Here is a 72,089-nt window from a genome sequence, read left to right as displayed (position 1 = left end):
CAAAAGATTATCATGCAAAATTAAGGCTCATGGGATTGGGGGCAAAGTATTAACGTGGATAGAGAACTGGCTGGCGGATAGAAAACAGAGAGTTGGAATAAACGGCTCGTTTTCGGAGTGGCAGGCAGTGACCAGCGGGGTGCCGCAAGGATCTGTCCTGGGACCCCAGCTGTTCACAATATATATAAATGATCTGGATCAGGGAATTGGATGCAATATTTCCAAATTCGCTGACGACACTAAACTAGGAGGAGGGGTGGGCTCTGATGAGGATGTCAGGAGGCTACAGTGCGATTTGGACAGGTTGGGGGAATGGGCGGATACGTGGCAGATGCACTATAATGTGGATAAATGCGAGGTTATCCACTTTGGGGGTAAAAACAGGAGGGTGGATTATTATCTAAATGGCAATAGATTGGGAGATGGGGAAGTGCAGAGGGACCTGGGTGTTCTTGTGCACCAGTCACTGAAGGAGAGCATGCAGGTGCAACAGGCGATTAAGAAGGCAAATGGTATGTTGGCCTTCATATCAAGGGGGTTCGAGTATAGGAATAGGGATACCTTACTACAGCTGTACAAGGTGCTGGTGAGACCGCATCTGGAGTATTGTGTACAGTTTTGGTCGCCCCATCTGCGGAAGGATGTTCTTGCCATGGAAAGAGTGCAACGGCGATTCACCAGGCTGATACCTGGAATGGCGGGAATGACCTACGAAGAGAGATTAAATAGTTTGGGCTTGTACTCACTGGAGTTTAGAAGATTGAGAGGGGATCTCATCGAAACATATAAAATTATGGCAGGCCTGGACAGGCTGAATTCAGAGAGAATGTTTCCAATGGCCGGGGAGCACAGAACCAGGGGCCACAGTCTAAAAATAGCGGGCAAATCATTTAAAACAGAGATGAGGAAGAATTTCTTCACTCAAAGAGTGGTGAGCCTGTGGAATTCCCTGCCACAGAGGGCTGTGAAGGCTAATTCAATAAATATTTTCAAGAGAGAATTGGATATATTTCTGAAGGCTAAGGGGATTAAGGGTTACGGAGAAAAGGCGGGGACGGGGTACTGAACTGGTAAGATCAGCCATGATCTCATTGAATGGCGGAGCAGGCTCGAAGGGCCGAATGGCCTACTCCTGTTCCTATCTCTATGTATCTATGTATTATTGACGAGTACTCCCGTTTCCCCTTTGCCATCCCCTGCCCAGACATGACCAGTACCACGGTCATCAAATGCCTGAACGACCTGTTCGCCTTGTTCGGGTTCCCGAACTATATACATAGCGACCGGGGCGCATCCTTCATGAGCGAGGAACTTCACCAGTTCCTGCTCGCGAGAGGTATTGCTGCGAGCAGGACCACCAGCTACAACCCCCGGGGGAACGGCCAGGTGGAAAGAGAAAACGCGACAGTTTGGAAGGCCGTCCTCTTAGCCTTAAAGTCTAAAGGCCTCCCAATCTCTCGCTGGCAGGAAGTCCTCCCGGCAGCACTCCATTCCATCTGGTCACTGCTTTGCACTGCCATTAACGCCACCCCCCATGAACGAATGTTTGTTTTCCCCAGGAAGTCGACTACGGGAACCTCGCTGCCAACATGGCTGACTTCTCCGGGGCCCGTCTTGCTGCGGAAGCACGTGAGGGCCCATAAAACGGACCCCCTGGTCGAGAGGGTGGACCTCCTGCACGCCAACCCCCAGTACGCCTATGTGGCATACCCAGACGGGCGGCAGGACACTGTCTCCTTGCGAGACCTCGCACCCTTGGGCACCCCCGAGATACCACCGTTACCCCCCACCACTCCCCCAAATCCAGCTCCTGTAGACGGCATGCCGGAACCCCAGGAGCCTTCATCAACCACGCAGACACCAGCATTACCATCGGATACTGCACCACCGCCGCCGCTGTTGCGCCGATCAGAAAGGCTTACGAGGCCTCCTGAGAGACTGACATACATGAACTGGTAGTACACTTCACCCCGCCGGACTCAATTTTAAACAAGGGGTGAATGTGGTAAACCACTGTTACCGTTCACAACCGTTCACTATTGTTACACTGTTGTTATCACTGTTTACACTGTTGTTATCGCTACACAAGGTTACCTCTTGCCACGCACACTGCTATACCTGGGCTTACCTCAGCTGACTCCGCCCATGGCTCCGCCTGCTTGCCCAGGTATAAAGGTGACCGCTTGGCTAGTATTCTCCCTTGTTGGAACCGATCGCCCACGAGGGTGGGCTCTGTTATTTAGCCAATAAAAACCTATAGTTACTATCTTAACTTGTCGCTTTTCATGGAATGAATTGATAGGTATATCAAGTAGTTCCCTTGAGGGGAGGGGGGGGCTCTGATGAGGAGCCAGTTGCAGGGACCAGCGGCCTGCAGCAACGCGCAGGGGGTAGTGATGCTCGGGGGCCGTCTCCCCGGAGGGCGAGGCAGGCCACCATGACTGCTGCACAGAGTGCAGAGGAGGTGCGGTGCCTTGCCGAAATGAGCGCCCAGGCCCGGCTCAGGCACACTGAGGTTATGGTTGCAGTGGGGAGGATGCCTGAGTCCATCGACACACTGGCAAAGAGTGTGGTGGACTTTGGGGCAGCAATGGAAAGGACTGTCCAGGGCTTCGGGGCAGCAATGGAAAGGTCTGTCCAGGGCTTGTCTGAAGCAGTGGCAAGGACTGTTCCGGCCTTGTCCGAAGCAGTGGAAAGGACTGTTCCGGCCTTGTCCGAAGCAGTGGAAAGGACTGTCCATGGCTTCTCCGAAGCACTGGCACCTGCCACGCAGGTCCTCACGGCTGCCACGCAGTCACTTGCTGGCCTCGTCCACATGCAGATTGAGGCCACGCGAACACTCACTGCTCCTACCATAGCTGCATCAGGCAGGATCACCCCAGGCCCTTGCAGCACCACAGCAGGCCATGAATCTGTGGAGCAGTCGATAGCGGAGGATGATCCGGTGCGGCACCGTCAGAGTGCCAGTGTGTCGGCTGACAACGGTGCAGGTGTCCTCTCTCTGCATGTGACCAGTCCTGATGCCACCGCTGGCACGTCAGCAGAGCAGCTGCCACCACCTGTGCGGCACACTGCTAGCAGACATGCCCAGTTGGAGCAGCCTGCTTGCGGAACCCCCAAGCCCAGAGGTCATCCAGGCCATCCCTCAGGGGCTTCAGCGCTTCCAGACACTCAGCAGGCGTCCCCCAGCCTTGACGCAGCCACTGCGGTACAATTACGGAGGAGCTGCAGGGAGGGAAGGGGCCGACCTCGTAAGAGGAGTCGGTCTCTGTAGTGTATGTACCCATCTACCTTTAAGGGAACTATTGAATGTAACCGTTCACCTTTAAGAGGACTACTTTCGGGTGGCACTATTTGTTTGGCTTCTGTATACTGTAATACCGATAGTGACCACACCAGTATATAAGTGTTGTGGCATGATTGCTGGGGCAGAATCGCCTGAACCTCTGAATAGTAAAGACCTGTTTTGTTTGTTAATCTTGGAGTCTGTGTATTATTTACAATACAAACCACAGACTTTACAATGGCGACGAGGCCGATTGTACCCTGCGGCAACTGTAGTTCCTAAGCAACTAAGCAACTCCAAAGAGGAAGATTTTGGCATTGAAAACTTCCATCTGCAACAGGCACTGACGGTCCCTTCTGCCACAGTGAGGAGCGAGCCGATCAACAAGAGAGGCAAGGCTGCCACGGACTGTGAGTAAGGGAACAGTAAAAGAAAATAAGGAAGGAGTAAAACCAGAGGATAAGGGCGGTACACTCGACCACGGTCGAGGGGGAAAGGAGCCAGACAAAGTCGGGTCCAGAGGCGCTGAGACCGGGAGCAGGCCGGGTGAGACAGAGCCGAGAAATCGGGAATTGGCCGAGAGCCAGTTCAGAGGCTGTAACTGTCCGCCGTCATCGGGGGTACCCGGAGCCGGTTGCCTGCCGCGGGAAGGAGAGCGCTGAAGCCAACGCGCGGGCTGGGGATCTGAAAGCCAGCGGAGAGCGCTGAAGCCAACGCGCGGGCTGGGGATCTGAAAACCAGCGGAGAGCGCTGAAGCCGACGCGCGGGCTGGGGGTCTGAAAGCCAGCGGAGAGCGCTGAAGCCGACGCACAGGCTGGGGACCGGTAGCCAGCAGCCATCGCCCGCGGGGGAAAGTGTACCCCTCCCGCCAGGGGAAGAAGCGGGAAACCGCCATTGCCGTGGGCGGGGAGAACAGAAGAGCGCGGGGAAAACCACCATTAAAGTGGGCGGGGAGAGCCGAGAAGCGCGGGAAAGCCGCCATTTTTCGCGGGAAAACCGCCGGGGAAGAAGACAGAAGCGGGAAACCGCCATCTTAGAAAAACAATAATAAGTAAAGAAATACTTGTGTTGTTCTCGAGAAGAGAAGAAGATGCCTAAGCGAGGAAATATTAATGAAAGCAATGCGGAATACTTAGTCGAACTGCGTAAGCTAGCGAAATACTGCCAGTTTGGAGGGAATTTGACAGAGGCGCTGCGGGACAAGTTCGTATGCGGCTTGGCCAAAGAAGGAACGCAGAAGCGACTTCTGGAAGAAAACGACCTCACACTGGACAGGGCTGTCCTCATAGCTTCATCGCACGAAGCTGCAGCGAAAGGAACGGCGGAAATGCAGCTAAAGGCGGCGGCACTCGGGGTGGACCAAATTACTGCATGCACTTCCAAATGCTACCGTTGTGGAAAGACAACGCACGACCAGAATCAGTGCTGGTTTAAGAACCAAGAATGCAGGAAATGTGGCAAGATCGGGCACATAGCTAAGGTATGCCGGTCAGGAGCAACGTGCAACAATAAGAAGTCACCACAAAAATGGTACGGAAAGGTACAAGAGGTGACTAAGAAGAGTCTGAGGGAACAGAAGTTGGTCTCACACTCCAAATGCAAAGGACTGGACAGTCTGAGAATTCACAACGTGAGCAATGAAGCTGACCGACAAACTATCTGGATAACGCTACAGATTGCAAAGGTCCAAGTAAAAATGGAAGTAGACACCGGATCGGCGGTGACGGTCATGAATAAGCATGACTATAAGAAATTTTTCAAGCATATTCCACTACGGGATACGGAACTAGTACTACAGACATACACGGGGCACAAAGTATTCCCCATCGGAATGATAGAAGTCAAGGTGAGATACAAGGATAAAGATCATCACCGGTTGGACCTGTATGTATTGCCTGAGGGAGGACCACCACTTCTGGGACAGGAGTGGATCCGAAAAATAAAATTGGACTGGCAGTTCCTAAACACCATGACGGTGGATTCTGAAAAAGAGGATGTCAAACCTGAACGGTTGTCCAGAATATTGGACGAAGCTAAGGAGGTATTCCAGCAAGGACTGGGAACGCTGCGAGGTATTAAAGCAAAGGTTAAGATTGCAGAAAATGCAAGCCCAAAGTTTTTTAAGGCCAGATCAGTTCCTTACGCAATATGACCAGCTGTGGAGGCAGAACTGGAAGAACTTGAACGATCAGGGGTTCTGTCAAAAGTGGACTGGAGTGAGTGGGCCACGCCCATTGTTCCCGTCATGAAGTCCTCACCGAGTAATAAGCCTGGGGGACCGGGGAAGGTCCGTATCTGCGGAGATTTCAAGATTACTGTGAATCCGGTGCTTCACACGGTACAATACCCACTTCCGCGGATTGAAGATATCTTTGCTTCGTTGGCTGGAGGGAAACATTTCACGAAAGTAGATCTGGCTCAAGCATATCTACAGATGGAGGTCGAGGAAGAGTCACGCCAGTACCTCACCATCAACACACACAGAGGCTTGTATCGCTACAATAGACTGGTCTTTGGGGTAGCTTCGGCGCCAGCAATTTGGCAGAGGGCCATGGAACAGGTGTTACAAGGAATTCCAAGCACGCAGTGCTACTTAGATGACATTTTAATCACGGGAAAAGATGAGGAAGAACACCTCACGAATTTGAAACTGGTACTCACCAGGTTGAAGGAGTATGGCCTTCGGGTTAATCGCAAGAAGTGTGAGTTCTTCCAAAAACGGATCTCATACTGCAGTCATGTCATTGACCGAGAGGGACTGCATAAGTCACCCGAAAAGATAGAAGCGGTTGTGAAGGCCCCCGCCCCAGGAAACGTATCACAGTTAAGATCATTCTTGGGGTTGATTAATTACTATCACAAGTTTCTGCCAAATTTATCCACGGTACTGCATCCGCTGAATGACCTGTTGCGGAAAGAAACACCATGGAAGTGGAGTGAGGAATGCAAAAAGGCTTTTCGCAGAAGCAAGGAGTTGATTACCTCTGAAGAAGTGTTGGCTCATTTCAACCCAGCATTACCCCTTCGTCTAGCTTGCGATGCTTCCCCGTACGGAATTGGGGCAGTACTCTCGCATAGGCTACCAAATGGCTCGGAAAGGCCAGTGGCTTTCGCGTCCCGATCATTGACACCCGCGGAGCGAAATTACGCCCAAATAGATAGGGAGGCCCTCAGTCTTGTGTGGGGCGTGAAGAAATTCAACCATTACCTACAATGTAAAAAGTTCACATTGCTGACAGACCACCAGCCGTTGGTGTCCATATTCAACCCAAATAAGGCCGTTTCCACCATGACAGCACAAAGGTTACAAAGGTGGTCCGTGTTACTTGGGGCACACCAATACGAAATTGAGTACAAAAGGTCTAAACAGCATGGAAATGCTGATGGGTTGTCACGCTTGCCATTGCCGATGGTAGAAGAAGCGAGTATAGTGGACCCAGTAGAGTTGTTCCACTCCTCCATAGTGGAGTGTCTACCGATAACAAACTCAATGATTGAGAATGAGGCAAGGAATGACCCGACTCTTTCACGAGTCTATGATGTAACGGTGGAGGGATGGCCAGCACAGAGCGAACCAACACTGCAAGCATTTGCACAGAGGAAAGAACAACTGTCAGTGTGTCGAGGAACCCTGATGTGTGGATCTAGAGTGGTGATCCCACCCAAACTCCAAAAGAAGGTGCTAAAGGAGCTGCACGAAGGACATCTGGGGGGAGTAAAGATGAAAAATCTAGCAAGAGCGTTTGTGTGGTGGCCAGGCATTGATAGAGACATAGAGGAGATCACGAAGAACTGCCTAGGATGTCAGGGGGTTCAGAACGCGCCACCCCAGGCTCCTCTGCATCCATGGGAGTGGCCCTCATCGCCTTGGCAAAGAGTACACATCGACTTTGCTGGTCCATTTATGGACTCGATGTTTCTAATAGCGGTGGATGCCCACTCCAAGTGGCCGGAAGTAATTAAGATGACCACCACCATGACGGAAAAAACCATCGCAGTGTTAAGGACTATGTTTGCTCGGAATGGCCTGCCGGAACAGATCTGTTCTGATAATGGACCACAATTTGTGTCCGAAGAATTCAAGAAATTCTTAAAGAGCAATGGGGTTAAACATTACACGTCAGCCCCATACCATCCCGCCTCAAATGGGTTGGCTGAAAGGTTTGTCCAGACCTTCAAGAAGGCCGTAAAGGCCATGAGTAATGAAAATATAAGTCTGCAACATAAGGTGGATAGCTTTTTGTTGGCATACCGAAATGCGACACATGCGGTCACAAATCAAACTCCCACAATGATGTTCTGTAATAGACGCCTAAGATGCCGGCTGGATTTACTAAAACCAAACGTCAGAAGAGACGTAGAGAACCGGCAATTCCAGGGCATGAACGACAGGGTCACTAGATCTTTCCAGATCGGTCAACGAGTTTTGGCCCGGGACTACCGTACTGAGAAATGGCAGCCTGGAACTATTGGGAAAAGGCTGGGGCCATTGATGTACACCGTGGACATTGGAGACAATATAATAAGGCACTATGTTGACCAAATCATAGGGTCCGCCACAAATAGGCCACCGACTTCACCACCTTATCCGGGTGATGTTGAAACTGAGATACCCAGAACACCTACTTCCGATCTAGTGATATTGGAGTCTGCTGAACCTGACACGGCTTTTCAAGCCGAATCGACCTTGCCAGAAGCACCTCCTAGCCCGCCTGAAATGACGACACCACTGCGGCGTTATCCTGACAGAATCCGGAAACCCCCGGAAAGACTGAATCTATGAACTGTCTTACATAAACCTGTATATATGTTAGAATGTATGTTCACTATGGACTTAGTAAGTAATAAGCTAAAAAGGGAGGATTGTAGTGTATGTACCCGTCTACCTTTAAGGGAACTATTGAATGTAACCGTTCACCTTTAAGAGGACTACTTTCGGGTGGCACTATTTGTTTGGCTTCTGTATACTGTAATACCGATAGTGACCACACCAGTATATAAGTGTTGTGGCATGATTGCTGGGGCAGAATCGTCTGAACCTCTGAATAGTAAAGACCTGTTTTGTTTGTTAATCTTGGAGTCTGTGTATTATTTACAATACAAACCACAGACTTTACAGTCTCCATCAAGGGGTCACCAGTAGAGGGAGGTGCTAAGACGTCTCTTTTTCCCGTTTTAAGGCAGTCCACACCTGTTGTGTTTGTTTGTTATGGTTTGGTTAGTTTCGCCGGGTTGCCACACAGTTATCTGTTAGTTTGTTAGTTATGATTTCTGTTGCCATTACGTTGTCATGCTGGAAGGAAGCATTTGTTTGAAAATAAAGAAAAGGTTTTATTTACAATCAACCTGTACACTATTTACATTCATCGATGCCTTCATAGGCTTACAGCGAACTGGAGGGTGCTGTTCGAATCACAGCCACCATTCCGTCCGAGGGGCCTAGAACCGAGTCCTTATGAGCCTCTGACGAACGGCCCTTCCAGTTTCTGGAGCCCTCCCATCTTCCTGCTCCTCCTCCTCCTCCTGATCCTCCTCACCCGCATGCTCCTCCTCCTCCTCCTCCTCCTCCACCTCCTCGTCCGCCTGCTCTGCTGGACCTAGAGGGTCGGCTGGCATTGGCTGGGTGTGTCGAATGGCCAGGTTGTGGAGCACGCAGCAGACAACAACGATGCACGCCACATGCTCCGGCGAGTACTGTAGGGCGCCCCCCGAATGGTCTAGACAGCGGAAGCGCTGCTTCAGCACACCAATTGTGTGCTCCACAATGTTCCTGGTGGCCTGATGACTGCTGTTGTAAAGCTCTTCTGCCGGGGTCCTGGGCAAACGGAGCGGGGTCATGAGCCATGGGCAGAGAGGCTAGCCCTAGTCGCCCAGAAGCCAGCCTCGTGGGTGAGCCGGGGCCTCAAAAAGGTCAGCCACTGAGGTCTGCCGCAGGATGAAGGCGTCATGGCTGCTGCCAGGGAATTGTGCGTTCACCGCCATGATCATCTGCCGGTGATCACAGACCAGCTGCACATTAAGGGAGTGGAAGCCCTTTCGGTTGTGGAACTCCTCCGGATTCTGCAATGGCGCCCACAAAGCCACGTGTGTACAATCAATGGCCCCCTGCACCATGGGGAAGTCCGCAATAGCCGCGAAGCCCTGTGCGCGCTCCCCCTGCTTCTCCAGGGTCACAGGGAAGGTGATGAATTTGCGCCTTCTTTTGTAGAGGGCAGCTGTAACTTGCCGGATGCAGCAATGCACCGCAAATTGAGAAATATTAGATATGTCCCCAGCTGCTGCCTGAAACGATCCGCTGGCGTAAAAGTTGAGCGCAACAGTGACTTTCACGGCCACCGACAGAGAGGTCCTGCACCGTATCTGCGGCTGCAGATCCCCAGCAAGCAGGTGGCACAGCTCAGTGACAACATCCTTACCAAATCGGAGCCTTTGCAGACACTGCTCCTCCGACATGGTAAGGTAGGAGACCTGCTGCCTGAAAACCCTGGCAGCGTATGGGCGGATTTGGCGATGTCCATTGGCCCTCCTCCTTCTGGCCAATCCCGGCCCTCTCTCCCTCCGTCCCTGTGACCTTGCCAGTTGTTCAGCAAGGATGACGTTCCCCTCCAAAGCAGCTCCCATTATTCTGGCCGATGAGTAAGACGCAGTCAGCTTTCTGGATCCAACTGTTCTGAACAGGGCTGAAGGTCCCAAGGCTCCTCTGGCTCAATAAGAACAAGTCTGTGCCACTGAAGGACTGCAACTCTCTCCAGCAGCGAGCAGTATGGCCGGGCCAAATGGCTGCCAGTTTTATACTAGTGCTGTCCCCTTTAAAGAGCGCCCCCTGAGTCCGAGAAGGACCTGGTAACATTCCATCCAACTGTCACGAATAGTGCCAGGCGGAATGGAGGGGGGTGCCACTGAATTTCCGGTACGGGGTGCCAAAAAGGCGTTGCACAATGAAATGACGTCATTATCTGGCTGTGCCTGCGAGCGGGTGCAAAGACTTAGCGCCGGCGCGAACAGGCTACTCAATATGGCTGGATGCGCTAGCATCACTGCGCACATCTGAAAATTGGGTAACGCCCCAAATCTCGGGCTCTTTAGGCACTAATCGCTGGCGCAACCAACCGAATTTCTAGGCCTATGTGTTTGCCTGGTGTGTAGATCAGTTCAAAGTCATATCTTTGCAGCTCCATCATGAGTCGTTGAATCCTTGGAGACATCTCATTCAGATTTTTTTATGATGGCAACCAATGGGCAGTGGTCTGTCTCAACTGTGAAGGTGGGAAGTCCATATATGTAGCCATGGAACTTTTCTAGTCCAACTACCAAGCCTAGACATTCCTTTTCAATCGGGGCGTATCGACACTCAGAGTCAGTCATAGACCTGGAGGCATAGGCAACAGGCTTCCAATCTTCACCCTCTGCTTGTAGCAAGACCGCGCCTAGGTCATCTTTTGATGCAGCCGTTGACACTTTGATTCTCTTTGTTGGGTCAAAGAAGGTGAGTACAGGTGTGGTTGTCAGCACTGTTTTGAGGTTCATCCACTCTTGTTCATGTCTTTCTGTCCATGCAAACTCATTTGTTTTATGTAGCAGGCCTCGCAGACAGGCTGTCTTGGCTGATAAGTTAGGAATGAACTTTCCAATGAAGTTTATCATCCCCATGATGCGTAGCACTCCTTTTTTGTCAGTGGGTCGAGGCATGTTGAGTATGGCGTTTACTTTTTCCATATCTGGCTCTATTCCTTTACCAGATAGATTATCTCCCAGGAAAGTGACTTCCTGGACGCCAAACTGACACTTGGCTTTGTTGAGCTTCAGTCCATTCTGGCGTATGCTCTGAAGCACTTTAGCCAGTCTCTCATTGTGTTATTTCAGTGTGGAGCCCCAGATGATGATGTCATCAACATAGACCCGAACTCCTTCCAGACCTTCAATTATGTGTTCCATCGCTCTATGAAAGATTTCAGATGCAGATATTATCCCGAAAGGCATTCTGAGGAAACAATACCTGCCAAATGGTGTGTTGAAGGTACAGTATTTGGTGCTCTCTTCATCCAGTTTTAGTTGCCAAAATCCTTGTGAGGCATCAAGCTTTGTGAAGTATCTGGCACCTGACATTTCACTGGTGATTTCTTCTCGCTTGGGAATCTGGTAGTGTTCACGTTTTATGTTTGCATTTAAGTCCTTTGGATCCATGCATACTCTTAGATCATTGTTCTTTTTCTTTACACATACCATGGAGTTAACCCAGTCTGTTGGCTCTTCGACTTTCCTGATAACTCCTAGTGTGGTCATTCTGTCCAGTTCTTTCTTGAGCCGGTCACGCAGGGGTGCTGGAACTCTCCGTGGAGCATGTACCACTGGCTGAGCATCCTCCTTTAGCTGGATCTTGTAAGTGAATGGTAGGACTCCAAATCCTTTGAACACATCCTGGAAATTACTCACTACAGAATCCACTGAGTCATCTGGTCTGCTTATGGCACAGTTTATACGGTAGACTCTCTTGACCAGTTCTAAGTCCTCACAAGCTTTGTCACCTAGTAGTGAAACAAGTCCTTCAGCCACAACAGAAAACATGAGATGATGCACTTTGTCTTTGACTGTCACTTTAAGTCTGCATACACCTAACCTATCTATTTTCTGTCCATTATAGTTCTTCAGTAGTACTGACTTTTTCTGTATTTTGGGCTTTTCTTTCATATTTTTAATGTCACTCATACTGATTAAGTTTGCTTTTGCCGCAGTGTCTAGTTTCAATGTAACTAATGCTCCATTTACCTGCAGTGGCATCATCCATTTGTCCTCTTTTACTGCATTAACTTTATGTTCAGCATTGTCCATTCCTGAGGGCTGCACATTTTCTGTATCCTTTTCGAAATTGTCACATGACACCATTCCTACAAAAAATGTCTCACTTAAATCAGTGTCCTCAATCACATTGACTTGTTGCCCTTTCTTTGTTTTTACTTTTGAAAAGCATTGTTTGGCAAAGTGATTGTTTCCATTACATTTTGTGCACATTTTTCCAAATGCCTGGCATTGTTTTGACTGGTGCTGGTAACCAGAGGCTTTACAATTAAAAATTCCATCCTCTGAATGCTTTGCATTTCTGTTCTGCCCACGTTTCTTCCCCTCGTAGGACACAGCACCGACAGCAGCACAGTCACTCATTACAGTCGCATCATTATTAATTTCACTGAAAGTCTTTGCGTGCTGCCGAGCTAGCTCACTGGCATGGCATATTTTCACAGCATCCTCCAATGTTAGTTCGGTTTCTCTCAACAAACGTTCCCTGACCTTTTTATCATGAATACCAAACACAATCTGGTCATGAATCATGGATGATTTCAGTTCAGAGAAATTACATGTCTGTGCTTTCAGTTTCAGATCGGTCACAAAGCTATCAAAAGTCTCATTTTGCTGCTGTGTCCGTGAATGGAACACGTACCTCTCATAGGTCTCGTTCTTTTTGGGAGAACAATGTGTATCAAACTTCTTCAGCACATCGTCCATTTTTTCCCTGTCCTCCTCTTGATCAAATACAAACATATGAAATACCTCTATTGCCTGCGGGCCTGCAACCATGAGCAGTAACGCTATTTTCCTTGCGTCTGGCATCGTACCGAACCCGATGGCGGCAATGTAGAGTTCGAATTGTTGTTTGAAAGTCTGCCAATTGCAGTCGACATTCCCCATGAGTTTCAAACCCTCCGGTGGCTTCAAATTCTCCATGTCATGTTTCACAATATTCAGCAGATATTACCAATCCTGGTACAATGTTATGTTCATAAATAAATAGACATTTTCATTATGAACAGCTAGCTTGAGCTAGTTATTTATTCAGCCATGTGGACTAGTGTACAGGCATCCATCTTGACTACTGCCTTGTGGGTAGCCCACTACTAAACATACAGCTCCACCTAGTGTACCATTCTAGAATGACATGTTACTGATCATTACATTAGCAGCCGGTCTGATTGCGAGTGAGTGGATTAAGCGTGAGCAGTTTGCAGCCGGTCTGATTTTGAGTGAGTGGGTTGAGAGTGAGCAGTTTGCAGCTGGTCTGATTGTGAGTGTGTGGATTGAGAGTGAGCAGTTTGCAGCCGGTCTGATTGTGAGTGAGTGGATTGAGAGTGAGCAGTTTGCAGCCGGTCTGATTGTGAGTGAGTGGACTCAGAGTGAGCAGTTTGCAGCCGGTCTGATTGTGAGTGAGTGGGTTGAGAGTGAGCAGTTTGCAGCCGGTCTGATTTTGAGTGAGTGGGTTGAGAGTGAGCAGTTTGCAGCCGGTCTGATTGTGAGTTTGTGGGTTGAGAGTGAACAGTTTGCACCGGGTCTGATTTTGAGTGGGTTGTGAGTGAGCAGTTTGTAGCCGGTCTGATTGTGCGTGAGTGGATTGAGAGTGAGCAGTTTGCAGCCGGTCTGATTGTGAGTGAGTGGGTTGAGAGTGAGCAGTTTGCAGCCGGTCTGATTGTGAGTGAGTGGATTGAGAGTGAGCAGTTTGCAGCCGGTCTGATTGTGAGTGAGTGTGTTGAGAGTGAGCAGTTTGCAGCCGGTCTGATTGTCAGTGAGTGAGTTGAGAGTGAGCAGTTTGCAGCCGGTCTGATTGTGAGTGAGTGGATTGAGAGTGAGCAGTTTGCAGCCCGTCTGATTGTGAGTGAGTGGGTTGAGAATGAGCAGTTGTAGCCGGTCTGATTGTGAGTGAGTGGGTTGACAGTGAGCAGTTTGCAGCTGGTCTGATTGTGAGTGAGTGGATTGAGAGTGAACAGTTTGCAGCCGGTCTGATTGTGAGTGAGTGGGTTGAGAGTGACCAGTTTGCAGCCGATCTGATTGTGAGTGAGTGGGTTGAGAGTGAGCAGTTGTAGCCGGTCTGATTGTGAGTGGGTTGAGAGTGAGCAGTTGTAGCCGGTCTGATTGTGAGTGAGTGGATTGAGAGTGAGCAGTTTGCAGCCGGTCTGATTGTGAGTGAGTGGGTTGAGAGTGAGCAGTTTGCAGCCGCTCTGATTGTGAGTGAGTGGATTGAGAGTGAGCAGTTTGCAGCTGGTCTTATTGTCAGTGAGTGGGTTGAGAGTGAGCAGTTTGCACCCGGTCTGATTGTGAATGAGTGGGTTGAGAGTGAGCAGTTTGCAGCCGATCTGATTGTGAGTTTGTGGGTTGAGAGTGAACAGTTTGTACCGGGTCTGATTTTGAGTGGGTTGTAAGTGAGCAGTTTGTAGCCGGTCTGATTGTGCGTGAGTGGATTGAGAGACAGCAGTTTGCAGCCGGTCTGATTGTGAGTGAGTGGGTTGAGAGTGAGCTGTTTGCAGCCGGTCTGATTGTCAGTGAGTGGGTTGAGAGTGAGCAGTTTGCAGCCGGTCTGATTGTCAGTGAGTGGGTTGAGAGTGAGCAGTTTGCAGCCGGTCTGATTGTGAGTGAGTGTGTTGAGAGTGACCAGTTTGCAGCCGGTCTGATTGTGAGTGAGTGGGTTGAGAGTGAGCAGTTTGCAGCCGGTCTGATTGTGAGTGAGTGGATTGAGAGTGAGCAGTTTGCAGCCGGTCTGATTGTGAGTGAGTGGGTTGAGAGTGAGCAGTTTGCAGCCGGTCTGATTGTGAGTGAGTGGGTTGAGAGTGAGCAGTTTGCAGCCGGTCTGATTGTGAGTGAGTGTGCTGAGAGTGAGCAGTTAGCAGCCGGTCTGATTGTGAGTGAGTGTGTTGAGAGTGAGCAGTTTGCAGCCAGTCTGATTGTGAGTGAGTGGGTTGAGAGTGAGCAGTTTGCAGCCAGTCTGATTGTGAGTGAGTGGATTGAGAGTGAGCAGTTTGCAGCCCGTCTGATTGTGAGTGAGTGGGTTGAGAATGAGTAGTTGTAGCCGGGCTGATTGTGAGTGAGTGGGTTGAGAGTGAGCAGTTTACAGCCGGTCTGATTGTGAGTGAGTGGGTTGAGAGTGAGCAGTTTGCAGCCGGTCTGATTGTGAGTGTGTGGATTGAGAGTGAACAATTTGCAGCCGGTCTGATTGTGAGTGAGTGGGTTGAGAGTGAGCAGTTTGCAGCCGGTCTGATTGTGAGTGAGTGGGTTGAGAGTGAGCAGTTTGCAACCGGTCTGATTTTGAGTGAGTGGGTTGAGAGTGAGCAGTTTGCAGCCAGTCTGATTGTGAGTGAGTGTGTTAAGAGTGAACAGTTTGCAGCCGGTCTGATTGTGAGTGAGTGGGTTGAGAGTGAGCAGTTTGCAGCCAGTCTGCTTGTGAGTGAGTGGATTGAGAGTTAGCAGTTTGCAACCCGTCTGATTGTGAGTGAGTGGGTTGAGAGTGAGCAGTTTGCAGCTGGTCTGATTGTGAGTGGGTTGAGAGTGAGCAGTTTGCAGCCAGTCTGATTGTGAGTGAGTGGATTGAGAGTGACCAGTTTGCAGCCGGTCTGATTGTGAGTGAATGGATTGAGAGTGAGCAGTTGCAGCCGGTCTGATTGTGAGTGAGTGGGTTGAGAGTGAGCAGTTTACAGCGGGTCTGATTGTGAGTGAGTGGGTTGAGAGTGAGCAGTTTGCAGCCGGTCTGATTGTGAGTGTGTGGATTGAGAGTGAGCAGTTTGCAGCCGGTCTGATTGTGAGTGGGTTGAGAATGAGCAGTTGTAGTAGGTCTGATTGTGAGTGAGTGGGTTGAGAGTGAGCAGTTTGCAGCGGGTCTGATTGTGAGTAAGTGGGTTGAGAGTGAGCAGTTGTAGCCGGTCTGATTGTGAGTGAGTGGGTTGAGAGTGAGCAGGTGTAGCCGGTCTGATTGTGTGTGTGTTGAGAGTGAGCAGTTGTAGCTGGTCTGATTGTGAGTGAGTGTGTTGATAGTGAGCAGTTGTAGCCGGTCTGATTGTGAGTGAGTGGGTTGAGAGTGAGTAGTTGTAGCCGGTCTGATTGTGAGTGTGTGGATTGAGAGTGAACAGTTTGTAGCCGGTCTGATTGTGAGTGAGTGGGTTGAGAGTGAACAGTTTGCAGCGGGTCTGATTGTGAGTGAGTGGGTTGAGAGTGAGCAGGTGTAGCCGGTCTGATTGTGAGTGGGTTGAGAGTGAGCAGGTGTAGCCGGTCTGATTGTGAGTGAGTGGGTTGTGAGTGAGCAGTTTGCAGCCGGTCTGATTGTGAGTGAGTGGGTTACGAGTGAGCAGTTGTAGCCGGTCTGATTGTGAGTGAGTGGGTTGAGAGTGAGCAGTTTGCAGCCGGTCTGATTGTGAGTGAGTGGGTTGAGAGTGAGCAGTTGTAGCTGGTCTGATTGTGAGTGAGTGTGTTGATAGTGAGCAGTTGTAGCTGGTCTGATTGTGAGTGAGTGGGTTGAGAGTGAGCAGGTGTAGCCGGTCTGATTGTGAGTGGGTTGAGAGTGAGCAGTTTGCAGCCGGTCTGATTGTGAGTGAGTGGGTTGAGAGTGAGCAGTTGTAGCTGGTCTGATTGTGAGTGAGTGTGTTGATAGTGAGCAGTTGTAGCTGGTCTGATTGTGAGTGAGTGGGTTGAGAGTGAGCAGGTGTAGCCGGTCTGATTGTGAGTGGGTTGAGAGTGAGCAGTTGTAGCCGGTCTGATTGTGAGTGGGTTGAGAGTGAGCAGTTGTAGCCGGTCTGATTGTGAGTGGGTTGAGAGTGAGCAGTTGTAGCCGGTCTGATTGTGAGTGGGTTGAGAGTGAGCAGTTTGCAGCCGGTCTGATTGTGACTGGGTTGAGAGTGAACAGTTTGCAGCGGGTCTGATTGTTTGGGACGCTGCAGCTCGATGTTCTGCTCGTCACAAACGCTCCATTGTGTTGTTGTTTGGTTGCCGGGGAGCCGGGCACGCTGAGCTTCGCTCCGATTGGCCGCCGCCGAGGGTGTGTCTCTTGCTCTGCAGTGGGGTTGGACCTCGGACACACTTCAGTGGAACTGAGACTCCAGCAGAGTGCGGGCAGCGTAACTCGTCCAGCTCGGAGAGAGTTATCGCAAGCCTTTTCATAGACTCAGAACTAGTCGTTAAAAAATGACTGCACAGCTTCTCTGCAGATCCATTTTGGAACGACCCTTCTTGCGGATATACCGAGACTGTGACCCCTGTTCCAAATCTACGCCGCCCAATATCAGATTAAAAAGGCATTTTTATTTTGCACGTTAGTCTTACAAATATTTTCGACCGCAGCAACATAACATTTATAGGTATAAAATTTCGCTTTATACCTGAATTGTAATAATTCATTTCATATCATGAACGAAGTATATAAATTAGAATTTTACATAAGAGTGCTCGATTTATACAACAAGTGAGTCGATCGGACTCATTTGATAATAGCCACATTGAAGAAATTAAGATAAACTTGAGAAATATTCATTTTTTGACTCAGTGGCGCTTCAAGTAAAAGGTTGAAACTTGGTGTTGTTACCGTTTTAGTTTTTAATGAGCTCGATCGATAGCATTTAGCTATCCATTATAAATGGACAAAAGTTAATCAATTCAGTTAATGTCGGTCAGCAATAGCTATTTTCTGGATTAATCTTTATCCACAATCAATGAATGCTCCGTATCGGCACTTTCAGATTGCACTGATTAACTTATTTACCTTATGTTGCTATATTAATTAAACAATGCAATTAGATGCGATGTATCTGTGGATGAGATATGTGTCTACAACAACTTTACGTAAAATATTTATGTATATGATAAAAAATTTATATCCAAAAAAAAGAAATCTGCTGACACGTAAACTATTTTCTACACCTGTTGGTTTATTTAAAATGTAAAGAGTTATAAAATTCAAATGTCAATGGTTTATTCACAGGGGGATCATTAACAGGCACTCTGCTGACTGCATAGACATGAGCCACAAGGTTCAATAACATCTGCAAGGCACATGTTGACCATTGCCAGACAAAAAGCACTTAGTAATATAACGGTCAGCTACTGTTTATCAATAGCACATTGTTTATGTGGTCCTATGCTAAATACGTGCTTGCATGTGTCTAGAAACGAAAATATTTATGTCATATACCATATTAGAAAGATTTACTGAACTCCCACACAAACCAGAAATAGCAGCACATACTCCTTGCAACTCGGCTCACACCAGCGTTAGTCAGTGATAATATTAAATATATATATTTTATATGTTCAAGAGGGCATGTGCCCAGACTGAAATGTATACAAATGTTTCCTTCATCCCAGTCACATGGCCGGCTTTGCAGATCTCTGAAGAATCCTTTCTGTCTGTTCTCTGAATGGAGCAGCTGTTGATGGATGAATGATGTAACTCCTGCCAGGAATTACTAGTGCCTCTCGCGTCTCTATGGTTTCAGCCTGGCGGCATTTACTACAAAGTACAGAACAAATGGGGTGGGACAGGATGCTGCCTTTTAGCACAGGCTTCATACAAGAGCCTGTCGCATATTTCGCTAGGTTTTGTTTTTCTATATCCGGAACAGCTCTTAGGTTACTACATTTATGCTCTACATGCTAAATATGTATACATACATGATAGGTATATATATTATACAGTATATATAATAATATAGTCTTCACTCTCCATGCATTCAATCCAATGCAGTAGAAAAGCTGACAGTCGTCTCATTTTCGCAGTATGCCGCCTGCAAGTGACCAGTTACATAAATGGGCAAACTTCGGGAGAGCGCAGGTACCGTGCCGGAGCGGTAGAACTTCGTAGCACACTCGCGCATAGTCACGTTCTGCCACATCGCTGAGACAGCGCGGCTTTAACTGCACAAAGATTCCGCTTTCGTCCCTTTGTCACTCTGGCGCTGCGGGATCCGTGTGTGCGCGACTGCCGGTGCACACAGCGGCCCTACACAAGAGTTAAAACAGCCATAACACGGGGGACTGGGAAGATTCTTTGTTGGTTAACGTAACAGGGACCAGTGAAAGCATGGAATGCACTGCCCGAAAGGCTGGCGGAAGCAGATTCAATAGCAACTTTCAAAAAAGATTTGGATAAATACTTGAAAAGGAAGCGGGAAAAAATTTGCAGGGCTGTGGGGAAAGAGCAGGGGAGTGGGACTAAACTGGATAGCTCTTTCAAAGAGTCGGCACAAGCACGATGAACCGAATGGCCTCCTTCTGTGCTGCATGATTCTATTATAAAGCCGGGACCTGAACACAGTCAGAGCCACTTTAAGAAGTCCAGTTTTATGTTCCAAGAGCCGTCAAACTCGCATTGACTGGGTTGGGGGTAGGGATTCTGCCTGTGGATTTACAGCACATATAATCCTTCCTGCTACTGGAAGCGAGCTAGAACGATGCTTAAACATCGTAGCACGTGCTCCTGTTGTGATATTACAAACGCGTGCGGAAGGTTGACGGGATCACCGTGCAGTTCTCCCCACAAAGGTCCCAGCGTGGAATCCGCGTAGTCCTGGCCATGCGCCTCCCATCCTGATTTGTCAAACTTGGGCAAGGTTTCTGAGCGCCTGATTGGCCCGAGCCAATGACAACACCTGCTTCTTGCCTTCATTCAAGTGACAGAAACGCCAGGGGCCACGGTTCTGGTATATTTAGTCACCCCCCTCTCTCCTTCTCTCTCGATTTCGAGTCAGATACAGTGCGCAACTGAAGCAAAGAGCCGCTCGTGTGATCCGTCAGAAGCGTTTCTCCTGCACCGCGTGTCGCTCCTGGCCCCAGCCCTCGCGGCTATGTACACAGTCATGTTAGCGAGTGTACTGACAATCCTGCTGATTTTTACACGGCCTGATCTCGTTCTTGGAACGGACGAGGCCGATTTACCGGAAAACCACCACGAACGGGACAAGTTGACCAACCAGCAAAAAGCTCGTCTTTCGCTACAGAATACAGGTATGTGGTCCGAGACGGTAAACAGTGCCTGCGCGGTGTTAGTGTGCAGCCTTATTCTGTTTGTGCTTGGGATCATTAATACATTTAATAAGGATTGGGTTATCCATATTCGCAAATGGAAGTCAATCGCAAAATTGTTGAATGAGACACGTAATAAATCTGGAACCGGTCTCAAATATGCCTTCACTTTTGATTTTCACCCTGGTATAACTCTAAATGAACGGAACTGAAACGGAATTGAAATTGACTGTGGGCACCGTTTAAAACGTGAAATGATCACGAGAACGTGATGCAAGCGCAGTATTCAGGATTCCGGTGGCCGAATTGACAAGGGGAAAAACTAGCAGTTTAAGTAACCCGGGATAAATTATTTATAAACCCCATCCCAAAGTAGTAAAGCACGCCTGTGGAGTATAGCATGATGCAATTCCGATGGACCATTGTCCCGTGCTCGGATTGCATTGTATCACATTGGGAAGACTCCGTGTCGACAGCCACGCACACCTCGTTAGCATATTAACCCCTTGAGAACCAGTGGCGAGGAGGGTGAGTGCTGGCTTGCACGTTTACGCTTTGGGAGGGAGGAAGAAGCAGCAGCAACGCAGGTTCCGGAAACCAAAAAGAAACAATTATTTGCCTGAAACTAAGTAGGCGTTTAAAAGAAAAAAAAAGTGCAACGAAACTTAAAACAGGTTTCTAAAGAGTTAACTGGTGGCAACTGTGTGTGAGTGAGAGTGGCAGAAACATAGAGAGCAAAGAGACGCGAGTGTCCATTGCCGGCAGAGCAGCCGTGCCTCGGTCAGCGAGAACTCGTAACATGTGGGGCAACCGAAAGCGGCGGAGACAAATCGTTCGTATGGCTTGAAGATGTGAGCCCAGGCAGATTTTCCCACGCAACAAAAAAACGGCGAAAGGCTTGGTAGATAACTCTTGATCAACCAAAGCCCCAATCACGTCCCCTAAACTTTCCATCCGCTAACAAGGCAGATACACACATCCGGATCACCCACACGGCAAATTAGGTTTATAGCGGAGATAAACGCCACCTCCGACATTTCCACTTCATTATTTGATATAGCCGGGCATAAATAAAAAGTTCCACCTGCATTTATATAGCGCCTTTCATGGCCTCCGGCCATCCCGAAGCGCTTAACAGCCATTAAAGTACTTTTGAAGTGTAGTCCCAAATGGTTTGAAATACCAGGTTTTTTTCATCGTTGGCCCCTTTTCACGTCTGTTTCTAGCTGAAATACAACACTGCCTGGTGAATACTGGCGACGTTGGATGTGGAGTTTTTGAATGTTTTGAAAACAACTCCTGCGAAACCCATGGACCACATGACATATGCTTGGCCTTCCTGCACAACGCTGGGAAGTTTGATGCCCAGGTAATGAAACCAGAGAGGGAGAAAGCCAAATCAATAAAGGGTAACCTGTAATTCCTCTCCCACCAAACACATTGATTAGTGTAAATTAATGCAACTGTATCTTTGCAACAATATTACAAGTTATATTCCTAAAACCTGTCCAAGGTGATGTTTTATATAAAAGTTACTCTGAAGTGTATGGCTTGTCACCCCCCCCCCCCCAAAACACCTAACCTAAACTTTTATTAGTGTAAATGAATGCAACTGTATTTTCACAACAATATTACAAATTATATTCTTAAAATCTGTCCAGGGCAAATCTTTTATTAAAGATACTCTGAAGTGTATGGCTCATGGACTGAGAATAAAATTTAGCTGCATCAGTCGTAAGTGCTCCACTATCCAGGAGATGGTGTCTCAGCTGCAGCAAGAGTGCTACCTCAAACATGACCTCTGTTCCACCGCCAAGGAGAACATTAATGTGGTCGTGGAGATGATTCACATTCGACATCTGCTTTCAAAAGGGTAAGTAGTAAAGCAGGTTGCCTATGATTTGCTTACTCTGCAACATACAATCGTACAGAGTAGGACTTGCATCATATATATGGCCTTGTCTAAATATTTCTGGGCAAAATAATACTGTTCTGTGTATTCTACTCAAGGACTGCACAGATAAGGCAAACACACAGTATTTAACGTGCTTTAAAAGGTCATGGGAAACACATTCAGCAGACTGTCAGAGAATGGTTGTCATTTTTACTATTAGACCTGTAAGTAATAGATACAGATGGATTTGTATGTTTATACATCTTAAATATGGGTTTGTTAAAAAAAAGAAAAATTGTTTACCAGTTATACTTAGTGAGATAAAATCAGCTGCACTAAAATGACCATAGTTAACATAAGGCATTAATAGTAGGAGGATATTGCCATAATGAAAAAAATATATATAAATAATGTTAAGCAATGTTGATCTAAGAATGAGTTTGCACCACACATTGCTGTCATTGAAAATTGGGTTCTCATTTTCCCCACTGAAGTAAATTGAAAGCTGAAATGAGAAGTAAAGAGAATACAATGGAGTGTGCTGTAACTAATCTATGCTTCATTTTTATATCATGTTTAAGAGTTCTTAAGCTTATGATACTTTAGAGTTTTATTACATATGAAGGACACAGTCAGGTTTTCCTTCCAGAAGATTTGGAGTTATTTTGATCATCAAAACCTCTTGAATATATTAATTATATTTTGACTAACATTTGCAGATTAAAATATCTGCAGCAAGTTGGATATTTTGTTTAACTTCATCCCACAAGCAAGCACTGCAACCTTTTGGTCTATTTGTCAGTACAGACAATTGAATAAAAATAAGTGGTTATTTTGCAACTGCCATATGTAAAGTTAGATATGTAGGATCACAAAGGCAGTCAGTTCAAGTAAAATAATCTGTAACAGATTATGTAGCTGAATCACTGAAAGGTAACATACAGGTACAGCAAGCAATTAGGAAAGCAACTGGTATGTTGGCTTTTATTACACGATGATTTGAGTATAAGAGTAAAGATGTCTTACTACAATTATATAGGGCCCTGGTGAGACCACACCTAGGGGGAGAAATTTGGTTGGTTGCGCCACTGATTAACGCCTCAAGAGGCCGAGAAGTGGGGCGTTAGCCAATTTCCGGGTGGGTGCAAGGCGCCTAGTGCCTCGCCCCATATTTAGCATGCATTTAGCACCGGCGCTAAATCTTAGCGCCCGCTCATGGGCGCAGGCTGATTATGATGTCATTTGAGTGTGCAACGCCTTTTTGGCACCCCGGACTGGAAATTCAGTGGCGCCCCCCTCCGTAGCGCCTGGCGCTAATAGTGACAGCTTACCTGGGCCTTACCAAGTCACACTCGGGCTGAAGGAGCGTTATTTAAAGGGGACTGGTGTGGTTTAAAAGCGGCAGCCATTTTTGGTGCACAACTTCCTCGAGAGCTCCAAAGAGTTGCTGAGCTGCACACTGAGAGCCATTTGACCACTGAGCCAGCGCAGGCAGACGATCTTCAGCCTTCTGACCATCACCTTGCTGTTGGTGAGCCTTGACAACAGGGAATCTTCCTGTGGCCACTTATTATGGGGGCGGCATTGGAGGGGAACGTCCTGCTGCTGAATCATCTGGAAAGGGCACTGAGACTCTGGGAGAGGGGGGCGGGCATGGCCAGACGGATGAGGGCCAACAGACGTCGCCACAGCAGAACTTACGTTGGCAGGGTTTTCCGACAGCAGTTTTCCTACATGAACATGCCGGAGGAGCAGTGTGTCAGAAGGCTGCGATTTAGAAAGGAGATGGTGACTGAGCTGTGCCAGCTGCTTCAGCCAGATCTGCAGCCTCAGATAAGGTGCAGGACATCTCTGTCGGTGGCTGAGAAGATGCCAGCTGGCCTGAACTTCTACGTGAGCGGCTCTTCTCAGGCTGCGCGTCAGAGGCTGATCAGAAGTAGCTTCTAGGCCCCTCTCACGGAATGCTTGCTGCCATTCCAAGAACAGGAATGGAACCGGTCTGATACCCCCAAGCCTGTGAAGGGCAAGATGCATGTAAATAGCAGGCATGGCCATTGTAAATGAAGAAAGTGTTTCATTACACAAAATGTGGTTCCTTCAAACATGAGAAAGCTATGGCAACAGAAAGCAAAACTAATACACTGACACATAACTGCCTCTCACACCCGGGAGACTGTCCAAAACATAAATCACATTCTGACCATCTTCCTTGGCCTTGATTCCACTGCGCCAACCAAAATGCCCCATCAGTGAGACGTTCCGCCCTCTGCCTCACCCTTTCCATTTCTTGCTAGGCTGGTGCGCCACAGGTAGGCTCCCACCGCTTTGAAGGCCTACAAGGCAGTGAGTGTGTCTGGTGATGCCAATTGACCTGCCCCTTTAAGAGCTGGCCGGCGCCAGTGTGTCTCAGGGAAGGTGATTATTGAAAGCACCTGTGCTGCGCCCCGCCGCCGCTAAATTGGGTTGCGCCCCCGGGTTAGCGCCTTAAGAGCCTCGTGCAGCGCCTGATTTAGTGCCGCAATCACCCTCAGGGGCGCAACGACCCAATATCGCGCCAGGTGGTGCTAAATCGCAACTGGCGCTAGGCTTTGCGCTTCGCCAGAACTAGCGCCCCAAACGGGGCTATACCCAATTTCTAGGCCCTAGAGTATTGTGTACAGTTTTGGTCTTCCCTAAGGAAGGATATACTTGCCATAGAGGGAGTTCATCAGGCTGATTCCTGGGATGGGGGGATTGTCTTTTGAGGAGAGATTGAATAGACTAGGCCTATATTCTCTGGCGTTTAGAAGAATGAGAGGTGATCTCATTGAAACATACAAAATTCTTACAGGGCTTGACAGAGTAGATGCAGGGAGGATGGTTCCCCTGGCTGGGGAGTCTAGAACCAGGGGTCACAGTCTCAGAATAAGTGGTCAGCCATTTTAGGACTGAGATGAGGAGAAATTTCTTCACTGAGAGGGTGGTGAATTTTTGGAATTCTCTACCCCAGAGGGCTGTGGAGGCTCAGTCGTTGAGTATATTCAAGACAGAGATCAATAGATTTTTGAATATTAAGGGATTTCAAGGGATATGGGGATAGTGCTGGAAAGTGGAGATGAGGTAGATCAGCCATGATCTTTTTGAATGGTAGAGCAGGCTCGAATTGCCAAATGGCCTACTCCTGCTCCTATTTCTTATGTTCCTATATTAACATGTTATACTTTATTTGAAATTAAATTTGTGAAATTTAGTTAACACTTTCAAAATTGAGCCCCCCAAGCAATCGCCCTGTGTAATACTGAAACATACAAATCAGAACGTCCAAGTTATGATCCCCAGTTGATGCTGAATCACCCTGGGGCACCATTTTGGATCCAACAATATAGTACTTCAGGCTTGTGACTGACTCCAGTGTTCTCAAATGGAAAATGTATGTTTGTATGGACATTTGTTAAGGATAGGATAGAGCTCAGTTGTTATTTTTAAATTGAGAAACCAAGGTGAAAAGCCAAGGCTCAAAAGTACAAGAAACCACCAGTGCTGATAAGAGTAAAAAAAATGAGGTAAAGCAAGAAGTAGCAACCAGGTAATGCCTGAGTTGTAGGCTAACGCAGCTTAGACTGGTGATCATACCTGGGACCTTCTGGTTTGTATGGTTCAGCGCTACACTGGGCCTTTACTCAGAATGACATTGGGGAGCTTTCATTTTGAAAATTTGGGAGTAGTTTTAACTTTGGGCGATGGTGTAAAATGGGTGATAGCGAATTGGCCGCCCAATTTACAGCCATTCCAATTTTCCCTTCATTGACTTAAATGGAAAGGAAAATAAGGCGTGATGTATAATGGACAGCTAATTTGATCTCACCTATTTTACACCATTGCCCAAAGTTGAAAATTGCCCCCTCGAGTCTTAAAAGCCTAAAGATTAAAGAAAGAAATATTGAGGGAGATGAGAAGTTCCAAGTTTAGGATCTTGGAAAAGAATGAATTCGATTAGGAAACTGCAATAAATCTGGATTTCAAGGTGGGGGAGTTAGGGAGGAGAAAGACTATATATTGGTGTGATAGCAAAATACTGCGGATGCTGGAAATCCAAAATAACAACAGAAAACGCTGGAAAAACTCAGCAGGCCAGGCAACATCCATGGAGAGAGAAACAGAGTTAACGTTTCAGATCGAAGACCCTTCATCAGAACTATATATTGGTATATTCAACTTAGAGAGAAGAGGAGAGATGCTGATTGAACAGAGAGAGAGAGAAACAGAGAGAGAAGGAAAGTTGCACTGTAGAGGGTTTGGAGGTTAAAGGTGAAAAGGGGATTGCTTATCAAATGAGATGCTATTTCATGAATCTTGTCCAGTAGTATGAGAGAGGTCCTAGAAGAGACCCCAGATTTAGAAGCAGTATTGAAGTCTTGGTCATACATTTATAGAGAGCTCCTCAGCAGTAAAGAAGCATTTGGTGTGAAAGAGGAAACAAAGCTGCTTGGAGGCAACTTTAGAAATTAAAGAAATGTAGAATTTCTAAATTGAGGTTAGAGGAGACAGTGAGACCAAAAATGTTGACACAAAGAAGAAATAAGGGTAGAATAATCAAAGGTAAGGCTAATAAATGTTGTTTAGACTTCTGAGAGACATTTCATAGATATTAAGTTGATTATGAATGGGCAGAAAAATCTAGTCCAAAGAAATTGTCTTTGAAGAATTAAAAAAATATGATTTAGATTGCTTCACTTGGGGCATGGAGGAGATGAAAACATTGTGATTCAATCACTGAACTGTTAGAAAGCTAGAGGTTGTGTGCACTGAAGCCATGTGATCTGGAGGCACTTGAGGTAGAGTGGAATCGTTAGCATAAGAATGGATAGGGTTGGATGATGATTGGAGGAATGATTCCGCCATTGAATTGAGGAAGTATTATGCTACCCTCTATACTCAAATAATCCACGAACACTCTATGTTAACACATGAGGAATGGCCTCTTGAGTAAGATACATATGATGGATTCCCATAGGATAAAAATTACTGTGGTGATATTAATGGACAAATGTTTAATGTATTTGTATATCATTCCTCTGACAATCCTTGCAACAGAGATGTTAACCTAGTTATTTACCTATTATTTTCATGTTCTACCGAAATACTACATTATACTGAATTATGATTACTTTTGAAAATGTAAATTTTCAAAAATCCAACATATTGTTTCTTGACCCAGATTAGATATATAAATGGGCTATAAAGTCTGCTTATTCACAGTTAATCAATGGAAAATGATAGATTTACCAACTTAAACATGACATATAGGGGGAAAAATTGGGTGAGTAGCGCCACCTGTTAGCGCCTAAAGAGGCAGTCGGTGGCTGTAGCGCCACTGGCTGCGCCTCCCGCGATATTCAGCAGGGGCGCTAATGGTGGCGTTAGCCTTTTGCACTGCGCCGCCACCGATGACGTCATCGGTGTGCGCAGCGCCCCATTCACGCCCCGATCGCGATATTTGGTAGCGAACACCGCTGTAGCGCCGTTCGCTACCCGCGCCTGGTTCACGGGGCCTTGCTGCGCCGGCAGAGGCGCAAGTTAAGGTGGAGGTGCGGGGTGGCCGCTTTTTCGGCGGCCGCCTGCCAGCATCTCCGTCCCCGGCCTCCTGGTCGCCCCCCCTGCGGCATTGCCAGCTGTTTCCCGAGAGCCCGGCACTTCTCCTTGGTGCCGGGCTCTTTTGCCGGCACTCGCGATCGGGGCTCGCGCTGTTGCAGGCCCCTCCCCCTTAACAGTGGGAGGAAGGCCTGCAGTACCGCAGCGTGCCGTGCCGCAGCGTATGGCGCTGCGGCACGTAGCGCTGCGAAATTCACTTTCAGCACCCTAAGAGGGACGCGGAGCGCCTCGAACCGCACCCTGTCTCCCTCTAGGGGCACTTCAACTGAATTTGCGGCAATCGCTAATGCGGCGATCACGGCGCAAATTCCAGCGCCCAGGCGAACTTTGCGCCGCTTGGGCGCCTCAGGCCAATTTCTAGGCCATAATGTTTATGTTGAATTTTGTTCAACCAGGACCATTTTAATCTCTACAATTAAAAGAAAAACTATGTGTAATAAACAAGTTCAGTCTCCTAAAATCCTCCATTTCCTAGTGTGGAGAGTATTTATATTAGAAAATTGAACAGATACTCATATATCATTGTATTGTTTTTTCAAAAAAAAGGTCATACCTGGAGTTTATAAAGGCTCTATTCCGTTGTCATGAAGACGTTGTGGAAGCCGTAAAGAAAAGTGTGAGATCCCGATTTGGACAGAACCTTGAATTTCTAAGACAGATCTTGCAAGAGGATTCCTGCTCTTCTCGCAAACAGGCTGATCAAGTCACCCCGACAACGGCAGCTCCTGACAAAAAACAAGGGGATAACCGTAAGGGCCACAAGGGTAGAGCAGATATAAACTATCTTGAGAATGACAGGGAGAATGCTAGGAGCCCTAAAGGAGAAAAGGAGAAAAGTGGAAAAGTTCACCCGAACGCCCATGCACGTGCCCGAGGTGCTGGTCAGGCTTCACGGCGAATAACCGAGGAACATGCTCATATTGGTGATGCCATTGAGTTGTCAGATATCAGAAGATGAAAGGCCTTTAGTCGTAAGGACTTTCCATGCACCCATTTCCATATTATGGACATTCCAACACATACACCCTAGAATGGGATTTGTGTGGCTTGCAAAATATTCTGGGAATTGTAGTTCGTCTCAGCAGTCAGTTTCCCTACTTCACTTAAATTTTTTAAAAAAACTACAATCCTAGAATGCTGTGCAACATATATCCCATAATTACTGTACTTGAAACTTAACATTATATCAATTGTCTCACTCAACAAGCCACCTCAGCATGCATGTAAGTTTCCTTTTTAATTTAAAAACAAAATCAGAACACCTTCTTTATTTCAGGATAAAATCTTTATCATTTGATATTTCTTGGGTAATTTTGTACAAGGCAAAGTTTGTTGTGAAGGTCTACATGTTCGTCTACTGATTACATTTATTCTATATTGTAAATATTTAACATTACTATTTATTGTAGTTTCTGTATCAACAATGTACCTGTTGGATAAATTAAACTATTTCATTTCCTGTGTTGTACATATTCATACCACTAGTGAGTTTTCCTATGCAACATTGTAATTTTATATCATTCTATAATTTTATTGGTAGTTGTTAATTCTTTATTTATTAAACACCTTATTCAAGTCTAACAAAAATTGCATCTTTATTGATAGTTTTAACTAGAATACCATTAAATCACATTATCTGCTAATTATTTAGTGAAGTTATCCTTTCTGTCTCAGAAATATGATACTGGCAAAATCATACCAATGATTAGTAAATTAGAAAAAAATATATATTGTGTAGCATTAAATTAATATTGTCACCAAACTTTCATTATTATATGTATAAATGCACACATCAATATATTTTTTCAATTTACATTGCAAAATCATCTTCTGATAAAAAAAATCTTCCTTCTGATCACAATTTTTTTTAAGCAATCTTGCTTTAGTTTTTGCTTAGTTAGTATAGCCCACTTAAGATACACTTATTTGCTACAATCTGTCATCTAATGCCACACTGTTTCCTTCTGTCCTACCACAAATGGCCATAGAAAGATAACCACTTTTGAATAAGATCAGGTGGTTGATGTGCAACAACTGGTACCCAATGTATCTATGCCTATCAGTGTCCATCCAGTATATGTGAACCATCCAATATGACCATTTTAGGACAGTCTTAAAAGATGAATCTTTCGATAGTGGTGCCCATAGTAAGAACCGTGTAACAGTTTGACTTGACAGTAGAAAACTTTATTTCACATTCAAATGATCAAGACAATAGGTTTTGATGATCTGATCAGATATGCAAAACCATACTATCCAATACAATGTCCAGATATAAAACCCCTGTAAGTTTAACTTGCTACACAATGTACTTTAATCACAAAGATGAAATCCATGTTATCAGTTGCTAATAATTGATGTAATCAAGTTTCTGCAGGAAGTAAGTAAACCTGTTTCTAGGCATGTGCATGGTTTGAGCACACCTTCCCAGAAAATGCCACAAGATAACTCAGTTTGCATTGCCCTTGTTTAGTAAATTTTACAAGTTACCCTAAAATGGTTCTTTTTTGTTTCATTTTCTAAAGGAATCTACTTGACACCCCATTCAAAATGTAGATCAACCTAGAATATTCATTTAAAAGCCTGACAATATATAAATAGTTTAGGGGCTAATAGACCATTAGCAGTGGTTAATGTTCCTTATAAAATTGTGAGAAATGCTTGGGCTTTTCATAAATAAAAATATATAAAGCCCAAAGAGTCCTCAAAATAGGAACTTGATCCCCTTTCACTTGATTAGAGTGCAGCCTGCTACCTCACAGTTCTGTTTCACTACCTTATAAGGCACACCTGATGATAAGTCATACAATATAATCCTTATTGTAAAATGATGTAACCACTGTCTTCCATTATTAGATTAGCTCCTTCATTTGATGTGAGGATTACTTTATTGTATTTTGTTCTTAGTCTGTCATCGACAGCCATGTTTTGATTTATTTGGAATGTTTTCTGCATGCCTCTGTACTCTTCCTGTTAAAGTTACTGCTATTTTGTGAAAAGTGTATAGTCACCCTGTCTTTGTGAACAATATATTGTAAAGAGAAAACAATAAATGTAAAATTACAGTTGAAAGTACTTCTGCACCTCAGCTGGTGGTTAAACATTTTCACTGTGCACCTTATGTACTTAAAAAGGTGACAGTAATTCCTTGTTCTGATCAGTTACATAATTTACAGCACAATCACTTCCATAAAACTTGGTGCTATACAGCCAGAGTTAAATTAAATATTCTTCAAGTCTGGAAATTTGTTATGAAGCACAACTTAATTATGATGAAAAACCCAAGAGTTAAATGAAATATTCTAAAATGTGACAATTCTAGAGTTCAACTATCTTAGATTTCAGAAAGGAGTTAGCACTTGTGTACATTGTGACATTATTTATTCTGTTTTATTTTTTAAAAAACAATTACCCTTATTTAAAGGGTAATTATAACTGGTACACTTTTTAGAAGATTGAATTTACGAAGAGTTAACTGTTAACCTTTAGACCACTAACAGGTCCAAGGAAATTCCAGTCTTCCTGGATCATTTTGAAGTTTTCAGCTCACACACATTGATGCTGAAAAATGCTAATATCATTGTAATACAATTAATCAAATGTCAGGAGTAGATTTAATACTGCAACACTAAACTAATGAATAAACACAAACAATTGTATACATAAAAATAATAATTTAAAAAATACTTTTACTGCTTACCCTATCCTTTTTCCTAATTTTCTCTTCCCCATTTTGTTTAAACAAAAATATTGTGGTCAAAATCAATAAGAAGAAAAAGGGCATTAAAGTAAATGACGCGTTTTTGTAACTCTTTACAAAGGCTGTTTCGCACCAAGATTCACTTTTCAACTTTCTGTTCCAGCCAAGAGAAAAATGAGCAACTCCACTGAAATGAAAAGAGAGCAAAAGAGTTCTCCTGGTGTCTTGGCCAACATTTATCCCTCAACCAACACAACTAAAGTAGTGTTTGCTCATTTAGCTTATTACTGTTTGAGGTACTTTTCTGTGCGCAAATTGGCTTCTGCGTTTCCCTACTTTACAACAGTGACTACACTTCAAAAATACTTCATTGGCTGTGAAGACCAACAGGACATCCTGAGGTTCATGAAAAGCACTACATCACTGCAAATTCTTTCCTTAAAATTAAAAGGAAAAATGTATTCGTGTGAGGGTAGTGGATTGCCTTTTACATTGAAATGATTTTCTGTGTGAGGGCAGTAGCCTTCATGTGGGAGTTTAATGTTTTTGACTGAGTTTTATTTATAATAATTAAGCCGACTCTTTTTTGCTAAATGCCAATAATTCAATTTGCTGGGCTCTGATTGCTTATTTTGATGGTTAAAAGTTAGTTTTGGTCAAGAAACAGAAATAGTTACATCAGAGAAAGATAGCAGTTTTAACGTATGTGCTCTTTGTTCTTATTCCGTTAATTGATCCAAGTTGTAATCAATACAGCTCATTGTATTATGTTTATAACGATAAAGGAGAGTTGCAGAAAACAAACTCGTGTTTGGTAAAGACAAATAAAATAGATTAACCTCTGAACGTAGCACTCAACCCATTCTAAGTATATAAATTCAGTTAATGCCAAACTGCTACAAGGTCACAAACTCAGAAAGGGGGAAAAAAAGATTATTTAATCTCTTTGATGTAGGCACAGTGCCTAAGGTATCTAGTGGGATTGCATCACATTTATACACACATTGATTTGTAATTCCCAGTATATTGTTATAAAAAGAGCTACCTTTATATAACTGCATTATACTATTAAACTGAGTTGTGATCAGCTTTAAACTATTCATTAGCTTCAACGGCTACCTCAGTACCTTGAATTCCTTCTTCTTTTGCTTCCAGTTTCCCCTTTGCTACTGCAAAGCCTAGTTTAAACAGTAAAAAAGTTTAATAGAAAGTGCTTCTTTTTTAAAGCCCGATTAATTATGGTGAAATATATCAATGCACTGTGCTCAAACAATTTTACTCAAGCATAAAATTGTATTTTTTTCCCCCCAAAGAAAGAGACAATTTTCATTTGCATTTGACCGTCAACCTTAGCTCAATGATGGCACTCTCACCTCTGTCAGAAGGTTGTGGGTTCAAGCCCCACTCCAGGACTTGAGCACATAAGACAGACCAGTGCAATAGTGAGGGAGTGCTGTGCTGTCGGAGGTCGGGACATTAAATTTTGGATGAGACGTTAAACCGAGGTTCTATCTGGCCTCTCAAAAGGACATAAAAGATCCCAAGACACTATTTTAAAAAGAGCAGGGGAGTTCACCCAATGCTCCAGCCAATATTTATCCCTCAAGTCTGTGCTATTAATTCTGCTCATTGAAAAGTAATTTGATATATTGCTGTATAAACTTCACAGGGCTATTGAATTAAATGAATCTCACCATAGTACATTGCACCATGTGTATAAATAATTGTCAAAGCAGAAAATTCCCTGTGATAATAATGAACAAAAGAACTGCCTGTACGGTAATGGGTATTCAGGAGTGTATTACAGGGCAGCAGCCAATCATGGTGATGTGGCTGCCAAATTAAAATCGGATTGGAACATAATGGTGTAAGAATTGTTCCAGGAGGTGAGAAGACAAAATTGTGCCTGTACACCCACCCACAGATTGAAAGATAGGACAGGGGCTGTAGCTGCAACTCAATTATTAGAGTAAGGAAACTCAGATTTTACCCTCTAGATTATTCTGAACTGTCTGAAGTCAGATACACTTAGATATTAAATTTAAGGGAGGGATGAATATCAAAACAAGCAATACAAATCTAAGACAATTCTGACCCAATTATTAATACTTGAAAGCAATATGCCACATAAGCTTGCCCTATAACCTGTGATGCAAATTTCTATGCCATTTTCAAATCCTCTTGCATGTTCTCAAATATTTTCTCAAATCTTACAATCTAAAGGAGAAAGACTTGCATTTATATAGCACAATTCACAACCTCAGGATGTCCCAAAGCACATTACAGCCAATAAAGAACTTTTGAAGTGTAGTCACTGTTGTAATGTAGGAAGTGCGGCAGCCAATTTGCACACAGCAATGCGATAATGACCAATGGGCCAGAAATTCGGGTCCCCACAGGTGAGTACACGTTGTGTACTCATGCGTAGGGCCAACGAAAGTGTCGGTTCATGCATGCACTGCGCATGCGCTGGAAACCGGAACTTCCATTCCCTTGAAGGAAGGGGTTCACAGGTCAAATGCGTGCACCGAAGAGGCAGCGCGTGCGCCTAGAACGTCCGTTTTTTTTTAATACAGGTTTCTCCGGGAGGGTAAGTCTCCAGCAGCTGCGCATTTTAAAAGCTTTTAACAAGGTAAGTGGTGAATTAAGTAAAATTAAAATATTTTTTCCACAGGTTTATTATTTTTAAATACTTTAAAGAAAGGTAAGTTTATTTTTAGCCCTGTTAAAAACTAATTAATTTTTTCAAACATTTAAATTATTGTTTAAAATAGTTATTTTATGTAATTTATAGTTATTTTAAAAATGTGATTTAAAAAAAAAATTATTTCAAGTTTTAGTTAGGTTTTGGGGCTGATCTCTATTCATAGATTTGACAGGTCTTCCTGTCAAATTTATGAATGGAGATTCCCTGCTACGATTGGCTCTCCATGGCCCACGTGATCCCAGGGGATGCTTCGAACTAACTGCGCCCCTGGGATACGCGAGCACTGCGCGCTGGCAGCTGGAGGAGGCCCAGGATCGGAATCCCACACGAGCCCACAACACAACGGCAGGCGCGCTATGTAAGTGCAGGTCGGGGGCTTGCACCCGCGGGAAGCCTCCAACCCGAATTTCTGGGCCAATCTGGGGCTTGAACCCACAACCTCCTGACTAAGAGGTGAGCATGCTACTACGGAGCCACGGCTGACACTTAATCTAAATACATACAAGAAACATTCAAAATGTTTTAATTCTTCTATAGTTAGAGTTCATTAAAAGGGAACTCATGGATTAGTTGGGAAGGTGACTCCCAGGATAGATTTAGCAGACGAGCTGAAAATCTCCCCTCTTAAGAATCAGCAAGCACCCACAGTCCCTGTTTTTACAAGTAAAGCATTTTGTGTTTGGGACGAACAGTGAACACTATGTTCTCAAAGAATGAATCACTATTTATTTTATAGAAAAGTACTACAGTAAAACAAAACATCTACCACATTTGCATCATATCTGTGTGAGAAATTTTCAGTATGAAAATCTGACTTTTAACTACAGTTGCCAATACAGAAAGTGTCACTTTCACATTGCTGTTTGAACATGAAAAGGTAGAACTTTGATCAACATTTATACATGTAACCCCTTCACGGTTCTCTAGATATATGTGAGATGTGGTCTCTGTTGTAGACAGTATTCTATAGTCCAGTAAGGAGATCACTACTGCAATGGCTTAATTCTAATTATCTTACTTTATAGTTTTAACGTCAGACAGTATAAGAAGATTACGGGTCAATGACCTAAATTAGACATTTGCATACATTAGAATGAATCTAGACATAATAAACATACATTCTCCATTTATATGGATTCAAAGGAGAATCTGTCCCTGTGTCCAAATTCGAGTGCACTCTTTCGTTGGCGCACTTAAGTTGGAGCTCATGGTATGTATAATGTCTGCAAGACCTACGACTCCGAACCCCTTCGTTGAATTCTCTTCACGATCACTGAATCCCACTTTGAGTTCTGGATGCAGAGCTACTAATACGAAGGGCGGCGGCCGAGTTTTGAAGCCCGGGACGGGATGCGGCAGCCATTTGCCTCCTGAGCCCTCTTTTCAGAGCTCCTGCCCTCTTCCAGTCGCTCCCGTTTCCCGCTCGAAAAACCCGACTCCACCCCTTCTGGGGTTTCTGCCTGGAGACCGCGCAGCCTCACTGCAACAGTTGATATTGGTGCAGAATTATGGAAAGTCTGCTCTTAGTCACATTGTGTCCTTAAAAGTTCTTGCCGTACCTTCACATGGGCAACTTTAACCCAGGGATTTATAACAATGATAATACAGTGTCTAAGTTAAAGATTGATAACCATACTTATCATACATAACATTTCCAGTGGGTATTACACTCCCCCCCCCTACCAAATATAGGCATGTCCCCATGACTAATGAACTTTACACATAAGTGGTTGCATGCTTCCCAACCATGCATAAAGGGAGGTAACATATCGAACCGTAGGGGCTATCATTACACTTGGCACTCCTAGTGTACTGCATGTCAATCTTTCAGGAACCTTCTTAACTCGCTGTGAGTTCCTTATTTCGGATACCCGGTCTTCAGTTCCTTCAACTACGTTGGAGGCGTTGGTTCCTTAGTTATCATGCCTTTCAGTCTCTTTTATCTCCTTCTCGGAAGCATCTGGTTCTTCCCAGACCATGTCCAAGTCTGAGCTAAATGGTTCAGACAATTCATCCAGATTCTGTCTTATGCGTCTTTCTGGGAGTTCGTACCATAGATCCCATTCTTCATCTTCCGACTCATCAGGTTCCTCATGATCCACACACTGTGTCATGGGTTTTCTGTCTTCTGGAACAAAGTTTTCCTGGTTTCTCGTTCTTTTCCTTCTTCTCTGCAGGGTTCTCCTACTAGGTGTCGGCTCATTATCCGCTAGCGGATCCAGACGCACTTGCTGTCCCAATGGCAGGATATGATTCCGGTGCAGTATTTTTATGGGTCCATTCCCACCTGCAGGTTTTAGCCGAAACACAGGTAGTTGTGACATTTGACTTTCAACAATGTAAGGTGTAGAAGCCCAGCGGTCTGCTAACTTATGTTTCCCTTGAAGTCCTAGGTTCCGTATGAGAACTCGGTCACCAGGCATTAGTTGGGAAAAACGGATCTTCTGGTCATACCTCTGCTTATTTCCTTTATTCTGTTTGGCAGAAACAGACTCAGCAAGTTCATAAGCAGCTTGCAATTCCTTTCTCATGTCAGATACATACTTGAGGTAAGTTCTCTGTGATGTGCCATCACTGGATACTCCGAAACACAAATCCACCAGCATCCTCGCTTCACGTCCAAACATGAGGTAGTACGGTGAAAAACCAGTAGCGTCATTTCGGGTACAATTATAAGAATGAACAAGATGTCCAATGTGCCGACTCCACTTGATCTTTCACTTTGAATCCAGCGTTCCAAGCATGTCTAACAAAGTACGGTTAAACCGCTCAGGGTGAGGATCTCCCTGAGGATGGTATGGAGTTCTTGACTTCTCAATCCCGAGCATGAACAACAACTCATGTATAAGTCTACTTTCAAAGTCTCTACCTTGATCACTGTGTATTCGCTTTGGCAGTCCATAGTGGATGAAGTATTTCTCCCACAACACTTTGGCAACGGTGGATGCTTTCTGATCCTTTGTGGGAAAAGCTTGGGCATAGCGAGTATAATGATCTGTAATGACCAAGACATTTGCGGTATTGCTGGAATCGGGTTCGACGGACAGAAAATCCATACAGACAAGGTCTAGAGGTCCATCACTTTGCATGTGAAACAGAGGAGCAACTCTTTTAGGTAAAGTCTTTCTCTGGACACAGCATGCACAGGACTTGCAGAACTCCTCAACCGCAGACTTCATATGCGGCCAATAGAATCTGTCCTTGACCAACCCATAGGTCTTATCTACTCCCAGATGACCTGCATCATCATGCAAAGACTTCATCACTATTTCCCTGTACTTTTCAGGCAGGACCAACTGTGAATGACATGGTTTAGTGGGTGGGTGAGTGATTCTACACAACACTCCCTCTTTAATTTCCAAGTGGTCCCATTCTCTTAGGAGCAGACGACAGTCAGGATGTTTTGATTTGTCGATCCGTGTAATATCACCCAGATGGAGAGCTGAAAACACCTCATGAATACAGGGATGCTCCTGTTGTGCTTTGGATATTTCAGATGAACACAACATGGGTAAGTTTTGTACATCCAAACTGGAAAGGTTGCAAAATGCCTGGGGAACAGCATGCATTGACGCTCCCAAGTGGTCAATCTCTCAGGCATGAAATGAATTCTTTGGTCCAGATACCACGGACATCTGACACATTACTTTCACATCTGCTGAAGCAACATCTTTCCACTCTGGTTTCTGGTAGTGTGGGCGACGAGACAGAGCATCTGCGTCAATGTTCTGGTTCCCAGGTCTGTACCTGAGACTAAAGTCGTAAGCAGATAGTGCAGCAAGCCAGCGGTGGCCGGTGGCATCAAGTTTTGCCGAAGTCAACACATAGGTTAATGGATTATTGTCTGTCCTCACTTCAAACTTCGCTCCATACAGATAATCCTGCAGCTTATCCAACACCCCCCACTTCAACGCCAAGAATTCTAGCTTATGAGCTGGGTAGTTACGCTCTGATGGCATAAGACTGCGACTGATGAACGCTACAGGTCTCAGCCCTGCTCCTTGGTCCTGATACAACACACCACCCAACCCTTCTTGACTGGCATCCACGTGTAGCACATATGGCAGCTGTGGGTTTGCAAAAGCCAACACGGGGGCTTGAGTAAGACTTTGCTTTAAGGTGTGGAAGGCCTCTTCGCATTTCTCATCCCATCTAACACCAAAAGACTCAGAGGGTTTGAAGTAGTCCTTGTTCTCTTTACCTTTAGCCTTTTTCTTCCTCTCGGCTGGTGGGAGGGTAACCAGCCAGCAGCTGATTCAGAGGATGGGCCACTTTGGAGTAATCCTGCACAAAGCGCCTGTAATATCCGCAGAACTCAAGAAATGACCGCAAGGCAGTCACTGTGTTCGGTTTGGGCCATGTGGTAACAGCTTCGATCTTGGATTGATCTGTGGCTACTCCACCCTGTGATACAATATGCCCCACATAGGACACGGATGTTTGGCAAAACTGACACTTGTCCAATGATAGCTTGAGACCTTCATCCTCCAGGCGACCAAGCACTTTCAGCAACCGAGCTTCGTGTTCTTCAAGGGTTGCCCCAAACACAATGATATCATCCAAGTACACCAATACTTCGAGCAAGTTCATGTCCCCAACTGTTTGTTCCATTATTCTTTGAAAAGTTGCTGGAGCACCTGAAACTCCCTGTGGCATCCTTTCAAATTGGTAGAACCCAACTGGACATATAAAGGCTGTCTTTTCTTTGTCCGATTCACTCATCAGTATTTGGTAGTATCCACTTCTGAGATCCAACACACTGAACCACTTGCTTCCATTAAGACAAGCCAGTGCATCCTCAATTCTTGGAACGGTGTATTGGTCGGGAATAGTACGTCTGTTAAGCGTCCTAAAGTCCACACACATCCGAATCTTTCTGTTCTTTTTCCTCACCACTGTTGAGTCTGTGTTTCCAAATGTAGTTATGCTGAATAACTGGACACAGACTACAGAAATAATTAAACAGGTCTTTAGTAATTGAGGGTCAGGGCTGAACTGGAATACACTTTGCTCCACAGGGTTTATATACCGGTGTGGTCACCACCGGTACTACAATGTACAGGAGCCATCAAAAAGTAGTCCATCACCTTAAGGTATCCTCTTAAGGTGGTACAGGTTACATACACTACAATTCCTCCCCTTTTAGCTTAACAGTGTACACCCCAATTTAAACATTACATGGATAACATATATACAACTTTCACACAAAACTGTTCAAAGATTCAGTCTCTGAGGAGGCCTCCTGATCCGGGCCGGATAACGTCTTTCAGGGGTCTCTGGTTCTCGTTGCTGGGGTGACTCATCCATTTGATCTCCTATGGATTGAACATCATCATGTACGTTCGAGTCTGAGGTGGATGCTACAGGCTCAATAACTTCTTCAACTGGTGTCTCTGCCGTAGACATGGGGTCGGCCCTTGTTCTCGATTCCACAAGTTGGTCAGCATGACGTCGTATTACGTTCTCTCCAACGCCTACCGTGTACATCAAGGGTCCTTGTCGGGCACGAATTGTTCCGGATTGCCATTTATCATTCCTATAGTCCCTGGCCAACACTGGTTGTCCTATTTCGAAACTCCAAGTGGCCTTGTTATTTACGTGCTGGAATTGCTTGTTTTCGACTTCCCTGCGCACATTGGGTTTTAACAAATCCAACCGGGACCGCAACCTCCTGTTATAGAACATTATGGCAGGGCTTTGATTTGTCACTGCATGCGTGGCGTTTCGATATGCCATCAGGAAATTGTCCACCTTGTGTTGTAGTGGAATATGGTCTTCGCTCATGGCCTTTATCGCCTTTTTGAACGTTTGTACAAATCTCTCGGCCAACCCATTTGTAGCCGGATGATATGGGGCAGATGTATAGTGTTTCACCCCATTCTTTTTCATGAATTTCTGGAATTCTTCTGACACGAACTGTGGTCCGTTGCCTGAACATATTTGTTCCGGCAACCCATTCCTTGCAAATATGGTTCTTAGAACTGCGATCGTCTTTTCAGAGGTAGTGGTCGACGTTTTAATCACTTCTGGCCATTTAGAATGTGCGTCTACTGCTATCAAAAACATGGAATCCATGAATGGACCTGCAAAGTCGATATGCACATGTTGCCATGGGGTTGAAGGCCATTCCCACGGATGCAACGGTGCAATTGGAGGTGCGTTTTGAACTTTTTGGCACCCTGAGCAGCTTTTAGTCAGATCCTCTATTTGTTTGTCGATACCTGGCCACCACACATAAGCCCTAGCAAGGCTTTTCATCTTGACTCCCCCCAGATGACCTTCATGCAATTCCTTCAGAACTCTCTCCCTTAATTTAGGAGGAATAATCACCCTTGTTCCATACATCAATGTTCCTTGACAGACGGACAGCTGTTCTCGTCTGGCTGAGAATGCTGGTAACAGTGGGTCGCCATGTGCTGGCCATCCCTTCACTGTCAAATCGTAGACCCGAGACAGTGTCGGGTCGTTTCGGGTCTCTCTCTCAATACCCGCATTGGTGACTGGTAAGCATTCGATGATGGTCGAGTGAAATATCTCGACAGGGTCAACTGCCGGTGCCTCTTCCGCTGTAGGTAGTGGCAGGCGCGACAGCCCATCAGCATTACCATGTTGCTTTGTACCTTTGAATTCAATATCATATTGATGTGCCCCTAGGAAAAGGGACCATCTCCGAAGCCTCTGCGCCGTCATAACCGGAACACCCTTCTTAGGGTTAGAAATGGAAACCAACGGCTGGTGATCTGTCAGCAGCGTAAACTTTTGGCCTTGCAGGTAATGGTTAAATTTCTTAACTCCGCACACGAGGCCGAGAGCCTCCCTATCTATCTGAGCATAGTTGCGCTCTGCGGAGGTCAATGATCTGGATGCGAACGCGACTGGCCTTTCCAAGCCATTTGGAAACTTATGTGAGAGCACTGCCCCGATACCATATGGAGAAGCATCACAAGCTAAGCGAATAGGCAGCGTTGGGTTAAAGTGAGCCAACACTTCCTTAGAGGTGATCAGTGCCTTGCTTTTTTGAAAAGCCCGCTTACAATCATCGCTCCACTTCCATGGTATTCCCATTTGCAAAAGAGTGTTCAGCGGGTGTAACACCGTGGATAAATTTGGAAGAAACTTGTGGTAATAGTTAACCAACCCGAGGAACGACCTCAACTGGGATACATTTTCCGGAGCGGGAGCTTTCACAACAGCTTCGATCTTGTCAGGTGACTTATGGAGCCCCTCCTGGTCAATGACGTGGCCGCAGTATGAGATTCGCTTTTGAAAGAACTCACATTTCTGGCGATTAACTCTGAGCGCATATTCTTTCAATCTGGTGAGCACCTGCTCCAAATTCGCGAGGTGATCCTTATCATCATCTCCTGTAATCAGAATGTCATCCAGGTAGCATTGTGTGCCTGGAATTCCCTGCAATACCTGCTCCATGGCCCTTTGCCAAATCGCTGGAGCCGATGCCACTCAAAAAACCAGTCTATTATACCGATATAAGCCCTTATGTGTGTTGATCGTGAGATACTGGCGTGACGCTTCATCAACTTCCATCTGTAGGTACGCCTGCGCCAGGTCTATCTTGGTGAAGTGTTTCCCGCCAGACAGCGAAGCGAAGATATCTTCAATCCGCGGAAGCGGATATTGCACCGTGTGAAGAACCGGATTAACAGTGATCTTGAAATCGCCACAGATGCGAACCTTCCCAGGTTCCCCCGGCTTGTTGCTCAACGAACGCTTCATGACAGGAACAATGGGTGTGGCCCATTCGCTCCATTCCACCTTTGACAGTACTCCTGAATGTTCTAGCCCTTCCAGCTCTGCTTCCACAGCAGGTCGTATCTTCAACCTTGATGTTTGCCGTAATTCCTTTCAGTGTTCCCAGTCCCTGTTGGAACACCTCCTTAGCATCGTCCAATATTTTGGACAGTCGTTTAGGTTTGACGTCGTCCTCTTTACAGGAATCTACAGTCAGTGCTTGTATGGAATGCCAGTCCACATGTATTCTCCGGATCCATTCCCGTCCCAGTAGTGGCGGACCTCCATCAGGTAACACATACAAGTCAATTTCCTGACTTTCTTTACCATTGTGGACCACATTTACTTTTATCTTTCCGATGGGGTATACTATTTGCCCCGTGTATGTTTTCAATACAATCTCCGTATCCCTCAGGGGAATGTGCGAGAATAACCTTTTGTAATCTTGCTTATTCATGACCGTCAATGCCGATCCAGTGTCCAATTCCATCTTCACTTGGACTCCTGCTATCCGAAGCATGACCCAGATAGTTTGGTGGTCTGCTGTGTTACCCACATTATGTATTTTTAGACAACCCAGTTCCTTACTGCTGGAGTCTGAATCCATCTTCTGTTCATCCGAACTGTTCTCTGTCACCTTGTGTACTTTTTTGTACTTCTCCTGCGGCGACTTTTTGCTGCTGGTCTTCTTTCCTGACCGGCATACTCTCGCTATGTGACCAAGTTTGCCACATTGCCTGCATTCTTTATCTTTGAACCAGCACTGGTTCTGGTCATGCGTTGTCCTTCCGCAACGATAGCACTTTACTGCGCCCAATGCCATTTCATTGGTGCTGAATTCCAATGGCCTTTGCTGTATCTCTGCAGTGCCTCATGCTGCTGCCTCATGCGATGCTGCAATGCTGAAAGCTTTGTCCAGCGTAAGATCCTTTTCCTCTAGCAGTCGCTTCTGGGTTCCTTCCCTTAGGAGCCCACACACAAACTTATCTCTCAGTGCGTCTGCTAGTCCTGTACCAAACTGACAGTACTTTGATAACTTGCGCAGTTCGATTAAGAATTCAGCGTTGCTTTCCTCTTTAAGTTGAATTCTTTTGTAGAATTTAAATCGTTCCGCTATCAGCAGCGGCGTGGGGTTTAAATGCTCTTGCAGGATAGTAACAATATCCGCGAAACTCTTTCCTACCGGTTTATCTGGTGTTACAAGGTTCCTTAATAATCCATACGTCTTCGCACCCATTGAGTTTAATAGGGTTAGTGCTTTCTTATCCTTCGGTACCTCATTCGTTGTACAGTAAACTTCGACGCATTCCACATAAGTGGCCCAATCTTCCACATTGCTATCAAAAGCAGTGACGTTACCCGTTTTTGGCATCCTTGTTGAGTTTCCTTTCCTTCGGATATGATTATTATTTTATTTTATTTTTTTTCAAAATGGTGGCTTCCCGCGCTTGGCGGCTTTTCCCGCGCTTGTCTTCTTCCCCCGCCGACTCAAAATGGCGATTACCGCGCTGTTGCCGTTCTCGCCTCCCAGCGGTCCTTTATTTTCCCCTACGCTGCTGCTCTTGTTCCCCGCCGCTCCCGCGGTCCTTGTGGACATAAACGCTTTTCTGGCTGCTGCGCGTCTCTGCCCTGATTGCAGTCCGGCCCCTGACACCGGCTGCGGTCGTGTTCTCCGCCCTTTTCGTTGTTTCCCTCCCCTTCTCTTACTGACAACTCGGCTGACTTCCCCCCCGTGCCGCTCGATCGGGCTTACCCGCCGCTGTCATCGATGGGATGTTCACTGATGTTTGACTTCGTGGCCAGAAACCAACCCGGGTTCCCGATTGCCTCCCGTGCTATGCAGTGCCCAGCAGGATGTTGAGGGTGGATGTCCTTGATCGACGCCCGTTTCAGAGGCGAAGCTTCCTTTGATGCAACTGCCGCTAGGTAAGATCAGACTCGTCGCCACTGTTGAGTCTGTGTTTCCAAATGTAGTTATGCTGAATAACTGGACACAGACTACAGAAATAATTAAACAGGTCTTTAGTAATTGAGGGTCAGGGCTGAACTGGAATACACTTTGCTCCACAGGGTTTATATACCGGTGTGGTCACCACCGGTACTACAATGTACAGGAGCCATCAAAAAGTAGTCCATCACCTTAAGGTATCTTCTTAAGGTGGTACAGGTTACATACACTACAACCACCACTATAGGAGATGCATAAGGACTCCTGGACTCGGTAATGATCTCAGCTTCTTTTAACTGTGACAGGTGCTGTCTCACTGCTTCGATGTCAGCTGGTGCCAGCCGTCGAGACCTCTCCCGAAAGGGTTTATCCTCGGTAATTCTGATAGAATGGCGAGTACTCTTACTACAACCAACATCAAACTCATGAGTCGAGAAAACTCCTCTCCGCTCCATCATCTTCCTGACTAATCGGTCCTTCCATTCTTTAGGAACGAATGAATCTCCAAAGTTGAAGGAGGAGGGTGTCAGATCTCCGGTTGAGTTAACTTTGGACTCTTCCTTCACATGTGACGACAGTACATTTACAGGAAACAGATGCGCAATCGGCATTCCTTTCAATGTGATTCCTTTGCCTGACATATTCCTCACGGTCACTGTAACTCTCCTTGACATCACAGCTGTCGGGGTCTGCAACTCTGGTCTCACCAGAAGCTCATTTGGAAACCGTGACTCTTCTGCAGGATCATCAGGTGACTCTATCAGAATGGCTTCAGTACCTGGCGTTCCAGGGAATTTTGGTATCCCAGGGATTCTAGCCATTCCTCCAGGACGCAGGGTGATAGGTTTGGCTCGAACGTACCACACAGTTCCTCTTTTGCTATCATCTACGTCGGAAGAAAGTTCAGGCAGTTTCTCAAAAGCCTTTTTGAAAACAGGGTGAATGTGTCTGGTGCTCAAGAAGTTTTCACCTCCCTGCTCTTTGCAGCTTGTCAGGAGTCGTCTCACTATGGGTGTATTACTGCCAACCAGTATGGAAACCTCACCTTTCACCATGGGGTCAGGGCAAACCAACACAAGTGCATCAATGGTCTCAGTGGTCCCTACATCAGCTTCCAAGAACTCCAACCTCAGCGACAAATAGCCATCATATGGGTAATCAGCAGGACTAAGGCCCCAGATCTGCAGAAGACTGATTGGGGTTAACGGCAAATGCGTCAGGTATCGGTCATAGAAGGATCTGTACAGTATGGTAACCTGAGAACCCGTGTCGAGGATAGCTTTAGTATAAATGCCTTCAATCTGTATTGATACAGCAGAACTCGGCCCTACTAAACCTTCAGGTATGATGTCTTTCATATCCCCTCGTCTATTATTGCACTTAGCGGAACGTGTCTTAACTACAGGGACAGCAGGCCGTTCCGTTACTGTGCCCCTTTGTAGTTTCCCGACTTCTTGGTAAGTTTTATGAGACGGTCATTTACTTTTTTTTAGATTTTCCTCACCTCTACATTCTCGCTTGAAATGTCCATCCTTTCCACAGTTATAACAAAAGACTCCAGGTCTACCTCCTTCATGGGGATATCCTTTAGAGGAATCATTCATTTTGCTGTTAGACTTCGCAGGGTGTTCAACCTTTTGCACCCGTGCGTCATCCCTTTCTGTGTTGGGCTTAGACCGAAAATATGCCATCTCGGCTCTCATGACATTTATTTCCTTCTTCAGCTGTTCCATCTCAGGGTTGACATCACCCTTAGGGGTAGGAACTGTAACAGGAGTCACAAGCTTGGACATCACAGCACTCTTTGCTACATTCCGGGCCTGAAGCATATCCTCCTCCTCTCTGACTTCCCTTAGCAGCTCAGTGAAGGTAGGTGGATCTCGCAACTTATGGGTCATGCGTATGCGAAGAGCAGTCACGTCTTCGAGCAATGCACCTCGCACAACCTGTTCAATGCGGAACCGATTCATTTCAGGCAACTCAATCCCTCTTTTCCGTAACATACAATGCAGCAGTTTGTCTATTCTCAGCAGATAACTGGACATTTCTCTCCCTCACACTGGAATGTGCTTCTGAATCTGACCATCAAATCTGAAATGGTTTCAGTAGTTCCAAAGGCAGTTTCTAGAGCCTGCATGTAGTCAAAGGAAGTAGCAGAGGTGTTCTGCGCCTTTAAGAATCTTACAATGTCAGTAGCAGGACCCTTAAGGCTTTCTACTATTCTCTGCCTCTTCACATTGTCACTGCACTGCCATTCCTCTAGCAGAGGCAGGGTCTGCTCAGCCCAGGCGTCGTACTCCTCTTCCCCACTGGGAGTTGGTCTCACTCCTGAGAACATACGGAGCTTACGGTATCCCTGAGCCTCGAAGGGCAGATTGGTGCATTTATCCACCAGAGAACTAATGGCACTGACCAACTGAGTGTTCATATCCAGGGCCGAAGGACCTATCAGACCTTTGACATCAGCAACAGTCTTTCCTTCTTGTCTCAAGAATGACAACAACTTGGTCTGGAACCCTTCTTCTTCCTTAGTAGTAATAGGGACAAACTGAACTGGCCAGGGACCAGCCTCTTCAGAAAGCCCAACTGCCTCAGGTAAACCATGACCTCTCAGGTTCTCTGATGTCTGGATCAACAAAAACTGCTTCTTGGTAGCTGTATCCAAGCAGCGCTCAACTATCCTAACCTTTCCAAAGGCTTTGACACAATTCAGAGCCCTTAGCAAGACATCATCAGGGTCATCGTTAGCAACACCATTCAGCACAATGGCATGGGTAGTAGCTATCTGCTTCCGTTTGCACCAAGCTTCAACCTCAATAACATCCATCTTTTATGCTCAAACAGCCCAGTAGAAACCACAAACCACTCTCTTAGCAATGAGCATTCAATACTGTTAGTTTACTGACATAAATAGACCACAATCCCGGACGAGCCCCCAAAATGTAACCCCTTCACGGTTCTCTAGATATATGTGAGATGTGGTCTCTGTTGTAGACAGTATTCTATAGTCCAGTAAGGAGCTCACTACTATAATGGCTTAATTCTAATTATCTTACTTTATAGTTTTAACGTCAGACAGTATAAGAAGATTACGGGTCAATGACCTAAATTAGACATTTGCATACATTAGAATGAATCTAGACATAATAAACATACATTCTCCATTTATATGGATTCAAAGGAGAATCTGTCCCTGTGTCCAAATTCGAGTGCACTCTTTCGTTGGCGCGCTTAAGTTGGAGCTCATGGTATGTATAATGTCTGCAAGACTTACAACTCCGAACCCCTTCGTTGAATTCTCTTCACGATCACTGAATCCCACTTTGAGTTCTGGATGCAGAGCTACTAATACGAAGGGCGGCGGCCGAGTTTTGAAGCCCGGGACGGGATGCGGCAGCCATTTGCCTCCTGAGCCCTCTTTTCAGAGCTCCTGCCCTCTTCCAGTCGCTCCCATTTCCCGCTCGAAAAACCCGACTCCACCCCTTCCTCCTGGGGTTTCTGCCTGGAGACCACGCAGCCTCACTGTCTGCAACAGTTGATATTGGTGCAGAATTATGGAAAGTCTGCTCTTAGTCACATTGTGTCCTTAAAAGTTCTTGCCGTACCTTCACATAGGCAACTTTAACCCAGGGATTTATAACAATGATAATACAGTGTCTAAGTTAAAGATTGATAACCATACTTAGCGTACATAACATTTCCAGTGGGTATTACATACAAATTCTATTCGCAGAGAACTCTGGTTACTCCATATTCTGGACATAATTATCCCTCAATCATTCTGCTACAGCCAAAAGTGTGAGTAGATAATAGTGAATGCAGCCTCTGTATAATTCAGTGGTTGCAATCACAATCCATGTATATATTTAGTAACATTTTTAGAAAAAATACAGCTGTAATATTAATTTGTGGTTACTACATTACTTTATTTTTCTTTTCCTTCAGCTATACTTTGAGCAAAATATGGAGCACTCAGCTCTGAACTAGTACCAGAAAAGTGACCATGAAAGCTGCAAGCTTGTTATAAAAACCCACTGATTAATTAATATTCTCCAAGGAAGGGAACCTACTATCCCCACTTGATCTTACCTACATATGACCTGAGTCCATGTTACACGTTAGACTTTCAGTGTCCTCTGAGGTGGCCTAGCAGACAAATTAGTTTTACAACCAATTGCTACTCAAGAAGGAGGCCCACTATTAGTTTCTCTGGGCAACTTGGGATAGGCTATAAATGTAGCCTTGCCAGGTCACTCACATCCCAAGAAAACATGTATAGAAGAATCACATTTTAATACATCAAATCTAGGAATGGGCTGGCTCCCCCAAAAGGGCGCAGGATTCTTTGGGATTCTCAGAGAAAAAGAGAAGCACGATAACACTGTGCTTATGGAGCCATTCACAGGACCACTTGGGAAATCTCCCAATATCCCATATGGCCAGTCTGCCCCTGATCAAATCTATACAAAGAAATGAAAGAAAATGTGTGTGGGGAGCTAAAATTTACAAAAACAAACCTGCAGGAACATGTTGAACCAAAAATGCTTTCTAAACAGAAATTGAAACAGAAAAAAAAGGGTTCAACTGGCTATATTCCAGGTTTGAACAGAAGCAAGCCTACCTGTCGCAATAAAGTGCATGGCATTAAGCCAAGTTAGGATAATGGCACGTCGTCAGTAGAGCTATTTTTCATAGAATCATAGAAAGTTACAGCACGGAAGGGGGCCATTTTGGCCCATCGTGTCCGCGCCGGCCAACAAAGAGCTATCCAGCCTAATCCCACTTCCCAGCTCTTGGTCCGTAGTCCTGCAGGTTACAGCATCCCAAGTGCACATCCAAGTACTTTTTAAATGTGGTTAGCGTTTCTGCCTCTACCACCCTTTCAGGCAGTGAGTTCCAGACCCCCACAACCCGCTGGGTGAAGAAATTTCCCCTCAAATCCCCTCTAAATATTACCCCAATTATTTTAAATCTGTGCCCCCTGGTTTTTGACCCCTCTGCTAAGGGAAATAGGTCCTTTCTATCCACTTTATCTATGCCCCTCATAATTTTATACACCTCAATAAGGTCTCCCCTCAGCCTCCTCAGTTCCAAGGAAAACAGACCCAGCTTATCCAGTCCTTCCTCATAGCTAAGAATGGCCCAGAAATTCGGGTCCCAACGCGTGAGTACGGACGGAGTACTCACGCGTGGACCCGATGGAAGTGCCGATTTGTGGCACGCACTACGCATGCGCGGGAAACCGGCATTTCCGATCCTCTGAACCCAGGGGTTCAGAGGTCGAACGCGTGGGTGCAGGAGTCTGCGCGTGCGCGTTGAACTTCCTTTTTTTTACAGGTTTGCCCATGCATGAAGGCCTCTACTTTTTGCACATCTAAAAACCAGGCGTAAGGACTTCATTTTAAAAGGTAAGTGGTCAATTAATTAAAATTAGAAAATTTTTTCCACAGGTTTATTATTTTTAAATACTTTACAGTAAGGTAAGTGTATTTTTAGCCCTGATTTTTTATAAAATTATTTTTTTGTCAAAAATTTAAATTATTGTTTTAAATAGTTATTTAATGTTATTTATAGTTGATTTAAATAGTGTGATTTTTTTTTCAAATTTATTTTAAGGTTAAGTACTGTTTTGGGCGCCCGGAGTTTTCATGAGTTTGACAGTTCTTTCTGTCAAACTCATGAATGGACTTTTCCCTCCTCCGATTGGTTGCCCAGTGCTCACGTGATCCCAGCGGACGCATCGCACTAAGTACGCCGCTGGATCACGCAAGCACAGCGCGCCGGGAGCTGGACCGGGCCACAGACAGGAAATCCACGCAGGCCCAGGCCTCAACTGCCGCGCGCTAGGTAAGTGTAGGTCAGGGGCTTGCACCCGCGGGAAGCCCCCGACACGAATTTCTGGGCCATTCTCTTTTTACTGTCTGACCAATAACCCCAGCATTTCCTGTTCATGCACTAGCAGCATGTACATTCATGGTGGCATATCTCACTTCATTGGTTACTGCAGGTCAACTACTGACGACATAAGTGCACACTAGAGTCTCCCCACCCCCCCCCACAAGACCCCAAATACAAGACCCCATCTAACTTCTTTCTTTAACAGAATTGAGATGGTTGTTGCATCTGTGAATGCAACGGCCACCTGTCAATCTCAACGCGGAGGTCCGAGACTCTCCGCATACAAACCGACTGAAGCCTGCAGGAAGAAACAAAGGTAAGTACACATTTACTAATACTTTGCACTTACTTCAGATACTCACCTCTACACTCTTGCACCCATCACTTACCTTCACACCACACTTTTGCACCCCCCCAACCCCGCAGACCCAGTACTCGTCTCACTGAGCTGGCAGATTTTGGAGCCATCGGGAAGCCCACACTTGAGGGCAGAAAAGGGATAATCCTATTTTCTGCCTGTTATCGGGCAGTTAATAGGCTTTAATTCCTTCCCGCCTCCAAGGAGATGGGACCCGGCGTGGGACGACTACCTGCCTCCTGGGAAAATGGCATGGAGGCGGGTTGGGCACCCGCCCCCAAATTCTGCCATTTTCCCGGCAGTCCCGCCTCCATACCCGCCTCCCCAGGGCTGGCAAAATCGTTCCCGACAAGTGGGAGTCCCACCTCCAAAAGCTCCCCATTGGCAAAATCACCCCCTCAGTTTTTAAACAAGGCAGGTTTATTTTTTGTGTATAGTTAACTAAGAATTGTGACGTTTGAGTGCTCATTATGTTTTTAGTAAACTGATGAATGATAGATTACACTTGCCTCTTGCTATTACTGTAATATACAAGAGTCTAAATGCTAAATAGTTGCATTTTATACCGTTTTATCAGGTAATGGAGATCAGTCAAAAGATGTAGGTAATGACTTCATTTATAACACATTTACAGGATACATTAACACAAGTGGTCTCACACTGCTCAGTGCTTCTCAGCAAGTTGAATAAGAAGTGTGTTACAAGATTGTAGACACATTCAAGGAATTCACATGACATCATAAATTACAAGAGGAAGCTTTGAAAGGATTATGGCTATTATTCAAATCCCAAGAGCAGACTGCAGCCATGGGCAGAATCCCATACACTTTCTACTCTCTTTAATACATACATGTGTGTGTTAATGGAGGTTACCTCCTTGCATTTTGTTCTCTCCACGAGAAGTTTGTCCTCATGGATACAATTTTGGCTTCAGATCAAGTTACACGAAAAGTTATCTTTAATTTCCAAAGAGGTTATGCCCTTAGATCAAATGTTAATCGGGTCTGCTGAGAGAAGGACAGTGTTTTACTGAAATATCATAATCAGTTCTATTGGGTTAGAAGTATATATTACAACAAAGTAACAAATGAGCAGAATGTTAGTACTTTGGCAGTTTAGTGGCTTTCTTAAGCTCTTTTTTCAATATTTTGCAATTATTCCATTTCTTCCAGTTCAGGTAATGAATGAAAAGATTATAGCACACCCTACCCTGATTTGACTTAAGCTGGACAAATGCTAAAATGGAATTGGTGTAATGCAACAAACAGACAGTTCATTTTCACCTGATTGTAGATATGTTTATTTTCTCAATTCTCACTGTCAGCAAAGTTTCCAGACAGGTTTCTGCTACATTCACTGGAACGGAGTCCACAGCGGAGTCCAGTTGACATGAGGTACCGTGCAGCTGTTGCACAGAGTTTTCAGTTAAAAAAATCAAACCAAACACAACACACAAGCATTTCTGGCACAGAATAATGAAGGTTTCTGATTCTGAATGAAACTGTGTGTGTATACTGCAGTTCTTGCATTGATGTGTGTAAATAGACACTAGACTGATCTCATTTAGAACATCTGCCATCTTGTAATGTGACCAATCAAATATTATAAAAGAGGGTTCTATTGTACAGACAATATGGCCGGAATTTCAGCGGTAAAAACGGGTGGGTTGGTGGCATGAGGGGAAGTGAAGTTTTTTTAAATGTAAAACCCGACCCCAACCTGCCTCCAACCGACTTTCACCTTTCACTCAGGTGGGACGGGCTGCCAAACCGCTGCCAGGAGGCGGGCTGGCAATTTTAAATATTATAATGAGGCCTGAAGCCTCTACTTTAACCTGCTTTGCTGCAGGCGGCCGGGGATCCTGGGGCTCGGGATTCACAGTAGCTGCAACGAGGCGGCCTCAGCCTCGGGGAGCAATCCTTGTGGGCCAGGAGGAGCAGGAGTGATTCCTCCCAGTCCCCCAAGCTCGCCCACCAGCAGCCCGCATACCCTGGGGTCACGACTCAGCCCCGGGGTCAGGGTTCAGCCCCCTCCCCGGGATCGCGACTCAGCCCCGGGGTCAGGGTTCAGCCCCTCCCCGGGATCGCGACTCAGCCCCGGGGTCAGGGTTCAGCCCCCTCCCCGGGATCGCGACTCAGCCCCGGGGTCGGGGTTCGGCCCCTCCCCGGGATGGCGACTCAGCCCCGGGGTCAGGGTTCGGTCCCTCCCCGGGATGGCAACTCAGCCCTGGGGTCAGGGTTCGGCCCCTCCCCGGGATGGTGACTCAGCCCCGGGGTCAGGGTTTGGCCCCTCCCCGGGATGGCGACTCAGCCCCGGGGTCAGGGTTCGGCCCCTCCCCAAGTTCGCGACTCAGCCCCGGGGTTGGGGATCAGACCACGACCTCCCTGCCACAGCTTGAAAACTCCACCCCACAACCATCCTGGGCCCAGCAGCTACCTGGCCCTGTGGCCTCCTGGTCCGCGTTCCCCGCATGACTGGAAGCCAGCCTGTCAATCAGGCAGACCTCGGGGCGGGGAACCCGCCCTTTCTGTCACACGCACGCTGTGGAGAAAATCCAGCCCTATCTGTTCATTGCATTTACGTTTAAAATCATAGAATTTGAAAACTTTTTTTCCCATCAGCTCATTTCTTTTCATCTATTTTGCAGTTAATTCTTCAGTTGTGCCGTATCACTTAAATCCAAATAGAAAATTCGCCTGTTTTACATCTAGTCTAGATATCAATACCAGAGGCATTTATATCTGATTACATTAGCATGTGAATCGACACATGTACCAGCTAACCACTGCCACCTGTGAATAGGTTGACCAGAGTCACTGTCCATGTTTCAAGTAACCCTTTAATTCTCCCAATATGTGTATCTCATTTACTTTTTATTGATGTGACTTTTAAGCTTTCGGATTTTCTTGTTACATCTAACTTATAACTTCAGGTTTCTTGTTGAGCTTTTCTTAGGGCCGTTTTACACTGCCATTTGAAAACCAGAGTGCTCCCCACTTCCACTGTAGTCTGTGGGCGGGTGTCGCAACATTGTAAACAAATTTAGGAAGATGTCCTCTGGATTCCAACAGATCTAATAGGCACTTTTACATTTGAGTTGGGAATCCTAGGAAAATGGCTCTCGACGAGAGATCCCATAAACACTGTGCACCACACTCCACTAGTTACTTGTCTTTTTTACCCATTCCAAATCCAGGCCCATTTGAGGCTGCAAACATGGGCGGAAAGCAACAAAAATCCATCTGTACGTGTTTAGATTTAGGCAGCGACCCAGCTCACGAGACCCATACAAGTGTAGGTATCCACCAGCTCTACATAACCCATACTAAAGAGCGCCATCAATGGCAGGAACTGTGCATCTGCTGTCAATGGTAATCCTTCAATAATCATTGTTGGTGTGCCGAATTCACTTCCAGTGGGACTTGGTCGAAACAGAAACTGCCCTGGATCCAGCCCTGCTGGGAGGTACTATGAAGACAGCTTAGCATTATATGCTTTCTGGCAAATTGAGTATTCTAATGAGTGGATTCTATTGCATAATTATTTGTTGGTCCCAAAAGAAACACCCAGAACATCTTGTTATTATGGAACTTAATAGGAAAAAGGATCATTAAAAGTTTACTGTCAGATCATGTTAATTTTTTTGAGAAAACAAACATTCTTGTCTGTGAGCTTAAAATATTAAGAGCGAAAAATGTGTGTCTTCAGCGTCACAAGTTAACGCCATGAGAAAGGCATCAAGGGGTATGGGGAGAGAGCGGGAATATGGTATTGAGATAGAGGATCAGCCATGATCATATTGAATGGCGGAGCAGGCTCGAAGGGCCGAATGGCCTACTCCTGCTCCTATTTTTCTGTTTCTATGTTTCTATGAGATGACACTAAAACACCAGCTAGTGCTCTACTGCCAGCTGACAGTGGTTCCAGCGGCAGGCGCCATATCCGAATTGCTGGTATCGATGCTGGTAAACTTGATCACTGGGGACATTTAAATCACCAAGATCATGACATCAGTGAGTGTGCAACGCTCACTTGATGCCTGATCTCTGAATTTGGTTTTGGCCATTGCAGTTACCAGCTGGAGAAAGCCACAACAGGTAGAGGCGGCGTGCAGCAGCAAGAAGCCGGCTCTAGTGATGATATTTAAAGGGATCCTCAACAATCTCTCGCACCCGACAGGGTTTAGCAGTTTGAGTGGCTGTGTGCTAATTCCTGCAACTGCAGGAGTATTCTCAAGTTATTTCAAGGTTGCTTGGTATCAGAGAGTGTTCTGACAAGTACAAAACTCCCTCATTATCTTTGAAACACTTCAAACTACAACACTTGCTAAAAGTCAAGGGGGCTGTACGGGCAGTCAACCTCGCCCTCCAGGATCTACAGCGGAGGAAGCAGAGTCAGTGAGAAAGACGGGAACATGTGCACAGAGGGAGGAGGAGGGCCATCAGGGCACTCAACAGGAGGCCTTACCAACCTAGGGTCTTCCGACAGCACTTCTCCTACCTCCATTTAAACAAGGAGCAGTGTATTAGGAGGCTCCGCTTCACCAAGGAGGTGGTCACAGAACTCTGCCACCTCCTGCAACCAGACCTCCAGCCTCAGACCAGGGCAATCATGGCTGTCCCAGTGGCAGTCAAGGTCACTGTGGCCCTCAATTTCTTTGCCTGCAGATCCTTCCAGTCTGCAGCAGGAAACATATCTAACATCTCACAGTTCGCCATCCATCACTGCATCTGGGAGGTCACTGAGGCTCTCTACACGACGAGAAGGGATTACGTTAGCTTCCCTCGCACCAGAGAGAAGCAGGTCAAGTGTGCATATGGCTTTTCCAGGATAGCGGGCTTCCCCATGGTGCAAGGCACCATCAACTGCACCCATGTAGCTTTGCGGGTGCCGCAGAACATCCTTGAGATCTCGTAACAACTCACTTAATGTGCAGTTGGTATGCGACCACGCACAGCGAATCCTCAATGTCAATGCCCGCTATCCTGGCAGCAGCCACGATGCCTTCATCCTGCACCAGACTCTGTGCCTTCACTCTTCCAGCCATCATGTCAAGCTTGAGGGTGGCTGCTCGGAGATGAGGGCTATCCGCTCTCCACCTGGTTCATGACTCCCCTCCGCATCCCCAACGCTCATGATGAGAGCCATGCTTCCACCAGGAACATAATTGAGCAGACCATCGGTCTACTGAAGCAATGGTTCCGCTGCCTTGACCGCTCGGGAAGGGCCCTCCAGTACTCAGCTGAGTGGGTGTCCCACTTCGTGGTGGTCTGCTGCATGCTCCACAACTTGGCCATAATGAGGGTGCAGCCCTTGCCACCAGAGATAGCAAGACCACCCCAGGAGGAGGACGAGGGAGGGAAAGACGAGGCGGGACAGGGGGGACGGAGGGACGGAGGAGGCAGGCAGAAAATCAGCCTTCCAGAAGGGCTGTCCGTGACCGGCTTATCAGACTACGATTCACATGATTGAAACCCCAAGTCTCCTTTGCTCACCACATCCCCAGCATATCATCCCTGTCTCATGGTATATCACAGCATCCTCCTGGGGGCAAAGCTGAAATGAGAGACACCACAAAAGATTCAAAACACAATTCATAAATTTATCTATAATCATCTCTATTACGTCTGTGAATAATTGAGACACGGACAGCAGGAGTGGAACAAAATAAGTCTTTACTGATGGAAGTCAATAGTGAAACTGAAACAACAGAGGCTCACTAGCGCCTTTTATACAGGGGTGGTCACTGCCGGTACTGCAGTCTGAGACCAGTTATTCTCTTAAAAGGTACATACACAACAATTCCTCCCCTTTTAGATAAACAGTAAATAACATTCATTTAACAACTAAATGATAACTAATTACAATCACAATTACGGTTGCTAGATACATTGGTTAAGTTTAAGCAATTATAAGTTCAGTCTTTGAGGAGGCTTCCTGATTCTGTCTGGATAACGCCTCTTTGGGGTATCAGGTTCTTCTGGCAATGTTGAGTCGGGATCAATGTCGTTGTTTGGTTCATCTGCTTCCAATATTACCGGTTCTGCGGTAGTTGCAATTGGAACGTCGATTTCATTACCAGGTGTATCAGATCGTGGTGTGGAGTTGACGTTTTCCAGTGACTCTAGAATCTGGTCAGCATGGCGTCTTACAATGCTCTCCCCAACGTCCATGGTATACATGAGAGGTCCTTGTCGTGTACAAATCATTCCTGGCTGCCATTTCTCAGTGCGGTAGTCCCGGGCCAAAACTGGTTGACCTATCTTAAAATTCCTGGTTGGCCTTTCATTCATATTCTGAAACTGCCTGTTCTCCACATCTCTTCGGACGTTTGGCTTAACCAAATCCAAGCGGCATCGTAGTCTTCGATTGAAGAACATCATGGCAGGAATTTGGTTGGTAACTGCATGTGTCGCATTCCGGTAGGCAAACAAGAAGTTGTCCACCTTGTGTTGTAGGGGTATATCTTCATTACACATTGCCTTGATAGCCTTCTTGAATGTTTGGACAAACCTCTCGGCCAATCCATTAGTGGCTGGATGATATGGGGCAGATGTGTAATGCTTAACACCATTGTTCTTTAAGAACCTCCGGAACTCTTCAGACACAAACTGTGGTCCATTGTCAGAGCAAATCTGTTCAGACAGCCCATTCCTGGCGAATATGGTTCGTAAAACTGTGATAGTTTTTTCCGTGGTGGTTGAGGACATTTTTATTACCTCTGGCCACTTTGAATGTGCATCCACCGCAATTAAAAACATCGAGTCCATGAAGGGACCAGCAAAATCAATGTGCACCCTTTGCCATGGAGATGAGGGCCACTCCCATGGATGCAGAGGAACTTGTGGTGGGGCATTTTGGACCTTCTGGCATCCTGCACAGCTCTTGGTCATCTCTTCGATTTCTCTATCGATTCCCAGCCACCACACAAACGCTCTGGCTAAGTTCTTCATTTTTACCCCACCCAGTTGACCCTCATGAAGCTCATTGAGCACTCTATCCATCAACTTAGGTGGAATTACGACTCTGGATCCACACATCAAGGTTCCTCTGCACACTGACAGCTGTTCTCTTCTCGGCGAGAATGCTGGCAGCAGTGGTTCGCCATGTGCTGGCCATCCCTTCACCGTTAAATCATAGACCCGTGATAGTATCGGGTCATTCCGTGTTTCCTTTTCTATGTTTGCATTCGTCACAGGGAGACATTCGACTATGGTCGAGTGGAATAACTCCATTGGAACCACTGCAAGGTTTTCTTCTTCCACCGTCGGCAACGGTAGGCGTGACAATCCATCAGCATTTCTATGCTGTTTAGTTCCTTTGTACTCGATGTCATATTGGTGTGCCCCTAGGAAAAGGGACCATCTCTGCAGCCATTGTGCTGTCATTATCGGTACGCCCTTCTGAGGGTTGAAAATGGAGACAAGAGGTTGATGATCGGTTAGTAGAGTAAATTTTTGACCGTGCAGGTAGTGATTGAACTTCTTCACCCCCCACACTAGGCTGAGGGCCTCTCTGTCAATCTGGGCGTAGTTACGCTCGGCAGAAGTTAACGAGCGTGATGCAAAAGCTATCGGCCTCTCTAAACCATCAAGGAATTTATGTGACAGTACCGCCCCAATGCCGTAGGGAGACGCATCACACGCCAGTCTGATCGGCAGTGCTGGGTTGTAGTGAGCCAATACTTCCCTTGAAGTGATTAAGTCCTTACTCTTCTGAAAGGCACGCTTACAATCATCGCTCCATTTCCATGCTACCCCCGTTCGTAGCAGGGCGTTCAGTGGGTGCAGAATTGTCGACAAATTCGGCAAAAACTTATGATAGTAATTCACCAATCCGAGGAATGACCTCAGTTGCGACACATTTTCAGGCGCTGGGGCCTTAACAACCGCTTCAATTTTGTCAGAGGACTTATGTAACCCCTCTTCATCAATCACGTGGCCACAATACGATATCTGTTTCTTTAAAAATTCGCACTTGGGGCGGTTGGCTCGCAGCCCATGTTCCCGTAGTCTAGTGAGCACCTGTTCTAGGTTGTTAAGGTGTTCACTGTCATCTTCACCTGTCACAAGGATGTCGTCCAAGTAACACTGAGTCCCCGGAATCCCTTGCAGGACTTGTTCCATCGCTCTTTGCCATATCGCCGGAGCCGATGCTACTCCGAATACCAATCGATGATACTGGTAAAGAACTTTGTGAGTGTTTATCATGAGATACTTCCAAGAGGACTCTTCAACCTCCATCTGCAAATATGCTTGTGCTAGGTCAATTTTTGTAAAACGCTTCCCTCCAGACAGTGAGGCGAAGATGTCTTCTATCCTTGGAAGAGGATATTGTACTGTGTGAAGGACTGGGTTCACCGTCACCTTGAAATCCCCACAGATGCGAATCTTCCTTGGCTCCCCGGACTTATTGCTTAACGTTTTCTTCATGACAGGAATGATGGGTGTCGCCCACTCGCTCCAGTCGACCTTAGACAACACGCCTGCCATCTCCAGATTCTCCAGCTCTGCCTCGACGGCTGGGCGAATTGCATATGGTACTGGTCTTGCTTTGAAAAACTTGGGAACTGCATTCTCTTCTATTTTTATCGAGGCGGTTACGCCTTTAAGCGTGCCCAGTTCTTGTTGAAATACCTCTTTGACGTTAGCTAAGATTGTTGACAATCGTCCAGGAGTGACGTCTTCATCTTTTTTACCATCCACCGTCATTGCATGAATGGAATGCCAATCTAAGTTTATCTTCTTGATCCATTCCCGTCCCAATAACGGTGGTCCACCATTTGGCAGTATGTAGAGATACAATTTCCGTATTTTCTTGCCGTTGTATTCGACAGGCACCCTTATTTTTCCTCTGGGGTATACTTTTTGCCCCGTATACGTCGTCAAGACGATGGATGTCTCTCTCAAGGGTATGTGTGAAAATAGCCGCTCGTAGTCTCGTCGATTCATGACGGTTAGCGCTGATCCTGTATCCAATTCCATTTTAACTTGGGACCCTGCTATCGTGAGGGTGACCCAAATGGTTCGGTGATCCTCTTTTGCGATTACATTGTGAAGTTTGAGACAGCTTAGTCTCCTGTTCCCGGATTCACTATCGCTCATCTGGTCTTCGGAACTACTGTCCGTCATCTTTTGTACTTTCTTGTACGGTTCCTTAGTAGCCTTTTTGTTGTCGCTGGTCTTCTTCCCAGACCTGCAAACTCGTGCAATGTGTCCCATCTTCCCGCATTGCCTGCATATTTTGTCTTTGGACCAGCAGTCCTTCTGGTCATGGTTAGTTCTGCCGCAGCGATAACATTTTGCAAATCCCCATGTCATTTCGTGGGTGCCGTATTCCTGTGGTTTTTGTTGAATTTCTGCAGCTCCCCTGGCTGCTGCTTCATACGATACTGCCATGCTGAAAGCCTTATCTAGCGTCAGCTCTTTCTCTGAGAGTAACTTCTTCTGTGTTCCTTCACTCAGGAGTCCACAGACAAATTTGTCCCGTAGGGTATCTGCCAGTCCTGCTCCGAACTGGCAGTGTTTTGATAGCTTGCGTAGTTCCGTAAAGTACTCAGCATTTCTCTCATCTTTATGCTGAGTTCTCCTGTGGAATTTAAATCTTTCTGCTATCAACAGCAGTGCAGGGTTTAGGTGTTCCTGTAGGACAGCAACAATTTTGTTAAAACTCTTCGCCTTCGGTTTGGCTGGAGTAATCAGGTCCCGCAATAGGCCGTACATTCTAGCGCCCATTAAGTTTAGCAATATCGATGCCTTTTTCTCCTCCGCTATTTCGTTTGCCACGAAATATACCTCGACTCTTTCCACATACGTGGTCCAGTCCTCTATTGTATTATCAAAAGCAGTGATACAGCCAGTCTTTGGCATCTTGCAAATCTAAAATGGTGCCTCCCGCGCTTTGCCTTCTTCCCCGATTTAACAAAATGGCACCTCCCGCGCTTTGCCTTCTTCCCCACTGATTAAGATGGCGCCTCCCGCACTTTGCCTTCTTCCCCGCTGTTGTTAGGTCTGCTTTCCGCGGTTTCTTGTGCGTTTAATATTTTTTTTTTTTTTTTTTATTATTTTCCCGTCGTGGAACAACCCTGTGGGACTCTTGCCTCCCTCTTCGCGGGTCTATATGCAGCCCGGCTTCGTAGCACCAGCCGCGCCCTGTGTGCTCCACCCTCTCTCTCTCTTCTTCCCGACAACGCTGCTCGGCCCCGTTGCAAACCACCCGCTCGAGTTCGCGACCGCCGCAGCCCAGGAAGGATCAGTGCACTACCTGCCACCAGCCCGATTAGCTGAAGCACCGTCGACAGGAACCAGACCCCGCTTCCGACAGCTTCTCCAGCAATCTTCAACTCCGCAACACAGGGCGGATGCCCACGGTCGACGCCCGTTTCTACTGCTTCTTACTTTCTTTTTGGCCTCGACCTCTGCTCACTTCGCTGTAGGAATGGATCCCAGGAGGTGGTGCAGACTGTAGGTAGGTTCGTATCTGCTCGTCGCCAGTATTACATCCGTGAATAATTGAGACACGGACAGCAGGAGTGGAACAAATTAAGTCTTTACTGATGGAAGTCAATAGTGAAACTGAAACAACAGAGGCTCACTAGCGCCTTTTATACAGGGGTGGTCACTGCCGGTACTGCAGTCTGAGACCAGTTATTCTCTTAAAGGTACATACACAACAATCTCACACATTAATACTATTAACTAATTACCCTTGTGTAATCCCTTAGTGTCTGTCTTTCATGCACCCTTTCCTGATCTCGTGCTCCTACCCAGTGCTCCTCCAGTGGCTGCAGCACGGCTGGTGGAAGACTGCTGAGTTTCCGTGCGGGAGACTTCAGATGACCTTGCAGGACGACCTCAACCAGCTCTGGGCCTAGAAGGCCCGGCTGTAGACTGTTCCACCTCGGCATGGGCAGCAGCAGTCTGGGCTGGCTGGATGACAGGCAGCGATAAAGGCACTGGAGGAGTGGCAGTGGTGGGAGTAGGAATGCTGTCTTCCTGAGAGAGGACAGCAGATTCCTGCTCCACTGACCCACTGCCACTCCCCCGGGGCAGCACCTCAGCATCCCTAGCAATCTGTTGGAGCACAGCTTGCTGGCCTGCTGCGACATCCTGAAAGCCCTGGTTGATGGTGGTAAACCCAGCCATGATGGCAGCAGTCAGAGCTTGGGTGGCTTCAAGCAGAGACTGTATGGGAGCAGTCCGAGCTTGGGAGGTATCACGCTGAAGCTGCATGAGAGCAGTCAGAACTTGTATGGCACCAAGCAGAGACTGTATGAGAGCAGTATGAGCTTCCGCTGCAGCACGAAGACGTTGGGTCGCTTCCGCCTGTGCTGGAATGGAAGTTGCGACATCGCCCATCATGCACGCCATCACGTCTGGGTTGAGACGGTCTCTCTGGGAGAGTACCATCATTTCCAGACTGAAAATCCTGAGCTCCTTGCTCTGCGTAGAGCCCCATGCAGAGTCTTGCCTTTGCACCTATCATCTCCGTGTGCATGCCCATCACCCTTCTTAAGGCCTCTCCATCGAGGTCCTCATCTGAGTCCTGTGCAGCAGAACTCACACATGAACTCGCCCTCCAGGGAGCTGGCCCCCGAGCTACTCTTTCCCCCGGCCTTTCTGCAGCCCACTCGTGCCCGGTGCCTCACCCTTTGCAGATCCCACTACTACACTAGCCTCTAAAGTACACGTAGTACCAGTATCTGAGCAGTGTCTGCGAGTGAGAGATGCAGTGACGCAGTGTCTTCTTCCTCCTCTTCCTCTTCTCCCCCCTTGCTCTCTGCAAAGCAACCAACAGTCAGAAGATATCAATTGCAACCATCCCAGATCGGAGACGGAGGGAGGTTCTCGGATGAAGCTCTTAAGTCATGGGTGTTCATGGTGGAGAGGAGGCCGAGGGGTCCTATACCCACAAACTGGCCGGGACAGGCTGCCCGGATGCTTGTTGATTATCTGAAAGCAGAAAGGCACAAGAATCGGGTTATGGTGAGGGATGGGGCGGGCGGGGGCGGGGGTAGGGGGGTGGGGAAAAAGAGAGAAATGCATACATACAGCATGAGTAGCTTGAAACTGAGAAAAGATTGTGGGCTGAGGGGGAAGTGGGATGTGAGAAGAAGGATTAGTTAATGAACATACCGTTGTTGTCCCCAAAGTGGTCAACGTCACTGGTGGTCACGGCGTCGATGATGTGGCACCCAATGATCTCCAGCACTTGATTCTCCAGCTGGCTCAGCTCTTCAATGTCCGCCTGGCCCCCGCCTGGCTGCTCCTGCTCCCAGCGATTGTGAGCAACCTTAGCCTGCAAGAGAAAGGGAAGTGTGTCAGTGAGTGTGGTGCAATGTGTTTGGGTTGAGTAGCTGTCATTGTGTGCAAGGTGTGAGATGTGGGTGTGAGTGTTGCTACATAGAGATTGTTGGTGGCTGAGTGCTGGAGGTGTGGTACATTGAGCAGTGTGCGAAGCTTATAGTACAGATGGTGGTATGTGGCATTTGCTGAAGCCTTCAGTCAGCCTGACCACTCATGTGAGGTCGTTAAACTTCTTTCTGCACTGGGAGTGGGTCCTGGGGACATCAGTGTTGCCTGTGACATAGTCCACAATCTCCCTCCACATAGTGCGGGAGATTTGTGGTGAGGGTATAGGACCCCTCCACCTCCTCTCCACCACGGACACCCATGACTGAAGAGCTTCATCCGAGAACCGACAGGCTCTCTCCCTCCATCTCCGGTCTGTCATGGTTGCAATTGATCTCTTCTGTTGATTGCTTTGCTGTTGGGGCAGCTGCAGACCCAACAAGCCTGACAATGAGGTGCTGTACCAAAAGAGGGACAATGAGGTGCTGCAGCAGCAATGAACCTTCCCTTTAAGTAGTGGGGAAAGCCTGTGGCAATCATGAGTTGCAATTAGACTGCCCCCGATATTGGTCCAGCTGTTCAGTGCAATGCCAATGAACTTGCGTTTTTAAGACTAAAATTATGACTACAATCATGTTAATGAGGCGTGAGCACAAATTCTGCATGATACCTAGACCATCTGCAGGTGGCACAGCTTAACCTTATTTACTCTAAACTCTGCCCATTTCTTGGCTATAACGAATTTCTAGCCTTAAAACTTTACCAGTGAGGGAGGGGATGGCACATGTCTGTCAGTGTGTATACTCACACCTCTCTCCTGGTGAGCACAGTGCAGTTCATTAGTTTTACTCCCTCCACCTACTTTCCTATTATTTCTACTTGAAGATTATAAATCTCCATGTAAGTGACAGACCTGTTGAGTTCTGATTTCTGATACTAGTGCTGGTTTATGTGTTGTTTGATTGGGACCACAGCAATCAGGAAGCCGGGTTCGTTTGTGTTTTACTTATTTATGCCTTCCAGTTCACACTTTTTACTGTGAGGGTACCAATCCCTCTATTTTCTCAAGTCACTCTGTACATGAAGTAAAAGAAATGTTGCCACCATAGAACTGATGGAACTCACTGCACATGGGAAGGTAGTGATCTTTGATGTTAGCCAGTTATAACCTGGCAAGTGAGGATGTCACAGTGGTGAAGTTAAGTCAGCACATGGTCATCTAGACTATGCTTATAAACTCAGTGAGTTGTCCTGCTATGTAACAGAACTAAATCTCACTTCTGAAAACTAGTGCCATTTATGCTTGGATTTCCGATTGCACCCAAAAGAAAAGAAGCAAATCAAAGCCATGTGGATGGGCTTCACTCCAGTGATGTAAACATGGATTGTTGGTATTTGGCAATGGCCACACACACACACACTAAATAGGGAGCTACGCACTAAGGCTGTGGTCATACCGCACTGCCCGTCTAAGACTGGTAATTGTAGAATGCAAAGTGCAGCTGGCAAGAAGATAAAATTTCAAGCTGTCTATGACTGCCAGTCATGCTCTGTGCCTTTGCCAGTCCTTTTTTTATGTTTTAAGAGCACAGGTGGAACTGTCCCCTTTCTGAAAACAATAATAATGACTCTGCAGTAAGTGTATACAGCACCCAGGAAATACAGTGGACTGCCTGAGCAATTTTTTAAATGTCAGCTTCTCGCCACACTGGGGTCACACTCCATATGATATCAAGTGCAAGTCGTATGAGATGGCCTTTCCTAGGAAGTCTCACACCACTTGGATTTCATAGAATCTTATGGCACAGAAGGAGACCATTCGGCCCATCATTCCTGTGCCGGCTCTTTGAAAGAGCTATCCAATTATTCCCACGCCCCCCACTCTTTCCCCATAACCCTGCAATTTTTTTCCTTTTCAAGTATACATCCAATTCCCTTATGAAAGCTACTATTGAATCTGATTCCACCACCCTTTCAGGCAGTGCATTCCACTTGCTGTGTAAAACAATTCTATCTCCCCTCTGGTTCTTATACCAATTATCTTAAATCTGTGTCCGTTGGTTACCGACCCTCTTGCCAGTGGAAACAATTTCTCCCCCATCTGCTCTATTGAAACCCTTCATAACTTTGAACACCCCTATTAAATCTCCTTTTAATCTTCTCTAATTTAATGTATTCCCGACTCAGATTGAGACCTAACTCCAGTGTTATGCTGCATTTTCAAATCGATGCACAGTTAAAACTGTAACTGAGCCTAAAAGATTAGGCATCACTTTCCCTCTAGCTACCTTGTGTCTAACACTGTGCAGCTGTAAACAGCATGATATATCCGGCACGTGATCGGAACCCGCTATGTGTCGGTGAAGCAATCACAATGGAAAGGTAAATACCTGCTGCAAGTCAATAGTTCAAATGATTTCACTTGACTTCCACCCAGAAGGTGAAAAGTTCAAGTCCCAGGGTTGAATGTACTCTAAGTCATTTGCTTACTGAAGTGAGTTTTATCTGTTCTATGCCAGCATGTTAACTTTCCCTCTTTCCCAAAATGCAACTTTCTACTGACGCTGATGGCAGGAGCCTAGATCATTTAAGCGTACTGGTCAGAAGATTGTATAGCTCTGAGCAGCCTATAAGTGAAGTGGCCGAGATTGGAAATTCAGTGGATATGGGAAGAGTCCACATATTGTGCATGCTTCAGTTCCTTTGTATAACTTACCAGTGCTGTCCCACACAATACTGATCTCCTGGCTCAAATTTCTAATACCAACCTATCAAGATCAGGAGAGAGAGCTTCTCCTTTGGGTGCAATCGGCAATCCGGGCGCAAATTGCGCTCGTTTTCATAAATTGAGTTTTTTTGCTCAAGTTTCAGCTGAAATTCATTTACATGTCGCCTAACGTAAAATTCCATGAACCAGTGTAATCAGGCAGTGTTTTAGAATGTAACTTTTGTGATGAAATATTCCATTCATCACTCATTGGTATTCTCTGCCTGTGACTGTGGTTGGTTTCAGTTTCATCTCCCTTACCTCAGTTCCGTTTCCTCACCATTATATTGTACTGTGTGTAGGGCTCCGCCCATACCTGGCCCCTATGTAAGCTGGCCCAGCCTGCATCACATCCAGTACGGCAGACCTCTGGATGGAAGATACCTCTCCTCTGTGTGTTACCTTCTAAGTCAATAAAAGCCTTGTTTTGTTTCGCTAACATCGAGTCTCGGATTTATTGAGGCACATCAATTTTATTGACTTAATTTTCAACACAATGGATCAACTCTTGAAACCCGAACGTTTGGATTTGGACCAGCATGCTTCGGACGCATTGGCACGCTTCGGACACTGGTTTATGTGTATGGAATTCTTCCTGGACAATTCCGCAGCCGTCAAAGACGCTACGGACGCTGCGAGTATGAAACTCGGAATTCTGCGGAATTGGGTAAGCCACCGGGTTTACCCCCTCATCCAAGACACCGACACGTACCCGGCCGCCTGCGACATCTTAAAGGCGCATTACCAGCAGCCTACGAATGAGGTGTATGCTAGGCATCTGCTCGCTACTCGCGCACAGCGACCTGGGGAATCGGTGGAGGAGTTCCTAGGCACCCTGAAAACGCTTGGCAAAGACTGCAAGTGCCAAGATGTAAAAGCCGCAGTGTACACTGACGAGCTTGTTCGCGATGCCTTTATCACAGGCCTCAGCTCCACTTACATCCGGCAGAGACTGCTGGAAAAAACGGGATTGGACCTGAAACAGGCTGCGGACACAGCGCGATCCCTGGATGTGGCCCAGAGAAACTCGGACGCCTACTCTTCAGCCCGCGCCGTCCACGCCGCCACGTGTGCACCAAGGGCGCCGCCATCTTGGAAGGCATCTTCCCCGCCCGGCAGCCCGACACCGTCGGGGCCCCGCTCTCCCCCCAGAAGCCCTACGACAGCCGCGACACGTCGGGGACCCAACTGCTACTTCTGCGGGCAGCCGAAGCACACCAGAAACCTGTGCCCGGCGAAAGGCACCACCTGCTTTAAGTGCGGTAAGAAGGGGCACTTTGGGAAGGTGTGCAGAGGGAACCCCGCCGGAAAACCCGCCACCGCCGCGTGTGCGCCGTGGGAGCGGCCATCTTGGACGCCATCTTGCCCGACCTCGTGGGGTCCGCCATCTTGTGAGCAGACAGCGTGGACGCCATCTTGTCTCGATCAGGGCCCTACAGTGGCATCGGTCACAGTGGACCAGACCAGGCCGCACCCGCTATCCAAATCAATGGTGGACATCGAGGTAAACGGGTGCGGGGTTAAATGTTTAATTGACAGTGGAAGCACAGAGAGTTTTATCCACCCTGAACTGGCACAACAACTCTCCCTAAAGGTGGTCCCTACTCGGGGTACCATCTCTATGGCTGATAAAACCCAGACATCGACCATTATGGGTTACTGCACGGTACAATTGTCTGTTAACGGAACTGTATACGATAATTTTAAAGTACTAATCATGAAGAATCTATGTGCGAGCGTGATCTTGGGCCTGGATTTCCAGTGCTACCACCAAAGCATCACGCTCAATTACGGTGGGTCCCAGCCGCCCCTCACAGTGTGCGGTCTGGCTACCCTGAAGGTAAAGCCGCCTTCACTATTCGCGAACCTTACCCCTAACTGCCGGCCAATAGCGACCAAAAGCAGGAGGTACAGCTGGGAGGACAGGCAGTTTATCGCGGCCGAGGTAGACAGGCTCCTGAAAGAGCGCATTATTGAATGCAGCAACAGCCCGTGGCGCGCCCAAGTGGTAGTGGTAAGGGGTAGCGAGAAGAAACGGATGGTGATCGACTATAGCCAAACGATCAACAGGTACACCCAACTAGATGCCTACCCGCTACCCCGCATATCAGAAATGGTGAACCAAATCGCCCAATACCGGGTGTTCTCCACCATCGACCTCAAGTCAGCGTACCACCAGCTCCCTATCAGACCAGAGGACCGCCCGTACACCGCCTTCGAGGCGAACGGACGCCTCTACCAATTCCTCAGAGTCCCCTTTGGGGTGACGAATGGGGTCTCGGTCTTCCAGAGGGAGATGGACCGCATGGTCGATGACCACCACTTGCAGGCAACCTTCCCCTACCTCGACAATGTCACCATCTGCGGTCACAACCAGCAGGATCACGACTCGAACCTCGAGGAGGTTCCTGAAAACCGCACAAAAACTCAACCTCACCTACAACGAGGACAAGTGCGTTTACAACACCACACGCCTCTGCATACTAGGCAGCGTGGTGGAGAATGGGGAAATCGGACCAGACCCCGACCGATTGCGCCCCCTACGGGAGCTGCCCCTGCCCAACACTCCCAAAGCCCTGAAAAGGTGCCTGGGGTTATTTTCCTTTTATTCCCAATGGGTCCCCAACTACTCCGACAAAGCCCGCCCTCTCTTGAAAGCATCCTCTTTTCCGCTCCCTGCTGAGGCCCACGCCGCCTTCAAAAGCATTAAGCGGGATATTGAGCGGGCCACGCTACAGGCAGTGGACGAGAACACTCCCTTTCAAGTGGAAAGTGATGCGTCTGACTTTGCCTTGGCGGCCACCCTCAACCAGGCGGGGCGGCCCGTAGCTTTCTTCTCGAGGACCCTCCAAGGGCCCGAGATCAGACACTCCTCCGTGGAAAAGGAGGCCCAAGCCATCGTGGCGGCAGTGCGCCACTGGCACCACTACCTAGCCGGCAAACGCTTCACCCTACTTACCGACCAGCGGTCGGTAGCGTTTATGTTCAATAATAAACAGAGGGGGAAGATTAAAAATGATAAGATTCTTAGGTGGCGGATCAAGCTCTCCACCTTCGATTATGACATCATTTACCGGCCAGGGGCCCTTAACGAATCCCCCGACGCCCTCTCACGAGGGATGTGTGCCAGCGCCACCGGGGATCGGCTACAGACCCTCCACAACGACCTCTGCCACCCAGGGGTCACGCGGCTGTTCCACTTCATAAAGTCCCGCAACTTACCCTACTCGATTGAGGAAGTTCGGTCTCTGACCAGGAACTGCCGCACTTGCGCTGAGTGCAAGCCTCGGTTCTACCGCCCAGATAGAGCCCACTTAATCAAAGCTACACGGCCCTTTGAGCGGCTCAGCTTAGATTTCAAGGGCCCCCTCCCGTCCGTCGACCGCAATGTTTACTTCCTGAACATTGTGGACGAATACTCCCGTTTCCCATTCGCCCTCCCCTGCCCAGACATGACCAGCGCCACGGTCATTAAATGCCTCAACAGCCTGTTCTGCCTGTTCGGTATGCCGAGCTACATCCATACGGATAGGGGGGCGTCCTTCATGAGTGAAGAGCTACGCCAGTACATGCTGTCCAGGGGGATCGCCACAAGCCGTACCACCAGCTACAACCCCCGGGGTAACGGTCAAGTGGAGCGAGAGAACGGGACAGTATGGAAAGCAGTCACTCTAGCTCTAAGGACCAAGAGCCTCCCTATCTCCCGCTGGCAGGAAGTCCTCCCAGGTGTGCTCCATTCGATACGGTCGCTATTGTGTACTGCCACGCCTCATGAGCGAATGTTTGTCTTTCCCCGGAAATCCACCTCAGGCGTATCCATGCCGTCATGGCTCTCCACCCCGGGTCCGGTATTCGTGCGAAGGCATGTGAGGGGCCACAAGACGGACCCTCTCGTGGAGTCAGTGCACCTACTCCACGCCAACCCCCAATACGCGTATGTCCGGCACGCCGACGGAAGGGAGGACACCGTGTCCATAAAAGACGTCACCCCAGCCGGTAACGACAACAACCACGACAACAGCAGCAAAAACGATCACAGCAACTCTTACCCACCCACTACTCTTTCATCACCCCCGGAAGAACATCGACCAACGGCACCCCCACCAACTACCCCTTCAACAACCCTGGCGGCACCCCCGGCAGAGACCCAGGAGGCCACCGGGGACACCCAGCCGACACCCGCGGCACCACAACAGCCACGTCGGTCGCAGAGGACTATCAAACCCCCGAACAGACTAAATCTATAGAAGGGGTGAATGTGATGAAATATTCCATTCATCACTCATTGGTATTCTCTGCCTGTGACTGTGGTTGGTTTCAGTTTCATTTCCCTTACCTCAGTTCCGTTTCCTCACCATTGTATTGTACTGTGTGTAGGGCTCCGCCCATACCTGGCCCCTATGTAAGCTGGCCCAGCCTGCATCACATCCAGTACGGCAGACCTCTGGATGGAAGATACCTCTCCTCTGTGTGTTACCTTCTAAGTCAATAAAAGCCTTGTTTTGTTTCGCTAACATCGAGTTTCGGATTTATTGAGGCACATCAACTTTTTTTTTTTTAAATTGCATTAAAAAATATTCCTTCATATTTTTAAGTGGTAACCTGGCTCAGTTTGATTAATACAGCTGAAAATGGAAATCACAAAAAATAAGCTTTTTTCTAAAGAGTGCCTAGTCCACCATCTGTGAGTAACCCGATTTTAAATAACTGAAAATTGACGGCTGAGAGAGTTTGAGAAGCTAGGGTCGAAATTAAAATGCAGAACCTCACAGTTAATAATCTCTGGATTGTTACCTGCGCCATGTGCAAATTGACATAGGGACAAACAGATTAGAAGGTTAAATGCATGACTCAGAGTGGTGTGGGAGGCAGGGGTTTCAATTCATGGGGCACTGGGGAAAGAGGGAGCTGTTCCATGGGGAGGGGCTCCATTTAAACTGGGCTGGGACCTGGCGAATTGATTAACTAGGGCGGTAGATATGGAGCTTGAAACTAATGAAGTGGGGATGTGGGGTGTGAGGATTCAGGAAAGGGTAAATTCAAAAGCAGTAAGAGAAATGTCAAGGCTGTAGAGCAGAGTAGTGATCTGGGTAAAGATAAATAGAGTGGGTCAGGAAGGGACAGAAAGATTAATGAAGGTAATAGGACATTAGTGACTAAAGTGACATCAGGGGAAAATAGAAAAAAGTTAAAGCTAAAGGTACTTTTTCTGAATGCATGAAGCATTTGAATCAAAATAGATGAATTAATAGCGCAGATAGAAATAAATGGGTTGATTTAATAGCCATTGCAGAGACGTAGGGCTCGATTTTAATTTCCGAGGAGGTTGGAGTCGGGTTGCGTGGTGGGTGGGTTCGGGAGCTGCTTCCGGCGGGAACAGCTGCAGAGTTGCAATTTTTATTAAACGAGCTTGTTAATTTCATGGAGGCGCGCTGGCCGGTCCAATGAGTGGGATCGGGTCGGCTGCCCCCTCTGATGACGTCATAATAGCAGCTGGTTTTAAAGCTGCCATCCAGCCTGAGCCTATCTATTGTGGTTTCCTGCACTTGGTTTAAAAGCTATGACTTCTTCCAGAGGCAAGGCAGCTCCTCGTTTTAAGATGAATCCATCCAAGTTCTTGTGAATGCTGTCAGAGGGCGCAGGGAGATTCTCTTCCCTCCTGATGGCCGGAGGAAGCCTCCTCAGCAGACCAAGGCAGCCTGGCTGCGCATTGCTCAGGAGGTGAGCGCAAGGTCCATTCATGCATGGTTATGGATCCAGTGCCGCAAAAGGTTTAATGATCTTGTGAGAACATCAAAAGTGAGTACCCCATCTCACTTGCCAGCACGCTACATTGTAAGCCTCTTCCTTCACATCCCACCTTACTCTTACTTCCCTTGCACCCTTTCCTATCCATCTCTGTCTCTGCACTGAATCACTTCAGCATCCTGCCCATGCACCCTTTAGACTTGCTCTCACTGTCATGCAGTGACAACAGCTAACAACGCACAGGGAGCTACCTTCCTCTTGGCACCTTACCCCATCTTCGTCTCATTCAAAGCTTCTATGGTACGGATTATTGACCCTCTCTCCATCACTGTGGCTGAAACACTGCTTGTGTCCCTCCTTGCAGGAACTGATAACCACAATAAGAGGGAGAGAGCACTGACTGGAGGAGGAACACCTACCCTTGAAACATTGACCAGTGCTGAGGAGGCTGCATACGAGATTGTTGGAGGTGGCAAGGACCTGGAAGTGGGAGACTGGCACACTAGAGGAAGCTGGTGACATAATAGAGTTTCATCCCTCTCAGAAAGCAATGGAATATGATGTTCATAGAAAATCGCTTTGTATCATCTGCTCAAAAGGATGTGACTGCTACATCAATATCAGATGTCTAATTCAAGCCTTTACTCTCCCACAGGACCATTGAGCACTCCCCTCCCCACGATCCAAGACAAAGACCTGGACAACTCCTCAGAGGAACCTGAAACCTCGGAGGGAGCAGCGTCACCAGGACTCAGTGCACCCAGCACAGCAATGCATACCTCGGTGGGGCCCTCGCAAGTTAGAGTAGTGTTACCACCTAGTCTATCACAGCGCACAAGTGAGCATCAGCAGATGGTGGAGACAGCGAAAGCAGTGGAGAGTACTCTGCGGAGGTTGCAGGACTCTCCTAGCTCTGCTGAGCTGCATGCAGATATGGTGCCTCTGGGGCCATTCAGAAAAAGAACGGTTCGTGAAATACAGGAACAAGTGCAGGTCTCTCTGGAAGGGTTTCCCTCCAGGGTTCGTGCGAGTGTGGAGAGAATGGAGGAGTCCATCTCTAACATCAGCACTGCCATGGTGGAGGCAATGGCGCATGAATGCACCACCATGGATAGGATGGCAATCTCCATGGAAAATATGGCTACCTCAATGGAAAGAATGGCTACGGCCATGGAGGAAATAAGTCGCCAGAGTTAGGAAAACATGGTGACTGTTCAGAATAGAATGACATCTCTGGAAGAGCGATGGGCAGCTATTGAGCAGAGAGACCAGAGCTTCATGGATGTCCT

General features: G+C 46.8%; 1 protein-coding gene across 1 annotated transcript; it reads left to right on the top strand.

The window, feature by feature from the left end:
• The first annotated feature begins 19,579 nt into the window (after window positions 1-19,579).
• Window positions 19,580-30,650, top strand: LOC147113948 (stanniocalcin-2-like). The gene is made up of 4 exons (XM_085995396.1): window positions 19,580-20,032; window positions 21,277-21,419; window positions 21,712-21,923; window positions 28,122-30,650. The coding sequence occupies exons 1-4, from the start codon at window positions 19,873-19,875 to the stop codon at window positions 28,531-28,533; spliced, it is 927 nt and encodes a 308-aa protein (XP_085851522.1). The 5' UTR covers window positions 19,580-19,872; the 3' UTR covers window positions 28,534-30,650.
• Window positions 30,651-72,089: the final 41,439 nt, after the last annotated feature.

Source organism: Somniosus microcephalus, chromosome 8, assembly GCF_052327205.1.
Source record: "Somniosus microcephalus isolate GS21.2 chromosome 8, FLI_Smic_1.0, whole genome shotgun sequence".
In the NCBI taxonomy this organism is placed as follows: domain Eukaryota; kingdom Metazoa; phylum Chordata; class Chondrichthyes; order Squaliformes; family Somniosidae; genus Somniosus; species Somniosus microcephalus.
The sequence above is the reverse complement of the archived record's forward strand: the minus strand, read 5'-3'. Positions and strand labels throughout refer to the sequence as shown.

Excerpts from the sequence above, each read along its gene's own strand:
- LOC147113948 (XM_085995396.1), top strand. The coding sequence starts at position 19,873 with ATGTACACAGTCATGTTAGCGAGTGTACTGACAATCCTGCTGATTTTT. Across the intron at positions 20,033-21,276 it reads TCTTTCGCTACAGAATACAG|CTGAAATACAACACTGCCTG; the intron begins GTATGTGGTCCG and ends GTCTGTTTCTAG. Across the intron at positions 21,924-28,121 it reads CGACATCTGCTTTCAAAAGG|GTCATACCTGGAGTTTATAA; the intron begins GTAAGTAGTAAA and ends TTCAAAAAAAAG.